General features: G+C 36.7%; 2 protein-coding genes across 2 annotated transcripts; one reads left to right on the top strand and one right to left on the bottom strand.

Annotated features, from left to right (window-relative positions):
* Positions 1–15,043: 15,043 nt before the first annotated feature.
* Positions 15,044–17,387, bottom strand: LOC118268327 (uncharacterized). The gene is made up of 3 exons (XM_035582773.2): positions 17,146–17,387; positions 16,564–16,653; positions 15,044–15,370 (listed from the first exon to the last, which is right to left on the bottom strand). Exons 1-3 carry the CDS (start codon positions 17,338–17,340, stop codon positions 15,185–15,187), a joined length of 471 nt encoding a protein of 156 aa, XP_035438666.2. The 5' UTR covers positions 17,341–17,387; the 3' UTR covers positions 15,044–15,184.
* A 6,127-nt stretch (positions 17,388–23,514) lies between these two features.
* Positions 23,515–27,377, top strand: LOC118268487 (pickpocket protein 28-like). The gene is made up of 10 exons (XM_050706255.1): positions 23,515–23,719; positions 24,075–24,272; positions 24,420–24,686; positions 24,790–24,904; positions 25,400–25,524; positions 25,864–26,015; positions 26,098–26,151; positions 26,569–26,663; positions 26,871–26,976; positions 27,239–27,377. The coding sequence occupies exons 1-10, from the start codon at positions 23,523–23,525 to the stop codon at positions 27,349–27,351; spliced, it is 1,422 nt and encodes a 473-aa protein (XP_050562212.1). The 5' UTR covers positions 23,515–23,522; the 3' UTR covers positions 27,352–27,377.
* The last annotated feature ends 33,571 nt before the right edge of the window (positions 27,378–60,948 follow it).

Raw genomic sequence — 60,948 nt, 5'->3', positions numbered from 1 at the left:
ACATTTACTTCTAATGTCTAAAACATGATTGACTATGAAATTCAATATTATATAGAACGTATCTCCCAAACATCTTGTAACTTAGACCTCAAGGTAACCATATCCGAAATCAATGCAATCACAACCTTATTTCCATCAGCAAACATCTGAAAATGCGTCACACCGTTCAAAAGGTTTTCTACGCAGGTTGTTCTAGGGTCCCACTCAATTCGTTACAATTTTTCTTTGTCACAAAGGGACGGATTCGGGTGAAATTAATATTGTGAGTGCATTAAGGCATGCTTATGTTGTTTATACTATATAAGTATGTTTATGAGGAAAATATTTTATTTCGGTTCCGGTTACACGGCGGGCTAAGGCGAGTGCTCACTGACGGAGCAATTATTTGCCGTGGAAATGATTTTATCTTAAAATAATATTAGGTATAGATGGTTGGTGTTAGGTTGGGTTTACAAACAAATAATGACGTCGTTATGACCAATGAGTAACGAAGTAAGAGTCGATGACTCATCTGGGGATTTTGATTTGGATATTGAAGATATTTATGATCAGTATACGTTGAAAGGTCGTGTTACTCATAGCGCCACTAATATATTGCTACCTTGACAAATACTTTGTGGGAAAATCCAATATGATTAAATGTTTATGCAACATTTATTGTAACGAGGTAATGTACTACAAAATTATTGTTCGGAAAATTTCATAAAGAATACAAACAAGTAAATATGTTTACCTTTAAAAATTCTTCTTCCTTCTCTTCTAAAACTTTCCTGATATCTCAAAAGAATCTGTGTAGGTTCATTTAAAAAAATATGGTGGCTACCTATAACTACCCGTACACAGCTTGCAAGGCCGTCACATCCTTAGACAAACCCCATTACATCCCTGGGGGTCCAAAACGGTTAATAGTGGTCCCGGATTATCCGGGAGAGTAATACCCGGGTCGGACTTGAGACGGGTACAAATGTGTGCGAATATTGGTCAGTGGGACCGATAGACCCAAGGTATTTCCTAAAGCTCCGTAGGTACCTAAGTGGATATCGATAGATTGTATTTTTCTTTTGTTAGCTAATTAATGATTTTGAAGAGAATAATTACACAACGCACGGTGTGAAGATTTTTGGCAAGTATAAAATGCATTCTAAGAAAAATAAAAAAATCGCTACTCAATTTGGAAACACAGTGTGTTTGTTGACACTGCTTTACTATTAAATAAAAAATAAAAATAAACTAGAGTCGGAGTCTGTGTTTCCTGATGGGTATAACCTGGGTGTCTTCAAGGCCCGAGTGAATAGGTTGCTTCAGACGTGCTCCATCGTAGGCCGCATTTTACCATCAGGTGAGATAGCGGTCAAACGTCGACCATCGTCGATCGTCGTTTACATGTAAAAAAAAAAATAAAAAAAAATAAACTATAAGTTTATTCAATCGTACTAGCCAGTCACGCTCACCTTTAAAAAACTTAGCTAAATAGAAAAATATAAGTATTTTTCATTAAAACAGGCGTCACGTCACCGTCGCGAGCAACAAAGCTGCAACAAGACTCCCCCTCGTTAGCCAGGTAGTGCTGCGAATAAGTAATTAATTTTATTTGTCCCGCTAGTCCCGGTGTCCCGGTGTCCCGGCTTATTTATCCCGGCGCGCCGCGACGCAACTTTAAAATTCTTGAACGATACAAGAATAGAGAAGTAAACCATAATTTTCTTTGTAAACGCTGTTTGATAATTAACGTTGTCTTATTTACTGTCTCATTTTGCTTCTATTGTAAATATTGTATAGGTAATTATGTGAAAATCTTCTCGTTTTATACAAGTGTCTTTGTCTTTTATTAATAACTCTTATATTGTGTTGAAATTTTCAAATTAAATTCTGTTTCAATCAAAATCTAATTCTCTAATAGGTTCTCGCTAATTCAGTACTCAGGTGATTGAACTATCTCTAAATAATATTAACCAGTATTAAACAAATACCCCGCTTAAACCTCATCCCAAACTAACAACGACATCTGTCGATAGAACTCAACACTATAATACATCATCAAGATAGATAGGGGTGGGCTTCGCCGTGATCCTGTAATCCCGGCTCACCTGTGGGATTAAGGTGATCCCGGACCGCGGGACTGTCCTGTGATCCCGTGTCGCGACACGATACGCTTATCGTTTGATTTGATGATAATTTACGAGTACATTATGGACATGATTTATATGTTTAGAAAAAATCTTACACCACCCATAGTTTGTTCAAAGTAAAAGTTAATCTAGTCTCTCATTAATCCTATATTCTTGAACTTCAACACTACTAATTAACTTAAAGAAAATCTTTCGCAAACTTACGTAATATCCACGCAGACGACTATTTAAAGTTGGAAAGAATCATTTAACTGAAAGTGCGCCGTGAATTGCCCACTCAAGAAAGTTCCACCTGAAAACTTTCAAGTTGGGAATTTTAATGAAAAAATAATTTCAATTTGTAAAGTCCCGGGTCCCGGCCCCCGGGAACTTTGGTAACATCATTACCTTCGCATATTTGAGGAAGAGACACTTCAAAACATTTGCTTTTATGTTTAATTTATGCTCTAACTTGCGGTATTTTGTTTGCGGCTCTTGATAATAAAAGAAAAAAGATGATAGAAACTTTTACGTTGAACTTTACCTTGTACGTAGAAAATAACAGAAATAAAAATTAAAGGAAATGAGTAGAGCTGAAACAAGGGAGAAATATATTTATACGACTGGTCTATCACATTTTACTAAGTAAATATTTTTGTATCACCTTTTCCTAAGTAAATGATAAATGTGATGCAAAAAACATGGAGTAGTATAGATAACCTGAAATCTTAATTATGATAACTGTTATTTGAATTTTTATTGAAATAACTAATTAAAACAAAATCTTCACTCCGTGTCTTCATGTCATTAATATGAATTTGGTGTAGTAACTGCGAATATTAAGGAGCCTCCCTCACCGGGCAGGTATTAATCGAAACTTGGCCGGTACCGGCGCCAAGTTTGGTAACTTATGACAGCCACCTCACAGATCAAGATATACCTGTATATACTTATGATGCTATATAATATTAGTACTTTATGTGATTTAGTTTTCTTCTACAAACCACGCATTATTTTTCATCTAAATTCAATATTATGTGAAATTGTTTATAACACGAACTGGTAATGGTTTTGGTCTGGTTTTGTGATTCCATATTGAAACAATGTTTTGCCATATAAAAGATTTTTCTAACTAATAATTTTCGGGTCCTTTTAAGATCAGAGTGAGTAGGTACTTTCTAAGTCTGTATGCTCCATCTTCGTCCACATCTTCGCTTCGCCGTCCTGGTAATAAGCGGGTTGGTAGCGAAACTTATCAACGCTAAAATAAACTTACTTATTAGCCAAATTCAGGTAATTTAACAAGATTTTATTTTATACCTCGAACAAATCTGCAGTTGAATAAACACTGTCGAAATCCGACGACAAACGTGGACCATACATATATGTACTTGTAGGTACAGGTGTTAATCGAAAGTTAGCGGCCGACGAGGAAGTTTAGTACCGACTTTTGACAGCCGCCCACCGCTGATAAACGATGCTTGGAAAGGGGACCACGTATAGGTAAGGCTATCGATATAGAGAACGGTAACCTGGTTCAGATTAAAACTCAGATTACTTATTGTATTATCAATTATTTTTAATATAATTTTCTTTTTCTGTCTGTTTTCTTACTTAAGTTTTAGATGTTTGTTAACCCGGATAAAATGTTTAGTCCCCCTAATCAAGACAATATAAACAATTGCTCTCAATCTGGATCACATTTTAGCAGACGCCCATTATCCACCTTCACATAAGCTGGGAACCTTGCCGTAAGTCTAAAATCGTGTTTGATCCGCTTTGAACCGCACCGAACCGGAATAATCCGGTCCACCTGATCCGGTACGATCCGGCGGCGACTTGCGGCGGCTTCGTTTTGCAATGCCAGAAGAAAACAGAAGGTTAAGTTCTGTCAATAATTTAAGATATTCACTAATAAACAGAATAACAATAGAAAACTTATAATTTTATAGATTACATTATTTTTGGTAGAAAAACGAAAGAATAGCATGTATTGTACCTACGGGTCTTTTTTCAACATGATTGTGTTTCACATAATTAGAAAAACATAATTAAAATATTTTAATCAATTTAGCAACCGACACAGGCATTGTATTTAAGTTTATACAATTAATATAACATTTTTAATACTGTCGTGTTGTTTCTCTGTAATTTATTTTATTGTGTGTGTCCTATATGTTCTGCTAGAGTTTCATGTGAAAATGTGAAAGTTTCCTACCTATTTGGTTAGGATTTAAAAGTTTCCAGTGAAGTTTATTCAATAAGACTCGGGGTTACGTGGCGTGGGAACTGTGCTGCATTTTGTTTCAGATTAAATAAATAGGTTGTTGTGTAGATCGGCTAAAGGTTTATTGTCCCAATTTTAAATAAGAACATTAATTGTGGAAATGTAGAAATGATGAAAGATAGCAATTTTTTGTAAGAGTTTTAAAACGTAATTTGAGTAATCTTTGACTTTTTGATAAAACAATGTCATTATAAATGGCGGTCATTTGGGCAAAATTCCATCTCCATAATTACCTGCACAAATTGCGGGCCTCAAAAATTCCTCTATCAAACTACAGCCCTTTAACGGGGCTCCAAAAAGGGTGGTAAAAATATCTGAAAGGGGCTCCGTACCTGGCTAATTCATGCAAACGAATGCAAGCCAATTAATTAAGAGCAGTCTGACTGCGTTCAGAAATCTGCTGCCGCGACCAAAACTGAGGCGCGATGAGTTAGGGGGTACTACAGACGAGAGGGAGCGTTGTACTAGCGTTTTTTGTGTGTTCCCAAAATTGTAGTGCATGTGGCTTGATATGCATTGACTTGTCTTTTTTAAATTTTCCTTTACTTAAAGCGATAAATAAAATTGTAAGCAAATGATTGAATGATTATCATTAAGATAATCATTGTTTTCTTAGTATTAAATATTATCATCATCAACATACGGTAATCATTAAATACTCAAAAATAATAAAGTAACTTTAATATGGTCAATCAATTAATTCTTATTTAAGTCAATTGCTAAGAACTTACGAAGAAAATGTCAAACAAAAATCGTGCGTCTAATGGTTCGTGTGGGCTACCCCTAACACGAGTAATTAATACTGCTACATCTCGTCTTTCTGCAGCGAGATTCTGAGAGATTAAGGTGTTTCATTACACTGATTTATCATCGCCAGTAAAAAATAAGATCCATTTCAACAGAGGGTCTCCCTAGAACCAATTAAAGTTTAACTTTTGATGAATATTTCCTTGCCTAGAATTACTTTTTCTTTCTCTTTTAATTTTGAGATTGAATGGACACCATACCTACGATATGTACTGCTTTAGCCCTTTTTTGAGTCACCCCCCAGTAATCAATCAAGATTATCTACGGCACAAAAGGTGGACATTTAAAAGAAAACAAAATAATCTGTCATTGTTGATCCGTTCTTAATATCATTCATTACTGTGTCAGTATTGTACAGTTTTCCGTCACAATCACGTATTCTTCTATCAAAATAAGGTATCTATCGCAGCGGTACGTTACTGATCGGAAAGAAGAGTAGCTTCTAGTAAAAATGAGCTGCACATCGGGACATTAGTTTGGGAAATAAGAGTGAAATTGTGTGTTTAGAAACATCCCGCGCTCGAGCCACCGGCACCGGTCTATAGCATTTGTTACTTTATAGAGGTGATACCGTCTTATGTCGATGAAAATTACTCAGAAATCAAAGAAGGTTATTAAGTTTAATAACATTTTTTTAAGTTTTTATTTCAATAACCGAAAAATTAAATTGATGACAGAAAGATGAAAAAGCAATTGAATTATTTATTAAATGCTCTTTATTAATAAAATTTTCTTACGTATGTTCGCTCATAGTCAAGGACTAAGGGGGAGGCCTTTGTTCAACAGTGGATGTATTCTGGCTGATGATGATGATGTTTGTTGTATTTACTTACTGCAATAACTTAGGTTACATTAACACAAATTCCACTGCTATTTGGTCTCAATCAAATAAAAAAACTTAAAATAAAGTATCGATAAAAAAGTATCGACATCTCAATACAGCCATACGTTGAGTTATGCAGCCTGGCGTCTCGCGAATATCGATGAATTATTGTGCTATTTACATTACATCACTAGACGGCAGCGGAACGTATTGAATGCACCCATAGTCTTGAATATTGTAATATATTCTATGGTTTTATTTACCTGACATTTGTTGTGATAGACCTCGTATCTTTTGATTCGTTTGCAGATACATACATATTTATGTTCAAATACATTCAATATTTATCTATGAACTAATTAGATTGAATGATGATAAGATCGATACTTTATACATCTGGAAGTCATTGGAGAATGTCTCTATGTTTAGGTGCGGATGACTTGACGACTTGAATGATGATGATGATGATAAACGGAAATTCCAACGTAACGAAATAAAAGTAGAAAAGTTCCATCCTCTTAACCGACTTCAAAAAATTTGGTTCTCAGTTTTACCATGTATGTATGTATGTTTGTGCGCGATTATCTCGCGTTTGGCTGAATTCATTTTCATGCGGTTCTCAGCCTAGTACTTTTCAATCTAAGTAGAAGGTTTTAGGTACATTACCCGACTTAAAAAAGTGGAGGTGCGCATAAAAAAAAATCTGCTATAAAACTCACAAATATCTACCTTTACCTCAATCACACACTAGTCCCCCTAAGAATAACAATTCCGTTCCATAAAATAAAACCCAGGGGTTCCGAGGAAGGTGTTCCGAGATCCTCTACTGAGATACCTTGGATGAGGTCCGGTATCTGGGCTGATAATCAGCTGCCATCCGTCTGCGTCACTCAGCTTCCGAAGTGGCTGTTTACCTCTGTACCTCGCTTTGTTTTGTTTTTACTGAAGATTTAGCATTAATCGGATGGATAGTATAGAGTAGTGTGGATTTTGTGTTTAAATTGACATCACGTTCGTTATTACTAAAAAGACTCATACGTGCAATATCTACTAAACTGAAAATGGCGACAACTTACTAATTGAATATAAATCATTACTGTTATCATAACAGTAAGGTCGGAATTACATAATTACCTATGTAATATTGATTAATATCACGACATCGAGTACCACACTTGTTTACAAAGTTAGAACAAGCTTACCTTAGAAAATAACAGTAACTAAGCAATTTAGGAGAAACATTCTCACATATCTACAAACCAAACTCGTGAGTTTATTACTCAGTTAATAGATAAACAGGCTCATGGAAGACATTAAGGAGCTGGCGACCGTAACAATAGTCATACCCACTTATCATGCGGCACCACTTATAAATACCAAGCAGCGGCCATATCTTGGGGCTTTCCTCACGACGAACTGTATCAGTCGTTCACGTAGGCCATTACCTCCAAACTAAACGATCACCGGACCTCATTACTGGCGTCTTAGGGGGGGTGCGAGGGTGGGAGGGGGGAGGCTAAGTGACTCCGAACGGAAATAAAGGTGCACGCGACTGGAGGTAATGTTAATTGAATTTCTGCAGACGCTTGCGCTAGTGATGTGGTGGGCACCATTCATTGGAGTGTCGATAGATGCGGATTTATTAATTATGTTTTGTGGATTTGTTCCTTAGATTTTGTCTTATTGCCTAATGCAAAGGTGGATTAAAACAATACTGACAGTTACTTAAGATTGACAAAATGTAAGTCATTAGGCTCATAATGGAGCTGTAAACTGTGAAAAGTACCACGAATGAACATTTGTCATCATAAGTTTACCCCAAATCCACTAAGTTAATTCCACCAAGCAAGTAAAAACAAAATTCTTCAGATGCATATAAAAACATCAAGTCTGTAAAAGTGACACAGCATTCATCATGACATACATTTAATTGAATTGACTTATGTCTAATTGAATATCGATATTTTCCCAGCCTTATTTGACGACCGGCAAGTGATACGCGCAGCGGCCGCGTCGCACGCAAGATTAAACGTCACAAACCTTCAAGATATTTCTACCAGCTACCGAGAACCACACACCTGTGCTGCCATAAACACCCTTATCTTAAACAAATAAGATTCATAATTGCTTACTTTGATAGCACCAGTTTGGTTGGTAAATTAACAGTCACTTGCAGAGAATACTTCAGCAATATTATTTTGTATTGTGTAGCAATTATTGGAGAGAAAATTTAACTGAAGACAATTTCGTTTTACACGTTTGTTTATTTTGGTTGAGTGCTACAAACAGAATTCAACCGTATTGTTAACAGTATGTAGTGTACTATGGATTACTAAGCATTTGGAAAAACGATAATAAGGCTGATGACCGGATATGAAAAATTAAAAGTCTATTTACTTCGTCAGTTAGGTAATGACACGTATGACGTGAACTGTTGTTGTGTTATTTTCGAAAATTATCACCATTGCATGTTGTTCAAATGGTATAAATTGTATATTTACTTCAATTATTTAAAATAATCGACTGCTTTTCATAAATAAATAAAGTAAGTACCTATACAATTTATACCATTTGAACAACATGCAATCGTGATAATTTTGTAAAATAGCGCAGCAACAGGAGAGTGTTAAAAGTGTGGCGCGCATTTTGACGGCAATTCGTTTCGATTGCCCATCAATTTCCCGCTAAGTAGAGGTGGCGGGAGTGAGGCACGTGCGGGCACGTAATGGAGGATTATTACAGGTAATAGGAACAGTACATCAGTGTAATAATGTGATTTATTGCCATATATGGTTCAAAGCTCTGTATAATAAATGGAAAACGTCCTCCTCACGTCGAAATTATGTTCAAAAACAATAAATGTTCTAAGTTAAGACTTAAACTTCATTACAAATCAGACTTAGCTTAGTGGCCCCTAAAGAACGCAATGGTGAAAGTCAGGACCAATTAGATCCAGAGAAAAGCAAAGGTTGCTCGCACGTTGACTTAATGCAAAAAATATCGCTAACGATATCCCACTATGATGTCCAAACATAGAAAACCGAGCAGCAAACACTGGGATCGCATATAAGCAAACAGTAACATTAGCTGGGAAACAAGTCAAACACCTGAGCTGTTTGCTGACGGTAAAAGGTGGTATCCGGTTCTCCCCTGACCCGGGCTCAGGTTACTAAACGTTCGGGTACCAGGAGCTCATGGCGAATGGGAGGCTGAGGTTGCGGGTACCGTGGAGTTATAACGATGTGATATGGTCGTGTGAGACGAGCTAATCAGTTTGGACAATTTCAAATTATTATGGGCTTCAGAACTACATTTAAAATTATGCTTTTAAATGTAGTAAAATAATGATTTTAAATGTAGTTTGACTAGGTAATAAAAAAGGTTTTTTACATATTTCAGCTGACTCTCGTACTTATTTAAGAGGAATAAATTACTTAAAAGCGTATAAAATCAAACAAAGCCAAATTTATCCCAAAAAAGGAATTCCAGTTTCCAACAAGTTTATTAAAAGTTACGTTAAAATATATCCCAATTATCATCACAGTTTAAAATTCTTGTTTTACGCTAAGTACACATTTTGCTATATTTCTTCCTGTACCTATGTGTTGTAAGAATACAACCGTGTGTGGTGTGTGTTACCTCTGAGGCCGGTGAGTACTCGTGCTGAGTACAGATGACTTAATAAGTCTATAGTTAATTAACATCATCAATCAGCGCGACGTTGATGGAAGCGCTCCGTTTTTATACTCAACTAACATTTGGATTGGGAAGTCAACAAGGGGATGTATATTTTGTATTCAAAAACTTTTTAAGGTAAGATTATGTTTGTATGAAGTTATGGGTATGTTAGGTGGGTGTATTCAAAAATAAATTAGTAACACAGTTGATTACTTACATAAGTATGAAAGTTTCTCTCAAAAAGTGGAAGGATTTTACTTGGATGAGACCTGAAAGAGAAAATTAGGGCATGTTTTATGAAATTTATGTGTTAATAAATATTTGTGTGAACCATTTCACTCGTTTCGTTTGCTTACTATTCGGAACTATGAACAAGACCACAACACCACTGTCTTACAAACTCCCTTAGTTAAAAATCATAACATTGCCTTGTTCCGATAAATAAACCAATCAAATGAAATACATACCAATTTAAACATCATGTATTTACACGTGTCGTCACTTATAGTGGGAGTGTGAGTATCGCGGAGTATATGGGAAGCAATTTCCCGACAGAGGTAACAAAGTAAGCGAGTGACCGACCGCCATATATCGCGCCGACCGGTAGAGTAATGTGGATACTACATACATTGTATTGTTTTGTGGATTGATGATTATTAAGGGTATACAAACAAATCGTAATGAAGAAACTTTTAGAAAATTCAACTTAATCATAGTCGATTTATAATCTTTTATTGAAGACGTGAATAGTCCTCAATAGTCTTTTTTGTAAGCAAAATATGTCCTTATCCAATGAAATAAGAACAGTTGCTAAGTTGGAATTACTATGTTCAATAATAAAGATATCTCTCGAACTATATAATACATATAAACAATACTTATTGAAAGTTTTAATAATCTTCCTCGAAACTAAATGCAAACTTATAAAACTATGAAAGTTAAAGAGTCTTATCCTCTCGATTCTATTGTTGAGTTGGCCAGTAATTGGCGCTATCAGAGTGCGGGCCAGGGCGCCATAAAGAGGTGAAGTGAGGTGGGCAACCGATCGACTGAGCTCTTCGACTATATTGATACCCAAACTATACAACTAGGTGTACAACGTACGTATTAACTACTCCAGTTGTTAATAGAACATTGTTGGGAAGTGTAGAGAGGTTTTGAGGGATATTCTTTAGATAACTAATTTAATCAAGTTGATTTCAGCCACGATGACTACTCCAACCGTTCCTTTCTGTCGCTTGTACACTTGATTGTTGTAAAATTTCAATATTTATGCGACTGAAATTGAAAAAGACATTTGAAAAGACAAGTTTCGGCATTTAATTACAATAACCTAAAATACAATCTGCACTAATAACTATATTTCAACGTAGACCACTAGTAATCCCACACACTATATCTCACCATTATCTAACGAAACTTTAAATAAAACAATTTATGACCCAGTACACCGAAACTGAAGTAGCGAGCCACTCAACGCCGAAACCACCACAATTTCTATAGTCTTTAAATCGCACTACATTTCCCCTCACAGGGAACAGGGCGGTCAGAAAGTAAAAGGCGGACAAAGTGAACGTGTGCGCCATTAGTGGAAGAAAAACGGTTGTCCCTTCCTTAGGTAGCACCCTACCTTTATAAGAGCGGTCGTGTGCCGGTTAACCGGACGATTTGTGGACCCAATTGACTATCAATGAATAGTAGCCACTACTTACCTCCGCACCGTTTTATGGACTGCTATTAGGGTTGATGTGGTCAACGTGGGGTACCACTGTGCGGGTATCACTCGTCATTGAGACGAATTCATTATGCTGTTGAAGAAAACAACAGATCTGTGATAAACAGTGTGAGATCATCAGAAAAGAACAAAACATGTAGCTTTATTTTCATTAGTCACCTACTACTTGACACAAAACTCTTGAATAGCTAATTCATTTCAGGTGGAAAAATTAGTCCCAGTCCCAGCTGAATATAAAATCCCGTGAATCTAACTGTGAAAATTTAATCCTTCCTCACAAAACAATACAATGCTACCAATTACAAGCGAAGCATTCAACCCAATAATATGATTTCATTTCCCCAAAGGGCGAGTAAATAAAAATGTGTAATTTAAGTTGAGCAGGTTAAAGTATTGAAGACGCGGAGTGTTTCCCTCGAGTGCCGCGCTCGGTGAGTGCTCCACTTAATAATATTTTTCACCTTGTTTCGTTTTCCAATTTTCCGCAAGTCACTCTCCGGGGTAACGGGCCGTGTTTTGATTTAGAAATGCTTCACCAGAATGTGCTTTATACGAAGCGGCGACGATACGACTGCGGTGTGCCGTGTCACATGTTTTCTGTTGCTGTTTTCTTGTGTGGAATTTAAGTTACTACGAATATTATTTCAATTAAACCATGAATGTTTATTAACTTTAACAATTGACGTTCTATTTCTTATAAAAAACTTGATTTATGTTATAATTCTTCCTTGAATGCTTGCATTGTTTATCCGAAACAACATTCTAATGTTTAATGCTACCCGTCTAATACATCAAACGTTAAATAGCCATTTGAAAAATGTCGTGTCGAGTAAATAATGTTTTAAAACTTGTTTACTTTTGTTTATGTTGCTTACTTTTATTTATTATTCTTATTTTATTCTTTGCAACAAGGTGTGCCTAATTTTGAATTTCATGGAATTCATGGGTTAAGGATATTTATTTTACAGCTTCTTTAAGTTTCAACAGGTTTGTAATGAATTTACTTTATGAACCAATCTCCATTATGATAAGGATAATATTCTTTGCTTATAAGAAAAAGACTTGGTAAGATATAATCCAACTAAGAGCTTCTCACGTGTACCTACATACTTGTTATTGTCATAGTTATATGTAGTTATGTATGATGTGATATTGCTCAGATATCATTTCATATATTCCGCCCTGTCCTGTCTTCCTGCTTGACCCCACTTGTTCCAATCTAATTTCGTCCCTCTCACAACTTTGGCCCAATGTTTGTGGACAATCGCCAAGTGTTTAGCTTCGTGTGACCTGTTGGTTTTACACCTTTTCATATCATGTATAAACAAAGATAAGTTGGAAAAGAATAAATTGACATGATCCTGGTTCAGACATTACCAATATGTTTTGTGTTTGATATTGTGATTCATTTATTACATTATGTCACTTAATTATGTTTCGCAAATAGCGGTATATTGTTATTATTGTGAGATTGAACAGAAAACCAATTTCTTAATTTTATCTCATGCAGTATTTTTACACTTTTTTATCCTTCGAGACCTTCCTATTAAGTTCCTAGTAAATTATTCTCTATCCTCATGTGTTCCAACTTCCAACATTGGCTCCAACGTTGGCTGTCCATAATAACTTTCATGTGACACAACACGAGTGCCGGCCGAAGACGCAGGTAACTGATGGAAAATCTAATTTGGCAAATTGAATTACTCTGTCCAACGAGTGAGGGAGATACGTAGTATTACGGTCCCTCAGTTCTTTGTTGTCTCAAATTATTGTAAAAGATATGATGGATGCATTGTTACTGTGGAGGTCTTTATCTAACAAATGTATGAGTTTTTATATCTTGTGGTATGGGTCTGTGTCTTGGTGTAATTGTAAAATTATAACCTGGAATATGTTTGAACATTGTGGACCAGTTTGATGAGGTACTGAAACATCGAAGACAAAATTAAAGGACACAACTACATACGTCAACTTGTTGAAAATCTTTTCGCCAGGAAACCCTAAAAACCAAATACTTATAAAATAAGTACAAGACAATAAATTAAACTGTACTTCTCCCACATGTATCGGTTCCTCGGTCCCGCGCAGGAACAAGGCACAGGGGTACGAAACATTTAAAAGTAAGAGATGCCACGTGGGTTGTTAGCAATTTATATGCAAATGAGGCGCGGTCGCGGTCCACAGGGCGGACTCCTGACTCACTGCTGGAGGGGTACGGGACCTGGTAATTCAACATTATATTATTAGGAAGCATCTTTGGACTGCTGGAAGGTAGCTTGATTATTGTAAGTATGATTTGTCTAGTATAACTGCACGGTTGGTGTGATGGCTGTAACGTATAGCGTGTTCGCTCCACAAATTTTTGTTTCGGATCTAGGTGTCATGTGTATGTGAAATTGTATGTTTGTTGCGACATTCACGACACATGATAAAATCTTAGTGAGTTTAGGTTTTTCTAAAATGAAAACTTACAATGTTTAAAAATAGGTATATAAACTACATAGAATCAATATAACAAAAGGCTATTCAATAACATGAACCTCAGAGATATTAGGGTTTTTACCTCTCCTGCAAGATGTATTTATCCATGAAACGCCACATATCATTTAACGTCATTCCCAGTTCAGCAACCGTCTAACAGAATAGAAACATCGCAATATTCCTTTTCTCATTCCAAATTAAATGCACAAACCGCGTGAGTCCGGCGACGTGTCGGACCGGTCGGTCTCCAGAGGCGAATCTAATTGCATTTCGCTGAGGTGAGCTCAGAGCTGGAGCATTCCTTACTTTTTACTGGCACATGCTGATAATGAGATAAACCTTGTCGTCTGCTCGCTCTCTGTGGAGTATTTTGACTGTTCTGTGTAATGCTTTTATGTTACACGTGTGATATGTAATTGTTCTATGTTTGGGTTCAGTTTTATGGTTTTAATGACACAATGACTTCTCTCGCCTTGGGCGAGGCGAGAGGAAGTGTAAGACAGTTACTGACTAAAAACCACCCCGTTCCTAGTCCTGCTTTTTGAGCCGGAGCCCCGGTAAACCCTCTAGGTAGTCCGCAGCCGGAGCTGCTAGTATACCAAAATGAAATTGTAAAACTTACCCTCTTATCTTGATTTATGTGAATACGTACTTATCAATACAGTTTCAAACAGTGTTTTAAATGGAGATAAAATAATCAGTGGTTATGACAACACTCCTTCGACCCTTTCGACTACCTACACACGTACCTATCACAATATTTTGATAAAAACTCCCTGGACAAGTGGACATACCTTCATCAAAACTAGTTTATCTGTCCATCAGACCGTTATCACAGTGGTATCACAGTAGTGGGAGTAATGCCGGCTGACATGTGTCCCGCGCACGACCCGCTAATCCTGCCCACTGTGTCCGCTCCCGGCGTGGATAGACACGGTTTTTGTAATCCTGTATCTGTTTACTTGAGATTTAAGAGAAGTCCAAAAAACTGATGAAGTTTTTGTAAATGCTACTATACTGTATAGTTTTCATTTCTATGTTTAACTGTGTAGTCGAAAAAACTTAAGGGTTTGCGTGTAAATGTCCAATTTATCAATCTAATTATTAAAAAAAAACTACGTATAAATTTAATCAATATAATACTCTTTATTTTTTAAACAATTATAATTTAAAACCACTAGGAAATATTAAATTAAAATACACACAGATAAACACTCAGATTCTCACAGTACAAGACACGCTACAAATCATCATCATCATCATAATCAGGGTTTGCTCAGCTTGACCCTGACGGGATCAGAGAGAGGACCATTCTCCAACTTCGTGTAGGCTTGGACCCTGACTTCATATGTGATGTCCATCTTGACTTTCCTGTAGACTGCTGTGGTCACATCAGCTGGAACCTGGATTTCATCAGGGGATCCACCAAGTTCAGACAGTAGGTCGATAGCCTGGATAAAAAGTAAAAAGAAACATGAGTTATAGGGTCAGATGATAATAAAGTTGGGATAATATAATTAATAACGTAGCTACATAGTGCTCCACGCTTTTCATCTCCTAGAACCCACTAGTGTTGCAGGTGTAAGTAGACTATGGTAACTGCTTAACGACCACCAGCTACTGCTTTGTTACACTCGATAGTAGGAATTAAAAAAAAAAAACTTTAATATGTATAAGACAAATAAATCTCAATGCTCAATCCAAGTCAAAACCCCTATCTTGGAAGGTCCACAATGTATGTTTAATTTTGGACAAACAAACATAGGTACGTCCTACACATTTACTTAGTAAACTTAACCTAATTAGATAACCTTATCTAATTAAAACCTTTCAATAGAAATGAGAATAATTTGTAAATATTGTTTGTTGTCTATTAACTATAGGATGCCTAACTTATAAATAAGCATAAAATTCCCAGTTAGTAATGAGTCTCATAATGTAAGTATGGTGGTAATTCCCAGGTGAATGACCGCTTCTGGTCGTTTCGTATATTTTGACCTTCATCAAAACAATATGGATGATCCAACAACATGAAGTAACTGGGCCAAGAGCATGTTTTGTGAGATTTTCCATGAGTACATAATGACTGAAATTGACTGTATTTTGTTTCAATTCTTTCGGTTGGTGGAATGTGGATTATCGAATAGTATGTATGTATAGATGTAATAGCAACTGAAAAGGCGCATAGGACTTCAGTCCTAGACGAAGCGTTGCCCCGCACTAGGATTTTCTCCTGTGTCATGGGTGCGTTTACAAACAAACAATTTCACATACCTACACATCACACCCAGACCCGAAACAACAATTTGTAGATCACACAAAGGACTGCTCTGTGCGTAAATCGAATCCGCTACATGTTGCACGGCAGCCAGTTGCCCAGGCACCGCGCCAACCGTGCAGTCAAGTTGTTGTACATTGTCGAATAGGAGTTGGAGTGTCGGATAGGTTTTTGACTTCAATGCCGGGCGAAGCATTACTGAGGTTTCTCCGTTTTTGGAAAAATCCTCTCGAAATTCGCATGATTTTCGTGTGAAAGTAGTTTTTGACTTATGGTATGGTAAAAACTCCGTGTTATATTTTGGTAACTATGTAAAGTCTACTTATCCCGAGTACATTAGGGGATAAAATAAAAATGGCAACTTACCGGTTCCTCGGCTTTGACGAGCTCCTCAACATTTCCGTCCACCACGACGAACAGAGTGTTTGTGGTGTTCTGTACTTCCCATACTTTCACCTGAAATATTGGATACATTTTTATAAATATTACAATCAAATCAAATCACTTTAATGTATTCATAATGTACAGTTTAGTAATGTCACACATTCAATATGAGTTCAATTCACACTCCTTATGATTTTCCTATATTATAACTTGCCTTGCCATTTGCCTATAGGCATTTTTTTCGGTCAAATTCGAGAAGTAAGTAGAATAATTTTAGACCTTAATGTTATAGTAATGAGTTACTATTATGACTAATAACTAAAACAGCTAACTAGTAGCTACACTTTGATTATATCACTACGGTAAAAATGAAAATTTCAAAATTTTAGATACCCTATATTCCATTTAACTCAGAAAACCATTAGCCCACCATTAGCAAAACTTTACTGATATAGTTGGTAATGGTAAACTAACAATACAATCGATTTTTAGTTTTCTCGAAAAGTAACGCCTAGTTCTATTCTCTCTATATGGTAATGGTAACACAAAAATATATTTATTTACCTTATAACCGATAACAGGATCCTTCGCGTCAGCACTCTCGATCTTATTCCACGTCATTTCAATAGCTGGTGGGTCTATTATATTCACTCTTAGCAGATGAGGGGCTGACAGTAGTCCAGCCTTGGAGTCCAGCGGTAGGGCTTGGCACAAACTTACTAACACGAGGAGGTATACGGTCTTCATGGTCAAAGACATTTTTTGTTTTTTAAATTATGTACGTCACGTCCCGTTTCTAAAAGTAGAATGAACTTCAAATGTACGTTTGGTCATTATATTACCTTCTGTGCATCTAAAGCTGTGTTCACACTGATGGTTATCTGATCTACAAAAAATAGGCTCATTGTGTTTCCTATCTATTGCTTCATTCTTTGTTATCACACTTGAATGATAAATAGTACCTGTATCAACAAAATAAATTCAATGTTACTTTTAAAAATACTACGGGGTAAAACCCACATAGATATTTTTTCTCAAATAGTAGTACCGGTCATTGTGAACCGGCCTTTTTATGAGTCACTGCCCTTTAGTCCCTTATGGTCAGATAACGTTGTGTGACGGACAATGTTTGTGTTCAACTAGATAATTAGTAGATAGTAACACAATCGTCATTGTGTAATGCACAGCCGATTGTTGGAGATAACTCGGCGAGTGGACACGACACCCGTTAGAACTCACTGTTGCGACATCTAACCACTATGGTGACTAATCCTCGATTTTTAGTGCAGTAGTGTATTTCATGGTATATACGTAATATGATGTTCTAGGGTCAATTATTCAATTATATAAACTTACTGACAGTTTCTCTTACAAGCATGTTAACTTGTCTAAACTTATCAAAAACTCTCCCAAAAAACGCGCACAATTAAGGAAACTAAAGCAGCAATATACATAAAACACATGATGTCAAACAAAAGCTACTTATAAATAAATCAGTCGGGTCCTCCTCGCGCAAATTAAACATTATTCTTCAGCGGAATTCCTCCCAGGGACCGGGGACTTTTATTGGAATTTTTGCCAATAGCTCTACGTGCCAATACATACGTTAAACGGTTGTAACTGTTCACACCCCACGGCATTTAGCTTCTTTATGTCAATCGGGACCCACACACGCGCACCGTGTACGTGCACACACGCGCACACACGCGCCGACATGCAAATCGCAAAGACGGAACAGGGAATCCAACGTGTATTCTATTTACTGTTGCTTTGTGCCATAGTGTACGTGTTTTGATACTTTGGCGAGAGGAAGCATTGAGAGAGATTCTTTAACAATATACCTAGTTTATTAACAGGCAAAAATAACCCTTAGGGTTCTGGAAAAATCCACAAAATTAATCAATTACCTTTTTTAATCAGATATTGCTCCATCTAGTTATTTTATCAACACGATAGATTTGTTCGTTCCACCTATCACAATTTCAATCACAACAAGGTGCTATAGTTCTTGCCCTACTTATGAGTAATCTTAGTTAAAGTAAACGTGTTGTTTTTTATTACTGCTGACGGTGTTGCGTAAATCATTAGGAAAACCTTGTTTACTAGTTAGTCATTTACGAAAATGCCCCAGCTGTCTAATCTTTGGTTTCACAATACGTGGTTATTATTAAATCCATGTATTTTTTACTAGTTATCGTTAACTTATTAGTCATTCACTAATTACTTTATTAGGACATTCGTTTCGAGAGCAAATACTTAATTGATACTCATCAATACTTAACAGGTTTTATACTTACTGTCTACAATGTTGATATTATTATGGTCCTAAGATTATTCAGTCAAATGAAAAAGTACCAAGACTGTATAATCGCGGTACAAATCCACTATATCCCAGTATTGTCCCTTTAACACGAAACGGAGGCGTATAACAAAATAAAATACAATACAAAAAGCGTTAAACGTGAACCTATTGATTTGCTGGAATTTTTATTAGGAACCTACCTACCTCCAGGGGGGAGGGGGCAGCAGTTTTATTGTAGCATCGCTTACCGGTCGTACCAGCTATTTTAATTTTGTTTATATGGAGATTTGTGAGATGTGACGCCGACTCTTTGGTGTGTAGTCCTGCTTCTTCAGGGTCTGACGATTTATGAGCATTAATACTTTCGATTACAACACTATCGAAGCACTGCAAAAGTGTTTTATTACATTTACTTATTAACTTTAATTATTACTTGGTCCAAAATTCGCAAACATTTAATAACATTTGATGATTCCATGTTGACACAATTAAATCGAATAATAACAAATGTAAGTACAGGTGAACAACCATCCGATTGGCGATCATAGCAATAAATTAGCTGCGACTATAAACCGAGTGCCGATCGTTGAAAATAATGGTTAACAACTTAATTACGATTGAGCGGGAGCCAGGAAGCGAATAATGCATAATGTGAATGATGGTTAATGAGGAGTGACATGACGCCGTACATCACGACGGGATATCAATGGACCGAGCAGGAACGAATATAAGTTCTGCATCACCTTGCTATCTGTAGAGTTGGGGTAGTGGATGTCGATGTAGTTTTAACACCAATCTGGTTTGTATTAACTTACTTGTTTATATACTAGTTTGTATTATGATCTTTAATACCTACTCTCCTGTAACCTTTCATTTAGAGGCCTGATGAAAGATTAAAACATCTTTCATCAAGGTTTTTGCTAAATAGGTCGTGGTTGGCACTGAGTCATACACAAATTCAGTTAAATAACAGTGTTTTATATAATGAAGTAACTACTGACTACTGTTAAAGGTGATTTGTCGACATCGTCACATTTAAATGATTGTCAGTTTCCCATCGATTAAAAACATCGACAGATTTCCCCAGTCCCACCTCTAGTGCAACTCGTTGAAACCATATATTGTCGTGCATCGGCTCCGTCTGGCGTTCCGTTTTGTTTTTGCATCTCACTCATTTGGCCACCTTTATTGGTCCGGTCAGCCCGGAGTCCGGAACGGTTTGATCCCGTCGACACGGCGATTCATCTCGTCGTGTTGCCATCGTTTGTTTTGGGATCGTTTATTGTTTTTAAAGGTGGGGGCTTCGGGCTAGATCGGACATTGATGCTCACTTTATTGCGGGTATCAAATGTTACAAAGTTTTCATTGTGTGTGTGTGTGAATGTTTTACAATAACAGATCATATTTATATCTTTATGTTAATGTAATATACATATTTGGATTCCAAAATAGCATCGGCATTATTTAGCTTTTCTCGAATATCTAAATCCATCACAAACCACAACAATATAACCAAAAGGAGATGAGCCAACAAATTAATTTGAAAATTCAAATGCCTTAGCAGGAAATGTAATTGTAAAGGCGTGTGTACACGGCACGGTAAGGCGGTGTTTACACCGAGCGGCGCAAAAGGTACGGATTTGTTAGAATGTAAATCAAACTGAATGTTTTATTAAACACGCTGCTGCTGGATATTCAAATTAAGCGGTGTCGATGGTATTGTTGCATGGAGAGGGAGTCTTTGTTCAGAGAGATGTATTTTTAAAATTTTCTACTCTGATGTTATACTCGAAGCTAAGTATAGGTTTTAAAGGAAACTCGATGTCGATGATTTAAATGGTAGGATTATTTTTGCTAATATTGTTAGTTAGTGAGTGAAAGTCGTTAAACAATGGTTAAAAGAGTATTTCTTTTAGAAGATTAAAATTTTATGAAGAAATCACACTTTCATGGAGGTAGAAAATGATCGTGAAACAATTAACTCACTGTATTAGAACATTTTGGCAGAAAATTGGTTTACTAAAATGTTCTCTCTCTCTGCATGATACAAGAATCATCTCCACAGCACGTTACCTCGCGAGAGATCCACCTCAGCGTTCCCGTTGGCAATATTTACCCGTTACTTTCTGTAAACACTGCTCGGAACATTGCGAATATAACTCGTACAAGAAAATTAAGCTTGTTTAATTATCTAACTTGCTGTACAAGTGTACCAGTGTACGAGTGTACACTTTCTCAATATTAAGGTATAAGTATAGGTATGTAGGTGTTTGCCTCTTGTATAATTAGGTGAACTGGTAACTTGAAGATAGAACGGTGGAATGAATATTTTAAATTCTTATTTTTTTTATTTGTTAACTTTCAATACAGTTTTATATATTTTTTGCACCATTAAATCAAAAATGTATTGTATTGGTACTCTATGTAGAAAAGAACAGTGTGTAGTGAAAATGTAGTTTCTTTCCAAAAATGACTTATGTAGACTAACAGTTTTGGACAATGCAATGCTATTAGGAAAACGTGTGAATATAAAAAATCAAGAATAATTGTCGTTCAATTATAATTTAGTTACAAAAGATTCATCTGTCTAATGATGATTATGTTAATTAAATAAAGTTTTATTTTCCGCATTTTGTTTTTCTTTAAAAACGCCAAGTTTCCTAAGCATTATTCACGGTCATTAATAAGGAGTACCAGGCGAGCAGAAGTCGACCGGAGCGAACTTCGTATATCTGCTTCCGCTAACTACTAAAAGATGGTAATGAAGCGCACTCACCTTTATATACCTGTCCTTGTCACACTTATTTAACTTGTATCTCGTCGTCCCACTCTAAGCTGCTGTCACAGCCACAACGGCCGATCCAGACGGTGACAAGAAATTAATTAGGGGAAGCTCGGGAAAATAATGGTGTGCCGTGATTTTTAAATGAAATTTATTTTCTTCACTTCATTTATTTCTGGGCGACATGACACTTCGGAAATTATTAGACTTTAGGAGGGCTTCCCTTTCCGTAGGTAAGGTTTCAACTTGTTTACCTTGTGACGTCACCAACATTTTTCTTTTGCTATTTTTATTTGTTCGGGCGTTGATTGGTTTTAAAATATTTCGCTCGGGAATTGAGTGTTTTGGTTTCGGTTATTTGCTTTTATTTAGATGTTGTTTTTTTAAACATCCACGTTAAAAATGTAAAAAAAAATTTGTATTGTAAATTGGTATCAGATATTGAATGCCGTGGTTGAATTCGGTTTAATTTGATAATTCATCGACAGCCGGAAGACGTCCACTATTAAGCAAAGGCCTCCCTTTTAGTCCTCTCCGTTGAACGACAAGCCGCCATCTATCATCGGTCCACCTAGTGGAGGTCTGCCCAGCGGCCATCAGTCCTTCGAGTGACGTGGCCTGCCCATTGCCACTTCAGCCTGCAAATTTTGAGGGCGATGTCAATTTGATAGTTATCATTGACTTAAAAGGAGGTAACGCCCCCTCTACATATAGTAAATTGGGAACATAATTTTTATTCATGCGAATTTCAAGTTCAAACGCAAGACCTCTACCATCCACAGCCTCCCACATGACCAATGAACCTATACCCATATCGCAATCTACAATTTGAAAGTTTAATAAGTTGTAATGGTAATGATGTGAGCGCATGGCGGCAGGTTGTTGAAAGGGCGATTAAAATAAAGGGTTTGTAATAAAATCACAGGCGATCATTATCGGAAACCCACCGAGTGGCGCTCCGTAATATTCACGGTTATTATATTGGTATATGACATACAGTAGGTTCAATTTCATATTACTAACTGTTTTAATTATGCTCTCTTCTTGCTCGTACCTCACAGTACTTGTTCAATTTTCGAGATTTCAGGTTTAAATTCGGACAGCGTAGGTTAGACTGTCTAGAGGACGGTATCAATGGCAAATTATTGGAGAAATAGTAATTATTTATAGTTCTTCTCACAAATGAGAGTGAAAGGCACATTTAATGCCTTAATGATAATATACTCATATTACTCATTGCTCATAAACGTATTTTTGTAAGAAATCTAGGCACTATATATGAGCTGTACTAAAAATTAAATTTGAAAATCGAATCCTTACAAAAATAGTATAACTCATATCTCACTAAACATACTCACTAAACACATTTTCAATCACTTCCAATTCCAATATATGAACCACCTCATATTAATTTCCACGTAGTTAAGACTCGCAGTTCTCTCCAAATTGACTTACTGTATGTCCCACACCTGTGTCCCGAACTAATTAAACGCACGAACAGATTTATTAGCCGATACGATTATAATGTTACATGGTAATAGTGGCGTGGCGTGACACGACCACTTCTGATACTGACACTACGGAAAATCCGACTTTCAATGTCCTCTTGAAAATCAATCTGAAAGGTCCTGTCGACTTTGGTCATCTTTGTTAAAATTAGGACCATAGAGTCACCAATTAAGGAAAGTTTGAAGACTACTGATTATAACTGTAATATTATGTTTGTTCTAATTGTCATCTGAAGGTTGTATTGTGTTGTAATATTACGTAATCAATGCTTTTGAATAGAATAATAAATATCTGTCAGTTATTAATTTGACCATGAAAAACCCTTTCTTCCTATCAGGTTAAAGAAAAATGTTCTTCGAGCGAACCATTCAGAGTCAGATAATACAAGATGAGCTGTCACCACCCAAACAGAATATGCGGTACAGAAACCGTGGTCTTTACACAATTGTGGACAAAGGGAAACATTACCTGAAGCTGTTCCTCGATACATCATCCATACATGGCCTGAACCATTTAGTTGCCGATAAGAGACATCTTTTCGAAATGTAAGTAGAATAACCCTCCTTCTGGCGCAGTTGGGTACAAATAGCATTGATTGTACAATTTTGATTGTTGAGACCACGTTAACAGATAGGGGCAATTCATTGATGGACTCTTTATCTTTATGGACAATTCATTGATGGACATTGATTTACTCTGCATAAAACGGTTTGCCGTAATAGCTACACGTGACGGGCGGGTTGAAGATTGTAGTTATAGTGGTTCAGTTTTCTCAGTCAAATGCTGTAGTCCCTAAGTCTCTGTCACATGTGTAGTCCCTTAGTAAGCGTGGTGAGAAATGCCATCATAATTTTTACCTATTACTTAATACCGTTACTTATATAAAATTTTCTTCCACAGTATCCTCTGGTTCACCATCATCTTACTGTCTGGGTTTGGGTCCCTGTACCTGTCCCAGATGACTTGGAGTCGCTACCAGTCTTCGCCCACCGTGGTCTCTATGGACAGGGACATGTTTGCTTGGAACACCACCTTCCCTTGTGTCACCGTCTGTCCTAATAACTACATTGACACTAGGAAACTTGAAATATTCTTGCGGTTGGTATTTCCTTTCTCTAGCATAACTTGATGCTGTGCCGTTTATAATTTTATTTCCATCAATACTTTTCTTAACTAACCCTTTAAAGACTTTCAGGCTTACTGTTAAATCTTACTATAATTCATTATGTTCATATTTTATTTCAGAAACTCAAAAGAAGAAAATAAAACTCGACTGGAGAACTTCATCATCAGCCTCGCCAATGCCTCTTATAGAAACTTCGAGAGCATTCCTGTCTACCCAGACATTAGTCCAGACAAATACATTCAGCTGTTGGTGAACTTGTCTGTGCTATTCAAACCGTCCTTGACCATTGGAGTATCAAATGTGGCTTTGTCCATAGTTCCTACTATAACGGAGATGGGATTATGCTATGCTGTCAATTCCAGAATGGCTGTTTATAATTCACCAGAGTAAGATTTCCTAGGGTTTGCTTGCTAGAGAAAATTTACTATTTTTCAAAGAATCTTTTTCTAGCAGAGAAATAAAATAAAACTCCTTCTTCTTTTCCCACAGGTATAGAGATGCAAATCGATGGGACATCATAAATGACGATACGAAAAGTTTGTTCATTCATCCATTGGATGGAGAAGTGTTTGCTCAAGTCATGAATATTTCTACTTCATATGATGTAAGTTATAAAGCATGCCAAATTTGTAATAAATTAAAAAATCCACGTAGTAGTAGAGTATTAGCACGTCGTAGTTTTGATGTTCAAAAATACCTTCCCGGTCTAGTTAGTTTTGATTTTGAATTTGTAAAAGCTGATAATGTGATTTTGATTTTCAATTTGAATTTCTTGTTTCTTTTTATAATGTTAAAAATTTTGTGATGTGCGGATAGCGCGGCGTGAAATGAAACGAACGGGTGTGGAGTATACACTGAATTTATTTAGGAAAATTCATCCCCTTTTAAATGGTTATAACAATGGGTTAGTAATGCATCGGATTACAATGTTTACACTAGGGTTTTGTTACTAATTAAAGATAATTAATATGATATTATTGATATATGATACTAATATTTAATATGACACTGTTTATACTTAAAGTCACGTTTAACCTAAATTCCTTAGTGATATTTCATACAAGGTCTATACATCCACTACAACTTGACCTCACTTCAGGTGTACATCCACGGCCCCCAAGAAGTTCCGGATATATCGACAAAGTTCCAGCGTTCGGCCAAAGGGTACTACATGAAGTTGTACGTGACCGCGCTCACCGTCTACACCTCACCGGAAGCAGCTAAGTGATTACGTGCTACACCTTAATTTTCCTGAAAGAGAAGTGTTAGCGAAATGAGCAAGATATTTAATGTGATATTTGAATTTTGTTGGTTATTTAGACTTAGATTCTATTTTAATAACTTCCCACTCAGGTTTCGTTTAATGAGGTTTTCAGTACTCCTATTACGGAATTCTGAAAAACCTGTAATATACATTTCTCTATTCGGGAATCAAACAATATACTCATTACTTGACAATTTGTGCTTGGTAGTTATTAGGCATTCGACCAATTAGCTTTAATTAAATACAGGTCTTTTGAATGTAGCGTCTTCATTCTTTAGTTCTTCATTATTTCTCTTCAGGTTAAGCGTCAACCAGCGTCGCTGTCGGTTTCCCCACGAGAACAACTTGAAACACAACTCGATCTACACGTACACGATGTGTCGCATGGAGTGTCGCATCCGACTCTGCTTGAAGTACTGCCGATGTATCCCCCACTTCTACAGGAGGATCGGTAATCGGATCATCTTCATCAGGTTTAAACAAAATATTTAATACAAATGTGTTTGAAATATCAATGGTGTTGACTTTTACAGGGGATGAACAACTCTGCGATGTCGAAGGTTTACACTGTTTATCCAAATATAAAGGTACATCAAACTAAATTATTTATAGCATGCATACATACATAACCTGTCACCTGTCTCCCATGGGGGTTAGCAGAGACAATGGAATGCCAATTGCTACAAATCTTTCATACCTCTTTCGCTTCATCATCAGTGTTTTCATGTATGATTTAAAGCATCTTTATAAAAACCGCTACATTGATAAATTAATTATTATGTTATAGACTTACTCACGTAATGTTTTGACGAGGAACTCGACTAGTTTCAAGCCATGCTAGAGGCTCATATTCATGAGCAGCATTCCGCGACACACGACGCGGCGATTGTCGCGCTGCTACTCGCGCGCTGAACATTACGTGAGTAAGCCGATAACATAATAATTAATTTAGTATGTCTCACGAAAGTTGCAATAAAATTATTGATAAATTAATTGAATTTCAGATGAGCTATACAGGTTGCAGGACTCGAGCGGAAAAAAAGTAATGTGCGGATGTTACCCACTGTGTGATGACGTCAATTATGTGTTGCAGTCCAATGTACGTAGAGTATTGTTTTATTATAAATTAATAATAAAAAATAATAAGATAAAAAATTTAAGAACAAAACTATTAAGAATAGTTCAGTTTTTTAAAAGCCAAGTTAATTGAGGTGGTTGAAATTATTCATCATTATATTAGTCACAAGACGTCTGCTGGTATTCTCCCCCAACTACATATTTATGTAACTACCACACGTATTTCCAGGCTCTTCAAGAATGGTTCCTGGGTACAAACCTCCAGTGGGGTATGGTGACATATCCTCGCATGAGGTACAGGAGGGACATCATCTTCGGCTTCACTGATGTACTGGGTACGGGATCACTGGCACAAATGATTAAACGTTACTAATATTACAAATACTAAAGAGTTAATGAGTTTGTTCAGATTATGGTTTGGAATAACATATAGGCTACTTTTTTGACTTCAAAAAAAGGAGGAGGTGCTCTGTTCGGTTGTTTGTTTTTCTCACATGAAAACGCGGACGTAGTCGCTGGCTGAAGCTAGTGGGTTTGTATTTAATGGACAGAAGATTTTAGTATTAAGAATAAATTATGTTTGTTCTCATTCTGTAGTTGCTGTCGGCGGCATGGCTGGCCTGTTCCTGGGCTGCAGTGTGCTGAGCTTCATGGAGATAGTCTACTTCCTCACGCTGCGCCTCTTCTGCTACGCCCAGACTTCTAAATAAGAACTTACCAACGTGGACATCATTTTGAAAGAGATGCTTATTATTCGTCTAGGTTTAATCGTATATTATGTCCTCTTCTGAGTTCTTTCCCTGCAAATGCTAATTAAATGATCTCAATGATATAACTTTAGCTAGTCGTTTCTCTTAGTTATGTATAAGTAACTAAAATAATAACTTGATTTTAATTTAAATGTCTGTGTTGTTCCTATACATAAGTACCCAATAATTTAGTTATGAAGCCATTAACATCATAGTTAACGCAATGCACCCAAAACTACACCAATTTGTAACAAAGTACCCGGTCGGGTCCAACAGACCCCAGGTAAATTTAATTTAGGGTTAAACGTAATTGCAGGCGACGCACATCGGGTCGTATTAACACATCGTAAATTCAACCCTTAAACACCTTGCTAATAATTAAGATCGGTCTTTGAGACCCTCGGGATTGTTGGGCCAATTTAACAATAACACCTACTGTTGTGGACGGGTTAGGGACATATTGGGTCACCTTTATTTAGTAACGTTTTACAAGGGTTGGGATAAACTGAAGAACTGGAGCGTTGGATCAGGTTACGTCTTAATTATCCAACACAGCATAAAACAGTTTAAAAAAAATTAAAGAGATTTGCAGTTAAAAAAACACAAAATACTAAAATATATAACAATGTAAATTTTTATAAGATAAATGTAATATTTATTTACACAAATATAGTGCATACCGTAAGATGTCGATAAAACTCATTATCGACTTATCTGTCGTGAGCAAGACGTACTCGCAACACATCGTCATAAAAGGCTTAGCTAGGACCGTGGGGTGCAGGGGTGCGAGGGGGAGGGGGTAATGTTTAAGATTATTGTTTGGAGTTAGCGGGGTTGAGGTAATTTAATTCTGAGACGTTCTACCTTTGTGTTTGTCTTTAGTGATGTCGAGAAGTTTGTATCAATTTATCGATAGTTTTTAAACACACTAAACTTAGTTAGAGAGAAAATGTCCACAAAATTACGCTGAGTTTCTATTCGTTTCTTACTTAATCTCATCAAATTATCAGTTTTAGCAAAAATAAACTTTATCCCCGTTAAGTAAAACAATGTAGAAGACTGTCAGTTGTGACTACACGGGAAGATTTCCACAATATCAGTACAGTAATACTTTTAGCGTTCAGCCACTTCAACAGAAACATCGATAGCAAAAACCCCATCACTAAAAGTAGGTGTTTATTAATACTACATGTTAAGATTTTAATTGCGACCATCAAGTGGCTTTTGTTTATGAATGAGTTCCCGCAGGGGGCGCCACCATACATCGCTGGCGGCTATGAGGTGAGAGATACAGACGAACATACGTACATATAGTATGTTATATGTGGTATACTTTACCTACCTACCGTGTGCGTATCAATTATGTTTGACAAGCTGTAACTTATACAGATGGGGGAAGGTTGCAAGTGGCCTGGTTACTGGGTCTTTGTGGTTATTGTGTCTAATTAGATAAAATGCTAATAAATGTATGTTTAGATGTTACTTAGTTAGATCTAGGTATTCTACGGACTACCTAGCAGGTTTACCGGGGATCTGGCTCGAAGGGCAGAAATAAGAACAGGGTGGTTTTTAATACCTCTCGCCTCGCAAAATGATGGAAAAGTCATTGGATGATTTGAAGCTGGGCAAAGGCAATACGGAGTTAAGCTTTTTCAAATCGAATTAATTCAATGTAATTGTTAGAGGATACTATTATCTTTGCATGAAAAACTTTAACTATGCAATTTGATATTATAATTTACAAGAGTTCATCTCGATGCATTACATCATTCTTAGATATTTCACATATGTCCAAGTGCATGTTAGTAATATTAGTGTCTTTCGTCCACTTTAATCTTTATTCACCGATCCCATAAACAAACGCACGCACGAGCACTAGAACCAATATCCAAAACCAATTCATTTTTTGCGCCCTCTAACAAACTTTTCCACCATTTGCCACCCTATTTATTTATAAATTGTCGTAAAACGTTTATAATATCGATGCACGTGGCCGATTGTGATAAAATACGGTTATTTACGAGATACGGAAAATGTGACATTGCTATAAAGGGGATGATATATCGCGAGACGTTTTGAAGGTCATCTTTGTTGTACGGATGGGATATTAATGTGTTTCCTAACTAAAATGGCTGCCAATAAAATTGTAATGAGTTGATGTTGATGTAGAAAAGTGTATATCTGTAATACTTGATATGAATCATTCATTTTGAGATGTTTGACAGTTAACATGAGTTTAAAGATAAAATTATAAATATAAGTTGGAAAAGTATGCTGAAAAGAGAACATTCTTTCAAAGCCTAAATCATAATAATTTATTTTGATTAGACCAGGAAGGCACTTTTGAACCTCAAAACAATAAAAGTTAAGTGAAGCTATTTGCTCATTCTAAAATGTAGATTCCTATGGAGACACGTATACAACTTGCGTGCGGAGGCGCATCGCCGGGGCGAAACCCCACTGCCGCGTCAGATTAGTGCGTGGCGGGATGAGCTCCGGCGCGATCTCATGGCGGAATGGAAGCAGCGACTGTCGCAACCGAGGGCTGGGCTCGCTGTTATTGCAGCGGTAAGTCCCCTCTTTGAGGACTGGCTAGAGAGGCGTCACGGCGTCCTCACCTACCGCCTGACGCAGGTGCTTACCGGACACGGAAGTTTCGGTAGGTACCTGTTTCGGATTCGGCGGGAGGAAACGCCCGGGTGTCGTCATTGCGAGGACCACCCGGAGGACACAGTGGAGCATACAGTAGTGGTGTGCCCTGCATGGGCTGAGCACCGCCGTGTCCTTAGGGATGTGATCGGCGACGGTGACCTCTCGCGTCCGGCCCTGGTTCAGGCCATGGTGCGGAGCGAGGGGGAATGGGATGCCGTCTCCTCCTTCTGCGAAGCAGTCATGCTAGCTAAGGAGGAGGCGGAGCGCGTGAGGGAACGATCCTCCTCACGCCCCAGCCGCCGCAGAAGACACTCCGGGCGTCGGGGATCGCGTGACGATCTCCGGCCACCGTAAGTGCGGGTCTGCGGACGACGAGCAAGGGTAGCTCGCCGCCCGAACAAAACCAGACCCGTTCGTACGGCGCGTCGCGTTCCGCGTGCGCCTCAAAGAGCCATAAGACCACCATAGATGGGGCCCAGTAGGGCTGATGCCCGATCCGGAGCTGCGGACAACGTAAAAGGTTACCGGGGCTCCGGCTCAAAGCAGGAGAAGGAACGGGGTGGTTTTTAGTCAGTAAGAGTCTGACACTCCCTCTCGCCTCACCCTCAATCAGGTTCATAATACAATTCTTAGTTACATAGTAATTCAATTAAATTTATTTGTTTGTAATTAATTCAGAAATGAATACTTTTTTACATTACAAAATGAATCTCCAATACCCTAACAATTGTCCGTGTTGCCATCAAATCAACTTCCCCTGACCTATCGTTATTTACCCCACCTTTAAGATTGCCAGATAAAAAAATTGCTCCCTGATTTATGGGGATTTTTTTCTCCGATAAATAGTTGTCTTAGAGGCCTATAGGGCGGGCTCTTCTCATTTTTCTAAGGTGGATATTGCCTTTTTTGCTGATAAAGAGATGACGAATGAGGTAGGTGTGAGATAGTTTATGTGTTGCCGTCAGATTTATTGCACGGGTTTTTATTTTACGATCACTTTATTATAGGTGTGGTTGGGTAGCGCTGTTCACTTATCTTGCTGTTGATTAAATTGGGTAACCTCTTACGTTGCGTACTTGTTTTTGGGTTTTTTTAAGGTGATGTTATGTTAGTTGTTTCTAATCTTTTTTGTTGTTGACAGTTGAAACTACTGTATTACTTTTACTGCAACAAGAGTTCACAAAAGATTATTCCCATTATTCACGCTTCGAACAAAATAATAACCTCAATTCATAAATTCAAAATTAACGATCGCAGCATAACGAGTCGGTAATCACGAACCAAACGAGATACCTCGACACAAAGCCTCAACTTACCCACTTATAACTCAAAATAACCGATCCGCCATCATGAACAATGACGTCACTTCCTGACGCCCGCGTTTGATGTCACTCCGAGGGGGCGCCACTTGCCGAGAACAAAGATTTAACTAAGAAACAAAACATGCTTACTTACGATGTTACCTATAGCGAGAGGTCGCAAGGGTGTTTCTAGAGTAGCTGAAAATTAACTACTGAGAACATTTAAATGTCTCTTAAAACTAACCGTTTAATTGGAAAATAATGGTTAAATGGTTAAACTATTATTTGAGTTGAGAATTTTTATACAAAATAAATTGTGAACTGTTATTTTGCAACAGTAATTGTTGCATTATCATATTATTTTTTAGTAGAATAGATGTTACACGATTTCCATATTCTAAAATCCAATAGGTAGTCGTTAGCAGGATTACTGAACAATTCTCATTTCACGTACTAAACAACTTCGAAAAACATTCATAGACTTTAATCAAGTACTGCAAAGGAACCTTCGATTTTAACTTTAAATATTAGTGAGCACCCTGTATCATGGCTCTCACCTCTTGCCATTGTGGCAGTCTGTGGCAGGCGCGACTCCGCCGCCTAACTTTTTAACGAGCGCTCACATCCACTGCATCAAAATGACAATAGGTAAGTAAGAACATTATTATAATAATATACATACCTACAAATATTATATAGCTACTATTTTATCTTGTAGTACGACAATAGAGATGTAATATTAGGTATTTAATTTTAATGTGTGTAGCGCCTAATAAAAGTATGATAGCAAAAAGTTGAAGTTTGGTAATTTGCATTTACATTCTGTAAATGTTTTCTGTAAAGCTACAGCGCAATTTATTTCGACTTTCTAGGTGTCTCTTGTTAGTATTTCTAATTTAAGATTTTGTAATGAGATTCTTAATAAGGATAGGTAGGGTTTGTGATTTAGACATAATCCTCGATATTTATGTAAAGTGAAGTGGCATGAGATAGTGACGTCATAATGTTCTATTACCACTAATTCACTAAATACGCGGATATTATGTAAATGTATGCTAAACATATCTTAGTGCGACACAGATTAGTGAGCTAATTAGATAATTTATACGTTCACATCTCATCACCGCTTATACGATGTCTAAAATTGTCAGCTGCGCTATTACATCTCTGTCTTAATATTGTAGGAAATTATAATAATATTTCAATGATTTGTGATTTGTCAAAAGTAAAGAGAGTGAGATATTATTTAGTATTAAGTTCCTTTTTCAGCAGTCAACGAAGGTGCTTTCTCTAGGACATATACTGGCATTTCTGATTAACCATTTTGCGAACAAATGATATAATCTGAATATAAATAGTATGGCAATAGTAGCAGCGACAGTTTGCCCCGCACAAACAAGGGAGCACACATTTCATTAACCTTTACAGTTTAATCCGCAATCCATCGGATTCATTCGCCTTTTTTCGATAGTCCTTCACAACGTATATCGTTCTGGCAAAGCGGCTGATCAAATCAACCGTTTATTTGTACGGGGGCAGTCGGCCGTGGCGGATATCGCGGATATTCCCGCGGATACGCGGATATTTGCGGTGTGCATTCGGGATTTAAATAGCGCGCCTGTGTATATTGGTGCGCGGCACTAATTTGTACTGTCCTGTTAATTCTCTGACATTCTGGTCACATTAGCTTGTTGTGGTCGAAAATTAGGTTTGCTGTCGACACCCGGTCATGTGTGCCTTATCATGATCGATTCTTCAAATGGTTAGCAGCTTACTGAAATACAAACAAGAGTCTATATTAATTTAAGTTCAGTATGGGTATTCTTAAATAGCTATAAAATATGTTTCTGTCTACTGAATATTCACAGGTAGAAAAATATGCTATGTAATATAGCTATGAAATATTTATGTAAAAAAATAAAAACATGGAACATTGACAAAATTATCTCTATACATTATTCTCTATACATTTATCTAATTAAACATCAGGCCTGATTACGATAACATTACCAAAACAAACTCCGTAATCCCTAATCAAAATATCACAAACATATACCTAATCTAGACACAAAAACACACGCTAATTCTAAATTAAATCCCCAATTAACAGTTTCACATAAAATGTCCCGAAAATTAACCCTCTCGTCACTACGTTTACTAAATTTGAAAATTCGTATTCCGAATTTCGTATCGACCGTTGACGGTAGATCGAAATTAACTAGGGATTGGTTGTCCAATCAGGCTGATCGCCGCGTTATGGCCGCTCCACTTAATAATACGCCACAATAGTGTTTACACTTTCTATTTAGTGTGACGTTGATTGCCAATCAAAAATGTTGTGCGCCTGTTTCATTTGCAATTTATAGGCCATTTTGGTAATTATTAATCTATGTTTTATATGGCTAAAGTTGGGTTATATTTTAACTTGTAACGGTACTACTCTTAAAGATTCCGTTACATACATACATAGTTACAACCCAAGCTAATAAAAGCGTGTTAAAAAGGGTACATAGGATGTTGACATCTAACTATGTATATCGTTAGCTATGTTGACATTCTCATAGTTTTCGAGAATTGAAATTACTTGTAGTTATAAACTGGAAACTCGTAGCGTATTTGTAAAGTCGAGAAACAAGATCAATGGAAGGCAATAGATACAACCTATTGCTAATTTTAGAAACCAATAGTCTGTATCTAATTACCTAAATATTAAAAAACAAAATGTATGATTCCCAAGTTTCCAGCCAGTATCGATAAGATTGTATGACATGTGACCGTGACAAGCTCATATTGCACATATAAGAGCAACACAAGTAAATTGTTTACGCGTTTGCGTAGGTGGGGCCATAAAGTCCGCGAGTTACGAGCACGCGTCGCTCATACGAGTCCTAACTGCGTATTTACGTACCTGAGTTACGGGGAGAAAGTGAAAAGGATACGTGTACAATATCCTGGGTAAGGAGCATTCCATCAAGGAATTGATTTCTTTTAAATTTATTTTTGTTTACTCATTCGTTTGTAGAATTATATAAAAGAAGTTAAAGTAACTTAATATTATTCCTCCTGTAACTCACATATTTCAATTTATCATTTTCGACAATTTTAGAATTGTATGCTATTCATCAATTTAAATAAAGGATACGTACCAAATTAAAGCATATTGCTGGATTTATTATTTTATCTAAAGATAATATTTTTCAAAACATTGACCAATATGGAAAGTTCCTAAGAAAACAATCATGGAAATCTCACAATATTGTCAAAATAAAACGCTACCGAGTTGACGGCGCGCCGTAATTGGCTTCATTACATATCCTCGTTAACGTTATTTGTCGCGAGCTGCCTCCGACGCCGCTCATTTCGTGGCCCGCGACATGTTTATAGCTGTTGTTTCCTTGAATTTTTTGAACACGTCTTTAACAAACGTTAAAATTACGATAAGTTCTGATTGATTTACTCATATAAAGATCAATAAAGAACTTTAAAATGTGACAAATCACATTGTTCTTTATGGAGTTTAGAGAGAAAATTCATAAGAAATATATCGTTTAAAACAGTAAATAGGGGTATAAGCCTTACAATTGAACGTTAAGCGCGGTACACACGCGCAGCATGCGGCTAATGGCGATCTGAGTGGTTTCACGTGTACTCGCACCTTAGGCGTGCGGGGCGCCGCTAAATCCCCTACTTTTAGTTTTTTACCAACTTCTGCGTAAAGTGCACATTGTACGGCTCTCTGGCTCTCTCATAAGAGGATTTAACGGAGGTCCGAGCTTTGCTTTGTATGGTAATTTTATTAGGGACGGTAAATATTATTAGTGGGTGAACTGTTTCATTTATTGTTGTTTTATTACATAAGTAAGAAAAGGTTAGCATCTTCTAATATTTATCAATGTACTATAATACGGCTACTGAAACACTAAAAATATTTATGGGTGATACATGCATTTATACTTTTTCTTAATCCAACTGATTAAGTTTTATTAGTAAGTTATATTCCCTGAAAACTTCCAGAGACCCTGAAATCCGAATTGTAGTTTTATTTCATAAAAATTGACCACTCCAAACACAAAACAGCAACGAACCCATGATGTATTTAAATTAAATAGAGATAGAGGCAAGTAATAAAACATTACATTACATACATTAGCGCACTGTACAGCGTTAATACATTTTTCAATTACTTTTTTCAGGAAGCTGTAAAACACGAAGTACTTGTGTTATAGTCTCACATTCGTTAATTGGGTAATGAGAGACCACAGTCTCACAATAACTAACTTTATATTTATAAAAGCTTTTATACATATTGCCAAATAACTAGTTTTTACGTACAAATTATAGTTTTTTATATGAGTAATATGAGCTTTGTACGTTTATTTAATTCAGTATTATTGCTAAAGTTTAATCTACAAAAATGTTTGTTGAATTGTTTTCCTTGACTATTTAGTTTACAGATGAACGCTACAGATATATTTCAAGTGACTTTGGTTTTTAATTTATAATTTCAGTGTTTAGGTACATACCTACTTATTGATAGGTGATTTTAAAAAAGGTTTAGTTTATAAAGTCACATATTACTTAAAAAAATTACATTGAGATATTTATCTGTTATTTAGATTTTATTATATTATAGTAGACCTGAAAATCAAACTCAGCCGCGGTATTTGTTTACTCAATATTTTTTTCTAGAATACCGACGTCTCACGTTAAAAAGTGTCGTGAAATTTAAATGACGCGGCGCTGACAGCTCTGCTTACCCCAATTACACAGGCATGAGATAAAAGCACACATAAACGAGTAATTACCGAAACGAATCGTACATTTATTTTATTTGCTGATGAAAAACTATTTTTCACGTTGTTTTTTAAAGAAAATAATAAAATGTGGGTAGGTATGTATTTTCATAATATTCCAGTTTTATGACCGAGCTTTCTCATTGTCCTATATTTTTAATATTCGTTTATTTACTTGGGCTCGTGCCTAATATTTTTACTTTCATTAAAATAGTTTCGTTATTTGTGGGTAAAGCTATAGTATCCTCTGTTGTAGCAGTAAATAAGTCACTTTAGAAATTGTAAACGGAACATATGACAATAATAGCAAATAAGTTAGACTTAATTTCTTTTAAATAGAATTCAAGGTAATTTAAATGAACGTCAAAATCAAACCTCGTACCAAAATGTAGATTCAAACGAAAAGAATGAGTAATAAACTCCATATTATAACTCAACAATTTACTTTATAAAATTCTCAACACCAATACGGTTTCTCCCAATCACCCTTTACCACTAGACATTTTATAATATACCTTGACCCTCTGCTCATGTGGCAACACGAGCCATAATTTCTAAAACCCCGCTGCACACTCGAAACCAAAGCTAGGTGCACAAAAGTACATAAATCAGACTAGTAAATTTATTTATTTATTATTTTATTTTATTTCTTCATGCACATGAGTGTGTACACTAGGTGGGCTTAATGCTGCAGGCATTCTCTACCAGCCAAACCTACAGGTGATGCAATGAAGAACCAGTGGTAGGTGCATGGACCAAGCAAATTAAGAAAAGCTCAAGGAGAGAAAAAAAAACATTATACTTTCTAACACAAACATATACCAAAATATATTTAAATAATATAGAAACATAATAAACCTACATAATAACAATACATATACTATCTACATATTATAATATATACATACTACTTATAGTGAAGATCAAGATGAACCCTCTGATAACCTCTTCAAAAGAAGCTCCCGAACTCTCCGCTTGAACGTCAAACGACCAGACAGCATCCTGATATCGGTGGGGAGCGCGTTCCACAGCAAGATAGATTGAATAAAAAAAGAAGAATGAAGGAATTTTGTGTGATGAGTAGGACACTGAAGGAGACGGTTATTGGAAGATCGTAGATATTTGCTGTGGTTGGCGCAAGTGTATTGAAAGAGAGAGGAAAGATAGTTAGGCGAAGAAGGTGAATCGAGGAGGGAAAAAGTGTGGTAAGCGCCCTTTGCTCCCTGCGCTGGCGTATGGGCAGCCACTTTAATTGCAGCCGATGTGCAGAAACGTGATCATATTTGCGCAGGTTGAAGACGAATCGAATGCAGTTATTCAGAAGTCGGTCAAGTTTATTGAGGAGATCTGCATTCAGGTCGTAATAACAAACATCCGCATAGTCAATAATAGGGAACAATAAGGCCTGCACTAGCATTGACTTGGTGGTAGACGGAAGCAAGTTCTTAATGCGATAAAGAGACCGCAGTGATCCGGTGACCTTTTTGCACACATTTGTGACTTGTGCCTGCCAGTTCAGATTGCTGTCAATGAGCAAGCCGAGATTTTTGACGTCACTACTAAAACGATCGCACCATCGAAGACAACATCGGCAGGGATGTATTGTCAACCTTGCCCAGAGACCGAGAGCTTCCGATGATGATCGCCTGGCATTTGTGTTCACCGCAATTCCAAACCGTGCCGACCAGCTGCTGATGGCAGACAAGTCAGCATTAATTTTAGTGATGGCGCTCGGTAAGTCGTCAAAGCCGGCCTGACAATAAACCTGCAAGTCGTCGGCATACAGATGTTACGAACACTGAATTTCTGAAAATTAATAAATACTGGAAAATAAGAGAGGTGCAAGTATGCCGCCTTGAGGAACGCCAGCTTTTAATTCGCGCCAATAAGATGTTGAGTCACCATGTTTGACCGACTGCTGACGCTCCTGAAGATAAGAAGAAAACCATTCCAGTGACTACGCCAGAGACCGTAAGGTATAGGATACCTAAAAGGATGTTTTGACTGACCATATTGAAGGCATTCGAGAAGTCAACCAAAACCAGGACTGTGGCTCGGTGTTCTCGAAGCCGGTTCTAATAGCCAGTCACTTTGAGGTAGGGCTGAAGTAGTGCTGTGGCCTGGTCTGATGAGCCAGATTGTAACGGACTAATTAATCCATTTCTGTATACGAATACTGGATAGTAATTTGTGTACGCAGGCCTCGAAGCACCTTGGACAGGGGTGTATAGATATTGGACGGAATTGGGAAGGAATAGTGGGAGAACACTTTTGGGAGCGGACGGACGTAAATGACTTCGGTTTGCCCTGCGCCTATACATCATGCCCTGCTCACGACTGCACTACATATTTTATATTATAATATATCATTTATATGTATATTTTATGGCTGCAATGATTTACGGGTTTTCCCTCAGATTGTAAAATTAATAGAAGATTGTTGTGTGCGGGTTATGTGTGTGTAGGTGTAGTAGCAATGATTTTTGTTGTATTATAGTTTTTATTATTTAGTAATGAGACTTGGATCAAACGTTCGGTTATATAAAACGAAAATTAGTTCAACTACTTCGAAGCCTTTTGTTGTTAGTCCCATGTAAATAGGTGGTGAGCCTATTGCCATGTACCGGGCACATTTCCAGACTCCGTGCTACCACTGAGAAATTTCCGAAAAATCGAAAACAGCCCAGTAATAGTATAATAGTGCGATATAAAGTTGGCTTAAACCTGTTTTCAAGACAAATTCATCTACAACGTCACAGCTTAAGGGCAAGTGCATAATCATAAACGTCATAAAGCGTAGAACGCACGAGCGACTGAGCGTGTGCGACTCAACTGCGACAAACTGCTCAATTAGAGTCGGGGCGCATTAGCAACATAGCGTCTTCTTAATGAACTTCCTAGGTGTTGAGAGCTAAATATAATCGCTTGTCGTTGTCGCGAGCTCATGCGTTTCTGCGCGGTAGTGTGGAGGCGGCTTTATGTTTACGCATGAAATAAACCCATGAAATGTTCAAACTTAGATGATATTCTCGCCGGAGTACATGAAACGTAACACACTCGTGATGCTTCTGGTGGTACACCACCACGGTCGACCTACAGGTCTTCTTAAGTAACATGAACCATTTATCATCAGATGGGCTAAACTTTGCTTTTACTGATTATAAGATACTATTAAAGTACGAAAGAAAAAACACATAAGACTAGAAACCAGTGTTTTAGACAGTCGTGATGGCAGTAATTTTTTTATTTGTGGCTTTTATTATAAACTTGATTACATATGTTGGGTTTTCATTTACCTACACCTTTGTTTTCGTACAGAATCCGACTCCACCCAATACCCCGATCCCGACATTCGCCCAGTGCATCCCGGGAGTCAGATTGCGTTCCTCCCGCCGAGCGCCAACAGCAACAGGGAAGTAGCATTGTGTGGCCACTGTGTACACAAGACTTCACATCAAACTATGCAATCCAGTATAAACAGGCCGTTGAATGTGCGGAAACATCTTACAAAGCGGGACCAAGATAAACTAGTTTTGTATAGCTCCATGTGTAACCATGCGTACATACCTCCACAACTGTCAGACTGCGCGTTCCATACAAATGTATGCGCATACGACGTTATTTGTTAGCATGGGTGTACTGTTTCATTGATGTATCGGAATAATGTGAGATTTCTGAGGTTTGTCTGTTATTTACCTAGGTGTATTAATTTCTTTTTTCAAAGTCAAAGTCAAAATTATTTATTTCAAATAGACCGGGAAGGCACTTTTGAACGTTAAAGCAAATATTACAATATACCTACAAAAATATGTCTGTCTATCGGTCAGTCCTCTAGTGAAGCTACTTGCTCGTTCCAAAGTGTAGATTCCTATGGAGAAGAACGAGCAAGAAACTCCATAGGTTTTTTTTTCGATCAGGTTTACAATACAATTCTTGGTTACATTGTTTTGTTGGTTCAATTGTGTGAGTTATAAAAAGTAATAGCTTCAAAGTAGGTACCTAATTTGAAAACGCTAATTCTATAACTGTAACATTTTTGCTAAGCCACTTACTTTTACTTGGATGGTCGTACGGCCAAAAATCAGTAGGTATGAGTATGAGCACAACTTTTAGTTCTAAGTAAATGCTAACTTACTGATACTTTTACGAAAAGGTAAAAATTCCAGGCGTCTAATGCGATTTTGCACAGGCCATATTCCCTATGGATATACCAAATATCTAATACTACGTATAGAGTTTCCATTCAGTACCAAGCCAAATTCTAACGCTTCTATTTATGCAAATACATTAGACAAACAGAATAAAATTAACTAGAGCAGTGCAGTGTAGGTTTCCCATTCCAATAACAGCACAACACAAATCGAATTACATGGCCATAATACTTGGCTAATATTTGTATTTGTAGGTTAAACAGCAGAATGCAATACAAAACAATGATGGCGGCATACGCAGGCACTGTCGTAAATACCTGCCGTTTATTAGTGCTGCTTTGTATGCAGCGAGTTTACTCGTGCTAGTAACTGGCGTGAGAAAACGGTTTTTTTTTGTTGATCTAATACAAATATTGATAGAGATAGATTGATAAAATGATTTTTTTTAAACTTATACGCGTTGTTATGAATAACTCTTATGATCTTGTAAGTTGTAAGTGCCATGAGCAGCAGTGATCCATAAAAATATAAATAACTCAGATTTACAAGCATCCGAATTTGTATTGGTGGCAATACTGGCAATACAACTTGTGCCTAAATATAATATTTTAAATCCTGACTTAATAATTAGGAAATATGATAATATTTTTAGAAAATAGTGTACCCAATGCCTCCAAAATATTTACTTTCCTAACACACTATCCCGTACAACAAATTAGTACCAAACGCGGCCCACCTTTCCATCATAAATAGCGGGCTATTACGAACAGTTGCCGGTAATGTGGCCACGCTGACATAAACGCGCGGATATTGTGTCTGTCTGCATCTGAATGTTGGCAACACCTGATCCTACGCGAGCACTCGCCAATTAGCTTTTATAAACTTCCAACAGATATCTAATAATGAATTTTCAGGAAGTTTCCGCGTTGAAATTTGGTTACAATGTTGCTGGGTAGCTGTGGAAATTGACAATAGTTTAGACGCTTTATAATAACTATTTATAGTCTACGTTTGATATATTATATAGTTCTATTATTGTTTTGGTTTATGTTAAGTGTTACAAAATTATATTGTAAGTGTAATTATCCATAATTAATTGACTAAAACTACTAGATCATGATCTCGATTGAGACTTACAAAAACGGTTTGCTGTAATTAATATGATTTACATTTTTTAAATCATATATTCATAATAATGAGAATTATCACTATAAAACAAAACTTTAATCTAAAATAAACAACTCTTCTCCTATTTTCTTAATATTATTTGAATTTAATTCGCAACAGCATTACCTTTGCCACGCAAATAGCCAGGCCATATGTCTGGCTATTACAACCAGTTGTTAGTGATGGCAGCGGCAATAACCGGCTGTCTGCGACCACTAGTCCCGATGTTTGTCACACCTGACCATTGCGTACACTACTGCGTTCAATGTTGATGACACCTGATCATAGCGTGCGTACATTATCTTCTATGAGAACTCATCTCAATGTTTTTGACACCTGGACATTACGTGCAATTATGTTGCAGCAAGATCTCTCAATGTCTGACCATTGCGTGTATTATGCGAGGTAATACAACTGTTTACTTGATTTCTGAGGAGTTGTTAGACTAAAAATCAAGGTCACTATCAATCACATAGGTTGTTTTGTTGTCTACCTAATTGTTTAGTGATTAGTTAAGTTATAGATAGTGAACATAATCGTCGCAGAATGCTCAACCTAATACTTAATACCGTTACGTGTTGTACGGAGCAAGTTCTATCAGGACACGAGAATTTCATAAACTCTTATCGTAACACACTGAAATAGAGATTCGCCTCGCCCAGTGCGATATGTCATTTGATGATTTCCCCCTTCAAAGAAAAAAAAAGTGAAATAGAGACATCTAAAAGTAGAACACAATCAGGAGCAATTATAAAACAATGTTGCAAAGATCAATCGCTTCATAGAGCGGTGGCAATAAGATCAATCAGAGAGCGCACAATGGACGGCTCCATGTTCGCAATAACCTATAACCAGCTGCCGTACATTGGTAAGCAATAAGTAACGCGTGACAGCCCTAAGCCGGCGTGTTGTAGTGCTGGGACACGCTATTAGTAACTATTAGTGCTGAGCCCGTTTGAGCCACACTAATGAAGACTAATCGACAATTAAATCAACAGGTTAGCAAGTTAGCACGGCTTAGTCTATGTAAGTGTGGATTTAAATACTGCCTGCCTTATACTAGGTGCTGATTGGCTACTGTTTGATCTGGGCTTTTAGCTCAAACATACTAGCCAAATGAAACTAAATGAGAAAGCTATTTTTGGGCAGAAGTTGTGCATTGATCAGTTTATGTGAATTCATTCATGAACAATCAACAGTGAGTTCAACACATCGATGACACGATTGCCTTTGTAACACTACTAAAGTCAGTATTTAATCTTAATCAGATCTTATATTTTTCCACAACTGTGACTTCCTATGAATAGAACCACTTTTTTTTAAGCTGTGAAATTCATCCAATGACTTCTTCCCGCCTTTGGCGAGGCGAGAGGGAGTGTCAGACACTTACTAACTAAAACCATCCCGTTCTTTCTCCTGCTCTTTAAGCCGGAGCCCCGGTAAACCCGTTAGGTAGTCCGCAGCTCCGGGTATGGTGCCACCCTAGAAATTAAACAGTACCATAAAATTAGTGTTTCCTCGACATTGGTACAAGTAATCACTAGATACTTTTATTGCAGTGATCAAGTGTTGCTTTAAGTGATATTTCAACGTGATGTACGAGCGTTACCTGACATTTGTTCTATTAGTGCTGCCGCGCCATGATACATTGTAGTCGCGCGGGTATTAATTATCATCTTTAATAGCTTGAAGTATTAGTATTGTGAGTAATGTGCCAGGACGAGGTAATAACATTTAGTGTTATTGCTGGAATTGTTTATTTAACTCGCACCAGTTTCTCTTGAGGAGCTGGTGATGCAATGCTTGCTTGATCTGTTACTGTGTTGTGACTACAGTAGTCTACCACGATGATATTTATGGCTGAGACTTTTAACCGAAAGGAAATCTTATTATATACCTTCTAGTGGAATAAGTCTAAAGTGTGGTTATATCAATATTAAACGATTACGTCGAATCCAACAATTGTTGTAATACCAACCACATGAAAACCACTTATTCTCCTTCTCTTCAGGTAGACTTAATTTTCACTCAAAATTCACTGTTACTCTAAACAAACAAACCCACCCGTGATACAGTTAAATTAACTCAACAACGCAGAAGCCACACATCCGAAACTTATTCATACAACATCGTTTAAGAGTATTAAGAAAATATCTGAAGCGAAATAATAAACCGCGCCACGTCACCTCAAGATAAAAGGGATTAGCGTACTTGTGAAGCAGGTTGTCTTAACTTACAATATAATGACATATTCCTTACCACCCACCACATCCTTATCACCAAGCACTAGAGTCCATTCTTCCTTGTATAAACAGCAATAACAATTTGCAAGAAATAATCAGTGTGTTATTGCAAGTGTAGGTGAATCTTTGTATAATTTCATTTCGCGACAACCCTAATGTGTTTTAGTGTTGTAATATTTACGCTGATCAAAGAATCGATTGTTCGATAATATATTTTTTTATAGAATGTGCGGTTTCTGTGCTTTTATGAATTTAGAAATATATTTACTTTTGCAGAAGCAGAAGAGATATTATTTAATTTTATGAAATTAATATGAATAAATATGAATATTAATCGTGTGTGTGTGTCTTACACATATACAGTATTTTACTTGTACTTGCTCTAGTTTAGCTTTTAACCCAAGACATATGAAAAAGCTCACATAAACTCACTTTAATCCCTGTGTACTTGATAATATGTTATAATCATTACGCATCCATCTTATTTAGTTTTTCAATCCAATTAATTTTCCCAAGGTGGTTTTAATTCAATGTTTACACTGGTAAAAATTGAATTAAAACCACCTGCTTAATTAAAACAACAGTATCGATATATCGACATTTCCCATCCCTATTGAAACTTCATCAACGGTTAATAATAAGGGGTATGAGTGCAAATTTTAAGTGGCTCGCATTTGAACCGAGTTTGTGTGGCAGATACGCCAGGTGAAGTTACAATGTGTGAAGATAACCGTTCTTGGGATGAATACAATGGCTCACTTTGTTTACTCGATCACTACGCCTCGGAGACGTGTGATAACGTCGCTTTACCATTGATTAGCTAGTATTATTGCATGGTGTGGGTTTTTCCTTTTTATAATTTAATTTTTTTCTACTGTTCTATTAACATCTCAATTTAATGTAGGTATCTAATTACTATTTGTTTTTTAGGTAAAGTATTATTTAAATCATTTTCTAGGTATGTTTACTAAAACTTTACGTCATTATCATTAAGTACTGAATCGTAACTTCAATAATAATTGAACAGTGATGGATTTGCGTGACTGTCACTAACTTAGTCGTATTTACTTGGATTAGAAAGTGTATGTTTAAAAATGTCTATTTAAACTTACAATGTAGACATCTAAAATCATATCCGGAGCTGCGATCTACCTAGCGGGTTTACCGGGGCTCGAAAATAAGGAGTAGGAACGGGATAGCTTTTATCTGTAAGAGTCTGACATTCCTATTGAATCCCCCCTCGCCTCCTTAAAAAAAGCTCCGAAGTCCTTTTTCCAAACTTTACTATAGGGAACTTTAAAACACAATATAAGCTTACCCAAGCTTTGGCTGAGAAACCTCGATACTTGTTAATTTGCAATCACACATGTTCACATTATGTTTATCTTATTAACCTCAGTACTTCAGCACAGGTCACATCTGTTTAAGCACCAAAATTGTTTTCCAAGAAAATATATTCGATATTAATTTATTTCTGTCGGTAATCAAAGAATCTGTTTGCTTTTATAAAAAAAATATACGAAGGAGAATTTCAGCAATATTCATAACAAATTCTTAAAACGTAGGTATATATAAATAAAATTGTGTAAATTATCGACCTATATAAAAATGTGTGTAATAAAAGTTTATCCATCGAACTAAACAGTTGGTTTAGTGTTAAAATAGCGCATATAAAAATACACGTGCGGGCAGGTAATGGTGATTGCGACCGAATTGCGGCGCGCGCGCACCCGACTTGAAACACATGGCCCGAGCGTTTACATGAAGCAGCGCGCACAGGGGATCTTGATACTGTCATTCCTTCAGGTATATTGATAGAGTTTCAGCTTGGAGTACGAAATTTAAATGTTTTTTTTTTACAGATGTCCTGTAATCCACCCGTTATCTTTTTTCGTAGAAAAGCCATTTTCGGCACATATGCACCAGTTCGACCGGAGTGATACCTCCGTCTTACAGAATGCTAGTGCGAAACCAACTTCTTATTCTGTGGTGAAACGATACTTGCTTTGAATTGTTTCAATGTATGAGTAAAGTTATTGTGGAGGTAATGTACTTATATTGAAAGATAAACTTTAACTTTCATAATTTATTTAAAAAAGGCTAAACTAGTTCCGAATGCAGGCACACATCGTGTATGCTTCGCTTATGTACAGCTTATATGAGCATGTAAGCTCGCTTAAAAATAAAGTAAAACGAAATAAATCAGTCTGAAAGTATCAAAACGTTATTATCAGCGTACAGCTGTCGATCAAGCGCAAACGCATCAAACATTTCAGTGGAACCAACAGGTAATTTACAGATGCGCGCGCGCCGATACCGTTATATGTTTATTTTAGTTCATACTATTTATTTCGTAGCTCAGCTAACGATGATTACATTTTATTATTATTACCATCCGATTTTTAATGGCGATTCGCCACCTGCTCCGCCGTGGGCGGAATGTTTTAGGATCCACGTTCGAATTGATTAGTTTACCTAATGATGTACACGTTTGTTTGGAACGAAATCTCATTAAACTTTGGAAATCTTTGTTTTAACTATTTCGTGGAAGGAAATCTTGTATCGAAGTGAAGACGTTTGGGAAGGATCAATACGATTACTCGATTGATGTATCTCTACAAGTTCTAACACAATTTGGATTCTTCGTTAATAAATACTTATCTATTCTATATAAACAAAGTGGTTGATCTTATTCATAACATGTCTATACAGCATTCACATTTCTTTTTCTCTATAAATTTTCAGAATACTGTATTTCACTATTATTTGGATTGAATTGCGTTACATAATTTAGGTGACATACTTGAACAAAATACGAATTTTCTCGCGGCTACTTTAGGAAAGGTAAATAGTATTTATTGTGTGCTAGCAACAATTCAACAAACATAGTTGTGAGCAGCACTTGCAGCTATTCCAGTGCGTTGCCACAACAGTAACACCGAAACAGTCGTATTTCAACTTGATCCAGATCCACATACAGTTAATTTAGCGTTCACCTTTTCAAAACAATTTAGCAGCGATAAATCGTTAGCACCTCGTGCTGTCGTCGCGTGTACGGCGCGCGGTCGTTGCGTTCCCGCTGCGTGCCCGCAGCGTGCCCGTCACGCACGTCGCCGGCGCGCCGGCATGCCGCGCGAGCCTCGCCGCCCGCCTACAATACTTTGTGTGAGGTGTGAATGATGGGTGTCCGATCTTGTTTATAATGGTGATTGAGCTAATTTGTTTACGATTTAGGGAATTTGTACGGTAATGCAGTAATGTGCACGATTACACAGATATTTGGAATTCTATTACACGTAATGTGCCGCGTATTTTAGCCTTAAGAGCTGGTTTAGCATTTAAACTTGTCTTTCAATTACATCCAACGTGCGTAGATCATCACCGTTTCTGTACGACCAAGTACTGACATAAGTATTTCCTGCAGCGTCAGTACCATAATCGTACCTTTCGCGCACATTATTATAATTCGTACAGCTGTGAGACATTATTTTAAAATAATATTGTTTACTCTCCTCGGAGCGTTTCTCACGTTTGCGTTCCCCGTTTATATTCGCGTGCCGTGTTTTGAATACATTTACGTGTGTTTGTATACGAGTGTGAACATAAATATATCGGATTAAATTAATAGTTGTTAGCAAATAAACAGCGTGGAACTAATTACAGGACGTTTTTATTGGAATGGTTAGAGGACACTTCGGTGTGACCTCTCTGGGGTGAAGCAAGTTTAGTCTAGAATCTATGCATACTAAATATTGAATGATGAAATAGAAAAATAATTTTAGTAAATATATAAGTACGTACCTCAATGCTTTATGCATTTTCACGAAAGGATATCCATGTGAATTGTATCTGAATGCTGTACCTACACTGGGTTTCTCATACCTTCATCAAAGAAACAGTAACAACCAGTTTTACGTAATGTTTCTAGTGGATATATAGAGCAAATCCTAATTTCACAGATTTTACGAACTATAGAAAAAACATTGTGTCTCGTGTGGATCCGTGTTCCTACACACAGAGAGTTTATCAAAATATTAAGAAAACCACAGAATTCTTTCTTCAAAGAACGGTAAATGATCTTAATAAAATTACTTGAAATAATTTATACAAAATAGATCAAAATTCGTGGTTCACGGTGATTAAACTTCCCCAACATAGAACAAATTAATACTTGATAACACAATTAATTCGATGCTCCGAGGGGTCAGGTGCCAGTGCAAGAGGGGAATCGTTATTAAAATTATTTATAACATTGCTGAATTCCGATAGAAGTTTTTTCTGACGATGTGTTTATTTTTAGATTTAAATAATAGGTAAAAATTTAGTTCATAAAAATGCGTGCGTTCGTTAATCAAAAATAAATATGATAAAAATTCAATCTTTTGTGTCATTGGCAGCCCCCAAAATTATTATTAAATCAAATCTTTTGTAATCGTGGGGTGCTCGCTGCCCAAAATAGTGTTTCAAAATCAGTTTTGAAGATTTTTTTAAACATGAAGTAATTTTCATTGCACGTACCTAATAAGGTCAAAGTGAGAAATGGTACGCATAAATATGTTCATAATATTATGAACATATTTATGCGTAATATATATTTGTTAACAAGTATATACTTGTTAACAAATATATTATAACAGAAAATCAGTTCAGGGTCCCAACTCACAAATCGCTGTCACTCGCACCGTACCAGAAAACTCGTAAAATTTTCAATTTGCCCGCTAAAGTTTCACCTGATAAACGTGAACTTAGGTGCGTTAAAAGGAAAAGTATTTCCAAGATAAGGCTCCGGCGGTCCGTGTAATTACTGGCGGGCTGGTATCGTAACGTTTGTAATTTACTTGCTGGGAATTAGCTCGCTATCTGATCCGCTTGCACTGAACCAGCTACAGCGACTCCCAGGGAGAACGTGCTGTGAAATGTCGCTACGTTGCAGTTTTTTAGTGCAGAGTATTGTAAAATATATTTATTTTAGTTTAAGTGAATCTGGTTAGTGGTTATTGTTAAATGTAGTAATTTTAGTTTAGAAGAATATGCTTGGGAAATAATTTTGCTACGTATGGTAAGTACGTTATCTCCACGTATCTTTAAAACTGAATTGTGATTTCAATTTTTCTTGATGCTAATGCTTTATATAGTCGCAAAGTCACGCCTTTTATCCCCGAAGGGGTAGGAAGAGTCGCACATTACGGCATTTACATAGTCCATTCATAGAAATGTAGTAAGTAGCTATGAATAAAACCCTTTTCTTTAAATCTTATAAAGCCATATTTAAACCATCACATTTAAAAGTATTAGCTTTTCTTATACCTACATACGCACTTTCCAAACAATAATTCATCCGAAAGAATCTCAAGCTGTTTCCGCTCGGAATCTAAATAAAACCTGAACATGACTGGCGAAGGAAACAAAACGTTTCTTTTTATAAAGTTGAAAGGTAAAACAAAGGCATGCACAGTTTAAGTGCATCCAGGTGCAACACGACCAGAATAACGTACCGGGAACTTGGTACAAAAATGTGGATATTTTTACCGTATACCTTTCAGCTGCACTCGAACAATGGTTAGAAGTAAATATTTAAGAATCATTAATGAAAAGAAATTAGTAAATTTAAGAAATATTATGAATGTGGTTTGGTTATGGAATGTAAAAAGACAAGATATCAAAAATTGTGGTTCATATTTCGGGCTTTATGCTACTGAAATTATCATAAGCAATCACACGTGTTCATAAATTCTTTTTTAATCAGGCTATTTATCTTGGAAGATTTTGATTAATATTTAATCAAACTCAGACAAACGATTTCCCAAAGATAATGATCCATTAAAGACGTTTTTCCAACATCTAAACACACTTCTATCAATAAATTATAATTGAACGCACACATCGTTACTCCAATATTTGCTACCTTCCAATTAGAGTTCGCAGTTCGCGTAAAAACATTGGGTGTACAGTCACAAACACAAATAAAGACGTTAAATTTAGAGGCGTGCGGTTCCAGCACCTGGCGCCGACGGCACGTGCCACTTTTGGGCTTGACTGTACTTCGCGGATTTTTATGGAGCTGTTAGTATATACTGTAATAGTAAGCGAAGGTCGGGTATCTATTTATATAGATGAAAAAAACCAATCTGATAATGCTTTTTCAGAAATTATCAATGTTTAGTGCTGAAACTGACAGTTGAAAACAATAACTACTGTATGAAAAACATTAAGATTTTGCTCTGATCATCATGATAAGCTATTGTAGAAAATACAAAAAATATATTATAATTTTGTACCACTGTAGTCAGCAATTTGACTAAAGATTAGCAAGAACTTTTCCGGTGACCCATAATACGAAATAGTTTTACCACCAATAAGGAAACATTTTATTTTGCTGGGCTGGTATTATCAGTTCTTAGTGCATCTACGAGTATCTATAGAATATCAGCTTTATGTATTTATCCCGATACTTTTACATTGGACCTGACCGGTGCGAGCAAGGGGAGGGGGGGGACCGACCAACTTCTTTCAAACTTCGGTCGCTGCAGATGTTATTATTTGTAGCCCCAATTAAATACCTGATATTTTTCTATCCATTATTTTATATAATTGGAAAGATTTGGAGTTTACTGTTTTCAAAAGAATTTTAATGGGAATTTCGATATCGTCCAACGGAGATCTCCCTATCTTGGAGTTTCAAAGACTTTAAAGCAGAGGTTAAACTGTGATGTACTAATTTTTATACCTTTAAATAGACCAGTCATACCGCGGACCATTATTGGAAAACAGTTACTTAAACTTTGTAGTTAACAGTTAAAGAGATGTCACTTATAAATTGCTGCCCCTCCAACTCCATAGTATGTTTCTATTATGATAGAGAGATACAAATGACTTGCAACATAAATTAAAATATTATTTACATGGAGCACATTTCCTGGTACTAACATTATAATACCTGCGAAATAGGTTAGCAATCGTAAACTGTACGGAACGTCAGTCAAGCTCAAAGGTATGCAATAAACTGGCCAATCACGGCGACTCCACTCATAACTAACGACGTACATTATCGTCATAGATAAATAATGCAAGTAAATCAATTAAGTTTTACGATCTGTGCCTTCTTCAGACGCATGCAGACGTTACTAGCGGCAAGCGACACGGCCAATAGACTTTATATAACGTCTCAATTTTACGAAATGTAGGAATTCATTTTATGACCGAAATATCAATTATGACGGACGTTTATGATCACGATTTTCTTACTAGGTGCAATAAAATGTCCTTTCTGTACATTATAAGTTGTTAGTTACGAGCTTAGCTGCAGTTTTATAGCTGATCCGAGAAACTGAGCAGCAAATGGGAAGCGCATCTATTTGCATTCGTGAGTAAATTATTAAAATATAATCGTTGATGGGATAATATAACCCGTTGCTTAATATGTGTGAATAACTGCCAAAATTAAATAGTCAGTAATCACAACAATGATTTTATAGCGTCGGCTTGTGATAAAAATCTGAAGCATCGTTTACTTTTCTTCAAGTGTGGATACAAAAAAGTTCATGCCAGTAGTACGAATTGAAGTCCGAGATAACTATGTGGCCACTATGTTCATACAAAGCTTTATTGTACGATATCTAAGTCAACGAGTCATCAGCCATAATGCTAAATATCCACGGCTCATTGCACGCTATCACGCTATCGTCGGCGGGGGCTGGCCAGCTGCCAACTACACTGCTGGACGGCAGGTAACTTTGGCAGTGGTTTGTTGTACGTTCAGGTGGGATAGTGGACTTGATAAGTCTTTGTTATTGGTTTAGTATTACGTTTGTAGGAGAGAATTTTTAGTTATTTTCCATTTCGAGTAGCTAAATTAGTTAGCTACTAATTTGTTAGTCTCGGTCGCTTCCCACTGACGATGATTTGGCAATAATTCGAGGAAACCCATGTTAAACAGAGATGTTTTTAGATGAGGATGATGAAGTATTTGTGAGTTTAATGTCACAGTAAGAATTTTTGTTACTTATTTCCCCATACACATAAATTATGATAAAAAAGAAAGATGCAATTGTAGAGGTAGTTTATCAGAATTGTGTTAATTATATTCTGATTCAATTCGCTAATTTTATATTACGTGCTTCTAATACTAGTCTACTTAACTTGCCTAGTCACTATTCCATAGCAAACGGTCCTTTGGTACATGGGCGCGATAAAACGCAGGTATTTACGGTCGGCGTGCGGCCTATTGTTTCAATATCGATTGCCTTACATTGCTGTTTACCTAGCAATCCTGTACCTCCCAGATTTATTGTGATATCCACCAAAATAGATTATTGCCAAGGTGTTAGAATCGAATGGATAGCAATATTGCTATGGCTATGGATCGGACAAACACATAGGAGATTTTAGATTTTTTGTTTCTACTTTGCTTAGTCTTACTTTTACTTTAGTTTAAAAATAAATTTACTAAAAAATCTCAGATCAACATTCATTATAATTATTATAGTACGTCATAGTTATTAGGTACAAATACACTTTTAGATTGTTTAAAACTTTAGACTGTTTAGATTGTTTGTTTAAATTCGCTAGTTTGGCCACTTAGCTTTAGTTTAGGCCATTATTATGGCGAATACAAATGAATAGTATCCATAGTGTAACGATAATTACTTAATGCAGTTTGAGCAATATTTGCAAACACAACTCAGGCATTATTTCCCTTGGCTTTCTGAGGAAAACAAGCAAACAGACAGACACGGGCATTGTTCCGTAATGTATTCTATGAACATCAAAGTCAGTAAGTATACACAAAAGCCTCAATTTAAACGCAATTACGAATCCGTTAATCTGTCTGAAATGAATCGGCGGCACATTTTCACGGTCACGGCGGCCACATCAAAGAGTTTCGGTGCAGGGGAGCGCCCCTCTGCAATATCTCCCTCCCTGTATCTACAGCCCGGGCGACCGAATGTGCTGCGACTATAGTTTTGTAGTATGAATTAATGTTTAAGTTTCATTATTTTTTTAAAATGGAAATTGAGAATGAAGTGGATAGTATTTTGAATTTAAAAAGAAATTACAAAATACCTAAACTGTAAAAAAATCCAATCTAGTTGCACCATAGCCAATATTCATATTCTGCTAAGTAAACTCCTCAAAATTATCATCAAATCGAGTTACGTTGTTAACTTTTAATACAATTCTTGTGATGAGAATTACCTATACATAATTTGAATAAGATTTCTACGTATCTTGCCGTAATTATGACTCAATTACATAAACTGTTAGACAGAAGTCAAAGTCAAATAATTTATTCCAATTGAACCGTAAACTTTATATTTTTGAAACGTCAACAAATAAAGAAATAAATAATAGTCAGTCAGTCTGTCCGTCAGTGAAGCTAGATGCTTGGAGTTAGAAGCTTTACGAATAATGAATCCCGAAATGGCTTGAAACTAGTCGAGCTTTTCTCGAAATGCTCAAATGCCTTTATCTAATATTGAAATTAATATAGGTATTACTTCTCAAGATATGTAATTATTACATACAAAATATTCTACCAACTTACAATAATATTGCACCACAATCAGTAGCATGTAGTACTGGAGGGCCAGTGCGCACGTACCTCGCAGGCCGGCAGTCGCGATTCGACACCTGAGTACACTGCACCCCTGCGTTTGTTGTGGGGGATGAAGATATCACGGTATGGAGGCTGCTTCTTGTAGTTATTGTTTCGTGGGTTTTAAATATGTGTAGATTGAGGAAAGTATTAAGGATACTTTATTAAAAAAAGAAATTGAGAATGAAGTGTACAGTATTAAAAAAAATTACAAAATACCTGAATTGTAAAAATCATAATTAATAAATAAATATTGATATTATTAATAGAAATGAAATTAGAGTAAAATTGTACTGCTGATTTATCGTCGCTACCCTACTCCATATCCACATTGGCAATAAATATAACTGAATTCAAATAATTCTGTAGTGTGGATGCATTTACAAACACAATTTCAATTGGACATCTGAAGTTTAGTTTAGTTGCTATAACATTCTGTACTGATGTGTACCTACTTGTGTAGGCTTATATTCAGAATAGTAAATCACTTTAGTAATTAATTTACTTCAGAATGTAGGCTTCCTAAATGATTTCCAGATCGACTAAAACTGAAAATAATAAAAGAATTTTCATTACCAGCAATTAACCAAAACTTCTACCTACAATTTCTAATCAAAACAAAAGCAAAAGCTGTCTCCTTACTTATCCCCAGCGTTTTAAACAGATTCGATCACACATTAGAGGGGTGGACCAAAAAAATTGTCACAGGAACAATTACACGGCATCTGTCGCTGCCTGCCAGGGTCCGAATTTATGCTGATTGCATTACTCCACCGTGAGGGTATGCATTAAACTAGTACGCGTATGACTCATACACTCACTTATTGATTTTCGCCATTATTTTGTCTTTGTTTGGATCGTTTGTGAAGGTGAATGTTTATGGTTCTAGTCGTGGTGTTTTCAAATCAAAGAAAATTATTTTGGTTACATATATTTTATTTAGATGTGAACACAGGTGGACTTCAAGCCATATAAAACTTTGGTGATGCATTTAGATTCAGTATGTATGCAAGACTTATCTTTTTTTTTAACCTATTTGGAATGCTTTCTATTTAAAAGTCATTTAATCATAACACACGAGTATTTGAACGTCCCTGTCACAACACTTAATGCAGGCACATCATAAGCAGAATAAGTTAGTTTTATTTGCTGTAACATCAAAAGGAACGGCTCATAAAGAGCATCTCCTATAATATCTCAGAGCAGTTATAGTTCGCAGAACACGTTCCGAAGCATTGTTCGACAGTATCCTTCCTATTAGTGGGCGAGAAACAATTTGTCACTCCAATTAGCATAAGGAATTCATATGCAGGCAACGATTAGTCTTGCGACATTCCCTGAAGTGTCTTTTTGGAGACGTCGTGGCGACTATGCGATTTGTCGCAGCCAAAGTGTTGTGTTGTGATGTATCGCTTACATCTGCCTCTGGAGCTATTGTCTGCAATCGGTGTAAGTTTAGAGCACCGGTACATTGTAGAGGTACGATGCTGGTGGTTGTTTTAGGACATGCGTTTATAGAACTGATTAATTTGGGCTATTCATAAATTACGTGTTGGAAAACTTGGTGACAGATTCATTCTTTTTTAACTTTCCAATTACGCGTTGTATAAACTTGAGAAATAATAATGAAAAGTTGGTACCAACACTAAAATGTACACTTCGGTTTAATAAGCTGTTCTAGGAAGATTTTCATAGAAAATTTAATAAAAAAGTCTGAAATTGTCTCTAAATGATTTCCAAGTTTTTCTTTATTCCAGATCTTTCTCAAATATCCATAATAATCTCGCCCTGACTATAAATCCCTATTACAAGTCCGGTGATCATATTATTCAAGATCCACCGTTACAAGGCCTCCCATGGGAGATGCCCGAGTGGCCCAGTCCCTCAAACATCGCCTACATCCATTACGTTCCCAGAAGGGGTAATTAAGGGTCACGTGCACTTAGCGACTTTGTTCAAAGCATTGCTTGCTGTGTGTGTGCTGACGTCAATCAAGATTATGCTATTTTTGTATATTATTTTTGTTTGCATTCGGTGTTCAATATTTTAGATTAGGTAGCTATCTGTTCTCAATGTTTCATAAAAGTATGTCTATACCATATACGTTTAAGTTTAGTTTAAATGCAGCTATTGAGAGACACATTTTTATGTTTATAGTAGAATAACAGTACCTATGATTACAAACTGCTTACGAGTTTTTAAACCGGTCACCAAACTAGGCTTAGTGATTGCAAATTTTAAGCTGCTGAGAATCCGCAAACTGACGCAATCGCTTAAGCAATTGGATTTGAGCCACAAAAACATGCAAAAATGAATAAACCTATGCATCAACAGAAACACCCAAAACAGTAGACCTTTTATCCCAAACACCTGTTTCCAAAGTGACATCATCAGATGCCTATATAGTTAGGTAGCCTGGATCACAAGCACAGTACACAGTGTAGCATGTAGCATGTAGTGAGAGCGGCCGGTATATAGGCCGGTCACATTGGGCGCATCCGCTACTGTTCCCAGAAGGGCTAATTAGTGCTGCACTTGTGTCTTGATTAATGCCCGCACTAATTACGTGGACAAGCGGTGTCTGTCACTGAGTGCACCCTGATTTGTATTATTGGGTCATGATTTACATTGCGAGGTCTGCCGACTGGTACAGAGGATACTGTTGAAGTGTTGGTTGAAGCTTTTGAAGGTTACATTAAATATTTCATTTATGAAAACTCAAACAAAATTTTTACCAGCACTAGAACATCAGGTCTATATTCACATAAAACAGAAGTGTTGTATTTTAGGACTAAGCTCCGAAAAATGAAAAATCTGCCAGGATACAGATATATAGATTCTATACCTGCACTTTAGTAGCCCCAGACGGTTTTCTTCGCCACGCCAAAAAAATATAGACGTTTCCCAACATAAGTCCACCCCATAAAACTTTACTCTTAACAATATTCGATACTTCAATATCGATAAACACATCTCCCCTTCTCGACAAAATATTATAAATCATATCCAGTGCTGTATGTATATCGAGATTTTATCGTCACCAATAACTGTTTTCGCCAAACGCATCGTTTTTACAACGACACGCCGACCGACTTACATCTGCGGTCCCCAAACAATATTCATATCTCTATCTAAAAGCAATAAAGGTTAGATTCCTTTGAGGGTTGGCTGTAATAAAGTTTCGCGGTCGCAAAATGGTGTTGGTATCCTTTTGTAATTGTCTAATACCCCTGGAGACGGTGCGTGGCCGTCCTATTAACATTTTAATGCTTAGAGGTGTAATCACAACATAAAGAGCTAATTTATATGCGTCTAGACGACACGGCAGCGAATTACAACTGAGGTGAACTTAATCCACGTTTAAGAATACGATTGCCTTAATAGCTTTTATTTGGTGATAGGATATTGTAATTAGATTTTGGTAAAAAACAAATGACTATCGAAACGAATTTGTCACAACAAATATCTAGTTGTGAAAAACATTGAACGAAACCAACCAGGTATCATATTATATTTCTTTCCACACTACGAAGTGAACAGATATAACCGAGTTCCTATAAACCAGGTGTCTATCTTCACACAAAAGTTGCGAAGACGGTGAGAACTGGGGTCCTGATGCCTGCGGGCCATGCCAACTCGAGCGGTGGTGGAGGGAGCTGATCTTTTGTGGAGATATTATAGTTCAACCCTTTCGAAATAAAACATGCTTCCATTACGGAGAACATTTCAACTCTAACCGAAAAAAAATGTTTCATGCATCCAATTAAAAAAGTTAATATATTGTCAAGCACATGCGTAGTACATAGCTCTATCTACTTGACTCTATTTATGTCCACCTTGTAATAATTTCAACTATACACTCTGCATAATGTGCTTTAGATGTTGTGATGTCACCCATCCAAACTAAAGTTGTTCCCATCAATCATCCCATTCCCCCCACGGTGTGGAGTCCCACCATGCTAATAACTGCACCTATTACAAAAGATATTGGATCCAACAAAAACGTAACGACTTTACAAAGACAGATCATCTGAAGGTACCAACCTGTACCAACATAACGCTGCACCTCATACATCCTCTATCTCAACCACATAGAGCACATATTAGCTTAAATAATGCAAAATATAATCTGCTGAATTGACGGATTAGCAGAAAGGAGAAATCTAAAACAAGTTAAAGGCTTGCAGCTGTAGTAGCTCCTGTAGTATAGGTAATAAGGATTATATTCGTTTGTGGGCACGGTTTGAGGTAGATCATTTGGTCAGCAAACTCATCAATCAAGCTGGACTTTGATGGAGGTGGTGTAATCTAGTTTGTCGTGTCTATCGCGCGCTAAACACCTACTAATTTGTGGGTACAGGTGCGGGTATTACCGAATATTCCTTTAGCACGTACCTTTAATTTACTTAACAACAATTTAAATACAAAAGTCCCAATTTCATGTATTTCGATATCTAGTTTAAATTACTGAATACAGATTATGTTTTAGATGGCATAATTACAAGAGAGATTACTGCGCACGAGTTGGCATGTGTGCAAACACACGTGCACTCTCAGTGCCCTCACTCTCACGGACTAATCGAAGAGCAAACTGTTGCAACTTGAGTGAGATTATGAAGAATACAAGCACTACATATTTTCTGAACACCCTTCATCCTCTTAAGTACGTCTAATGCTTTACTGGAGGTAAATCCTAGCACCTAAATATTTCTTGCCATTTGTTTACACGACCTACTAACTCACATCTGGTTAAATGCCAACATTGAACCGTCTGAATATTTAATATGACCTACAAATACATGGAATACTGCGTTCAATAGTAATAACATATTGTGTTCAATTTTTAATTTCGCTGTACAAATAGGAGGTGTACAAATAGAGCGGCCCAGGCGCATCTGTCGGCTGAGCTGCGCCCGCGGCACTCCAGTGGCGGTGGTAAAGGGAGACTGACTGATGAGAGTGGATACGGTAATTTATATGCAAATTACAAAATCAGTGTTATGTATGAAATTAAGTTACTAGACGGTTATTAATACTAACTTACACAATATACCATTATTACCTTCTATAGATAGGTACGTTTCTACTTCTTTAACTTTTGACTTGGAATATATACTAAACTTTTGTTTATTTGCGTGAAATAAACTAAAATACATATTCAGATTTTCCATGGTTTACTTTACTGGACTTTCTTAAAGTCAGAAACTTTTTAGTAGGTAGTAAGTTTATAAACTTATTTGAACTTACCGCATCCGTTCAAAACCTCGCTTCTCCTTTCAATCATCTGACATTGGTTGCACTTCCCCCAGTTTGTGCCGAGGGCTTCAAGTGGCGAGGTGTACCACTCAGCACCCGATCGATAGCGTTTATTGTAATAGCACCAACTATTCTTTATGCACTTCAACTTTTTCGGTATTTCGTACACATGTTTGTAGTGGCTGTTATAGTATCGAGGCAGTAATCATAATGTAACAACAGCAATACTTAAGTTGTATTCATACAAAGTATAGAAGGGAAATACAAATCATCTAAAATGACTTATACCAAAGGAATACTAGACAATAATAGTACTGAAAACTCAAACAATAGCTCCGCACGATTTTGTCTCTGTAATGTATTACCATTCGCATTGAATTTTCCATTTTATTACATTTTAAATGAGATACCTTTTTGAATTAGAGCCCCAAAAATTTAAATTAAATCGACCGTGATCGCAGCAGACCGCAGCCGTCAATAATATCGGCCATCACAAAATGTTTTACATGAAAAAAGCTTTTTATAATCAATTGATTTTCCACGCGATCGGACCGATATGTCGGACAAACGGACGGAGGTCGGTGTTTAAAAATTTGTGTAATTAAATACAGCGTGTCAGTCGGCTTTCGGGGTTTTTGTTTGATCGACTTTCGGGGGGATATTGTATAATGCGATTTTTAAATACTTTACTTTACACTTCGTGTTTTTCTCTGCGTCGATACCTCCAAGTAAAACCTCGAGGTAATTTTTAGGTAGTTCTTTTTTAAAGACACCGTAGTACTATATTTCGAAACTACGTAGGTAACACATGATGTGACAAATTCATACATTTGAACTTTAACTCAAAGAAAATCTCAAGTATGGAAATATTAATTACCTTGTTATTGAATCCGTAATGAAGCGACACCATGAATCACCAAAACATCCACATTCTTATCTCCGCGCAGTAACTTCCAAGTGCATTTAAATTCAGTTCCACGGCCACCTTCGCGGTAAGTTTTCAAGTAATTTACGAGTGAATATTTAAGCATCACCTACCAGGGGATCAGAACATGCCAGGGGTGGAGTTTTGTGTGTTTTACTAATTGCTAAAAGATGTTAATCAGGTACCGGAGACGTATGCCCGTCCCGCTCCAATACACCCGAAGATTGACACGCTGTCTCTCTCACCTGTCCTAAAGATATAACTCAAAAGCTGAAGCAAAAACCATGACAAGGAATTAATTAGAGCTCAAGGTAAATAATGAAGATTGTCGCTTGTACTAATGAGTTTTCTGTAAAGTTCTGTTTGGTAAAATAATTATGAGACAGGTAATTAAGAAGTTTCGGGGGCTATGCAAATGGGCCGAAGTTAATTATCTAGAAAATGATAAAGAATAATCAAAGAACGCTCCGTGATTTGTTCGGTAGCGTTTGCATTTTGACAGTCGTCGTTAGATTCGTCTTAACTTTGAAATACTCAAATTTTATTTCAATGTTGTTTTGGTTACTAAAGTAGTCACCTCACCAGTGCATTACAAGTTCGCAAAAGATGTTATCAAAGTTACTACACGCTACAGTATACTAATATTTTTTGGAGGGGACATCAAAAACGATTTTTAAACAAACAACATTTTTGTCTATTGCTCAGTTCTGGCCTCACAGACCGCACCACATAAAGACCTCCCACATTTGCAGCCGCACAAACAAAAGCTAAAGGTTTTCATTAACCATCGTGTAACACCCTTACACACACAATCCTTTGACCACGTTATTATGCGACGTGCACCCTTGCTTATAAAAAAACGTATTAAAACGCAGAAATGTTTGAATAAGTGTGTGATTGCGAGCCGCGAGCGCTGCAAGCAAAACAAGGCGTTTCATTAGTAGGTAGTAGGTCCGTACCAACCGATGTTCATTTCGAGGAATTTTCTTACTTTTTGTACGGATACCTGACGCTGATGGTTGGGCTTCAATATTAAGGTGGAAAATTGTGTTTTGATGTAGACGTAGACACTGCTTTATACCGTCGGCGTCCATGAATGTATGCTTTTTTCTTATTTTGGTTCGGAAGACTTGTTTATTAATTCTGGTATCTGTGGTTTGTGGTTATCCATGTTTTTATGGTATGATAATAAATCTATAAACGGACAGGTATATAAATATATGCACCAAAAGGAAATACTTTCCGTGATTCTTTTACAAAATGAAAACTTTGTAAATACATAGATTCCGCTACCTGTCCATACTTTACACTATACTTATATACGACCGTAGGTAATGGAAAAATATAATCCAGATACAGCTCTTTATATTCAATACCAAACTTGTGTGGTCTTCTTCAGGCGATAAAATGTGTCCAATCAAAGCATTTAACGGTCCGGCGGGCGGCTGTCAGCGGCTCGCGTAATTTGAATTTGG

This window comes from Spodoptera frugiperda, chromosome 29, assembly GCF_023101765.2.
Source record: "Spodoptera frugiperda isolate SF20-4 chromosome 29, AGI-APGP_CSIRO_Sfru_2.0, whole genome shotgun sequence".
Taxonomy (NCBI): domain Eukaryota; kingdom Metazoa; phylum Arthropoda; class Insecta; order Lepidoptera; family Noctuidae; genus Spodoptera; species Spodoptera frugiperda.
This window is presented reverse-complemented; position numbering and strand designations above follow the sequence as displayed.

What these genes read in the sequence shown, in the direction of transcription:
- LOC118268327 (XM_035582773.2), bottom strand. Translation starts at nt 17,340, where the DNA reads ATGTCTTTGACCATGAAGACCGTATACCTCCTCGTGTTAGTAAGTTTG. An exon ending in ATCCTGTTATCGGTTATAAG is followed by an intron (nt 16,654 to 17,145) that starts GTAAATAAATAT and finishes CCAATATTTCAG; the next exon opens with GTGAAAGTATGGGAAGTACA. An exon ending in TCGTCAAAGCCGAGGAACCG is followed by an intron (nt 15,371 to 16,563) that starts GTAAGTTGCCAT and finishes CTTTTTATCCAG; the next exon opens with GCTATCGACCTACTGTCTGA.
- LOC118268487 (XM_050706255.1), top strand. Translation starts at nt 23,523, where the DNA reads ATGTTCTTCGAGCGAACCATTCAGAGTCAGATAATACAAGATGAGCTG. An exon ending in CTGTTTATCCAAATATAAAG is followed by an intron (nt 26,152 to 26,568) that starts GTACATCAAACT and finishes ATTGAATTTCAG; the next exon opens with ATGAGCTATACAGGTTGCAG. An exon ending in ATTATGTGTTGCAGTCCAAT is followed by an intron (nt 26,664 to 26,870) that starts GTACGTAGAGTA and finishes ACGTATTTCCAG; the next exon opens with GCTCTTCAAGAATGGTTCCT.